This window comes from Salvelinus alpinus, chromosome 2, assembly GCF_045679555.1.
Source record: "Salvelinus alpinus chromosome 2, SLU_Salpinus.1, whole genome shotgun sequence".
NCBI lineage: Eukaryota > Metazoa > Chordata > Actinopteri > Salmoniformes > Salmonidae > Salvelinus > Salvelinus alpinus.
In genome coordinates, this window is record NC_092087.1 from 52,923,513 (window position 1) to 52,975,770 (window position 52,258).

The 52,258-nt window shown below is 41.5% G+C and overlaps 1 protein-coding gene across 1 annotated transcript; it reads right to left on the bottom strand.

Moving 5' to 3' along the window:
• Positions 1-2,634: 2,634 nt before the first annotated feature.
• LOC139564687 (phosphatidate phosphatase LPIN2-like) lies at positions 2,635-39,218 on the bottom strand. The gene is made up of 19 exons (XM_071384449.1): positions 39,118-39,218; positions 31,303-31,503; positions 29,109-29,204; positions 26,496-26,746; positions 26,155-26,265; positions 18,363-18,471; positions 17,218-18,241; positions 16,898-16,994; positions 14,229-14,416; positions 12,043-12,136; positions 11,854-11,923; positions 10,376-10,474; positions 9,955-10,046; positions 9,606-9,753; positions 9,305-9,453; positions 6,544-6,630; positions 5,947-6,214; positions 4,982-5,085; positions 2,635-4,679 (listed from the first exon to the last, which is right to left on the bottom strand). Exons 2-19 carry the CDS (start codon positions 31,492-31,494, stop codon positions 4,532-4,534), a joined length of 3,327 nt encoding a protein of 1,108 aa, XP_071240550.1. The 5' UTR covers positions 31,495-31,503; positions 39,118-39,218; the 3' UTR covers positions 2,635-4,531.
• Positions 39,219-52,258: the final 13,040 nt, after the last annotated feature.

Genomic DNA, 52,258 nt, shown 5'->3' on the forward strand with positions numbered 1-52,258 from the left:
AACATTTTGCAACAGAATCGGTATAATGAATACACCCCTGGTTTGTATCGCAATATTGTGTTCATTGTTTTACATTTACATTACATTTTAGTCATTTAGCAGACGCTCTTATCCAGAGCGACTTACAGTAGAGTGCATACATTTTATTACATTTTTACATACTGAGACAAGGATATCCCTACCGGCCAAACCCTCCCTACCGGCCAAACCCTCCCTGACCCGGACGACGCTATGCCAATTGTGCGTCACCCCACGGATCTCCCGGTTGCGGCCGGCTGCGACAGAGCCTGGGCGCGAACCCAGAGACTCTGGTGGCGCAGCTAGCACTGCGATGCAGTGCCCTAGACCACTGCGCCACCCGGGAGACAGCCCTTTAAGTAATGAGAGTTTAAGACCATACAATTAGGAGTAAAATTACTATGCATGTGTGGGCTACTATAAGGACAGACAGTTTTAAAAATATGGCTCAGTTGATACAAGAAAGACTTATATGACAACAAAAACAAAGAATGGGTTAAAACAGTATCAATAAGGACAACTTGCTTATTTTACCATTCATTTTGGCCCAGTCAACCCCTTGCCTTTCCACTGCATATTGTCAGTGTGCTGCTGTAACTCAAAATTAAGGTTTTAGCTTTTCTCCTCCTACTGTGATTTCACATTCAAACAAGTTGTTTGAGGGTAACCGCTAAGCGAAACGATCTTAATGCGTTCCAGTTGTAAACATTAGTGGTGTCCAGCCACAAAAGTGTTTCAGAAGTCTCCCATGTAACTATTCAGTAGTAGTTCCTCGTTGTTCTGGTTTTGATATCATAACAGTTATACCAATTAAGGTATAAACCATAACCAAGGGGTATATAGCGTTTGGGGAAAAAATTAACTTTTTGCAGACAGTGGCTTGAACTAGTTGCGTAATAACACAATTTTGACTGAGGCCCAGATATCACTGATGTTACATGACCTGATGGGCAACAAAATTGCATCCCTCCTCTTCTGGGTTCTTCCAAAAGTAAGTCTGTATTGCCCTTTCTGTGACTCCATGTATAGGGTTCCGTCTTTTGATTAATCATGTCACACAACCTGGATTTTAAACATTCATTTTAAGCCTTTTCCAGAAATGAGAATTAGACCAAAAATGAAAGCAATTGTCTGGTGCTGGACTATCTGACGTAAAAAGAAACGGGATAGCTTGATGAAGAAGGTAGACTCAGCGATATGACGTAGATGTAGAAAGGAAACAGCTGAGTGGGTCAATTTCCGCAACTACTAAGAGCTTTTACACGAGGCTCAACTGCTCAGCTGTTTTGGTCTTTTATCTACCACCTAACTCATGCACATATACTGTGTGTGAATGTGTGAGAGTGTAGTCTTGCATCTCGCTTGTCCAAACTTCTGTGGTGCTGTTCGTGCAACATCACTTCGCTGAGTATACACTACCATTCAAAAGTTTGGATTCACTTAGAAATGTCCTTGTTTTTGAAAGAAAAGCACATTTTTTGTCCATTAAAAATATCAAATTGATCAGAAATTCAGTGTAGACATTGTTAATGTTGTAAATTACTTTTGTAGCTGGAAAGGCTGATTTCTAATGAAATATCTACATAGGCGTACAGAGGCCCATTATCAGCAACCATCACTGCTGTGTTCCAATGGCACGTTGTGTTAGCTAATTACAGGCAAACATATTGATAAAAGTTACCTTGTCAGAGAGAGATTTGCATGGTTATCAAAACGTCACACCAGGGTAATCCTACACAAAACACAGACCTTATGTGAAGTAGTTAAAAAAATCCCAGACTGAATGGTGTAAAAAACGATTGGAACCACTTTCGGGTTTTACGGCTAGATTTTATGGAATTATGACTTATACGGTTGTACGAAGGTATTCCTAATGTTGTGTACACTCATTGTATGACATTTTATTTAGAATTTAATGTAATATCTTATGGAGTTCTTGTCTATTTACTGCTCTGTACTTTGTCATGTACTTGTACGCTTTATCTGGATCCCAGGAAGAGTAGCTGCTGCATATGCAGTAGCTAATGGGGATCCTAATAAACTAAAAACAACTCGTCATTTACACGTTCGAGAATGTGCTTCGAACTGCAGATTCATCTTTCATGTTTACAACTAATCAGTTATCATTTGCAAGTGTGTAACTACAAAACTATTCTGTACACTCAAATCATTGTCAATGATTTAACTTCATAAACTACACTCAAATATACATTTCTTAGATTCTTTCCAGACCTCAAAAGAATAAAAAAAATCTGAAACCTGTGAATTTCCAACTCTGTTGACAGCCTCATTTATGTTTCAATATTAGGTCTACTATTAGCCTACTTGCATAGTAGAATTTGGATTAGCCTGACTGTGAAAGACCAAGAATGTGAAAGACCAAGATTTATTATTTTAGGTCGTTGAGAGTACATGGCACTGTTTGTCATAGAATTTTTCACACAGGGCGTGTTTCCTTCGCTTGGCGGGACGCTTAGGATAATTCTTTTTTAGAAAGTTTTGAGTGTACCCACTCCAGGCACCACTACGCCTCTCTTGCAGTAGGCTACTTTTTAAAAACGGCAAAGCACATGTTCTAACTCAACTCAGACAAAATAAGACAAAAAAGAAACATGGTGTGTTTAACAGTATTTACTTTATATTAAGATCATTTGATAAAAACATACAGCAACGACAGGGCTTTTCAGGTCCAATGCAATTTCTCTAGTCTCCACACAGAGCCCATGGCATTACTTTGGATTACATTAATCAATATATTTAGAAATATCAATACATATAAACGCTTATGAATCATATAAGCTAGAAGGCACCGTGTCAAACCAGACCATGGCCATTTCAATTCCCCAACCGGTTCCATTTACTCGACCCTGGAACGTGTCCGATTCTGAACCACCCGATTCACGTATGGCCTAGTATAAATCCATATCGAAACCATATATAGATATCTATATGGCTCATCTCGAAAACATGTAGTGTAGTACCTTAAAGGGAGTGGTGTGATTCGAGCCTACTGTTAACTAGTAGCAACACACATTCTGCTAAGATCTCGCCCATAGCACACCTCTGCGTAACAAAAGCTAATGAGGGGCTATAGCTTTAACCCAAACTTTAGAATGAACCCCTAACCTACTATGCTATTGCACCTGTCCTGAAACAACCCATAGCCCCTACTCCCTCATCTCTTGTGTAGAGCTGAAACACTTTTTCCAGGGTGCAAGAAACCTGATCTCACCACCCTGACCACTGCGGGAACAGGGGCTAGGCATTGATTCTTTTTGGGCCCTTTTTCTGGTTGGGTCCTGTGTGTATCCAACTGCTACCAAATCCTTGATGCAAGAGCTTCAAAATACATAGCGAAGTCAACTATAAACTAGATCAAAAAGCTAGCTTCCAGTCAAAAGCAGCAGTTCAAGTCATTTTGGTCTCAGACGGGCTTACTCATCACATTTTCTCCATTACGCTGACTGTATTTTCGAGCTACAATATACTCTTTAGGGTCAACATGCACACACACTTCTATTGGACTACAGCGAGTACAGGCAGAGAGAAAGTTGGACAATTCCAGATCAGTCCCACTAGAACACAAAGCATAAATACTCACGTTGTTGTTTGGCATTGTTTTTTTTGGGGGGCTTCGTTTTCAATCAAGCTAAAGGCTTACTTACCTTTTCTTCGCTAAAAAGCTGTTTTGCGCTCAATGGTACAATGAGCTAATAAATATGTTTTTCAAAACAATATATAGGATGGAATTGTATGCATACACCAAATGAAGTAGAAAGTTCAGGCATAGTGATAACAAACCTAAAACCTAAATATAGTGATAACAAACCTAAAACCTAAATATAGTGATAACAAACCTAAAACTGAAAAGGGTGTTTTTGTCCAGTTGCGCCTGTACGTGGATGTTATAATTTGTATAGTATACTAGTATGCCGGTTTGCTAACTGTGTTTTAAAATGGCAAAGCTCTTTTTGGAACTCGAGACGCACAAATGTACCTTGCTCCAGTATCGTTTGGAAAATGGCAATATGGCACGGCCAGTGCAGTGACTTTTTGCAATCAATATTCCACAATATGAAGTATACAGTGTTGTGTAAATGAACAGTCATCGATGCATATTTGGTCTCAATTTGGCTCTGTGCATGTCTGTGTGTGTGTGTCACCCAGTAATTTCTTGAAATCCATACACTTTAGTTTTGTTCTCTATTGCATGAGATGAATGACACAGGATGATATAGAGTATATTAAATGAGAACCTTTCACATCTAGAATATTCCAGGCAATGAACACTTAGTAAAGCTATTTATGAATTCAGAAAGGGATCGACAGAGAGAGAGAAGGAAAGGGAGCAAAGGTGAGGAAAGAAAGACAGTGTGTGTGCATGCGCGCGAGTGTCTAGTCCAGAGAGGACTGGTCCAGTGATGTGTGTGTGTGTGTGTGTGTCTAGTCCAGAGAGGACTGGTCCAGTGATGTGTGTGTGTGTGTGTGTGTGTGTGTGTGTGTGTGTGTGTGTCTAGTCCAGAGAGGACATGTCCAGCGGTGGTAGGGGCTCTCTCCAATAGGAGAAGTGGCTGTACTCAGGGCAGTGGAAGGAGGATGACGTCCCATCCTTGGAGATCTCAGGGAAGAAGTGCTCCACCAGCTCGCCGAGGTGTGTGTACCTGTGACACACACACACACAGAGCATAATGTGCTGGAGCTATCGCAGCTTTGCAGCTCTATGAATTCAGTTTTACTTATCAGGAGTCAGCTGATAGTTCCAATTCGCTGAATATTAAGTGACATGACACAGAATGCTCTAAACCAGAGCATGCAGTTAACATGAGCAATCTTTTTTAAAGAACGTAATTGAATTGGGACTGGGAAAACTGTACTGCACGTGTTGAGTGTGCACTTATCCAAAGTGCACTTATGAGGAGTCGACTGACCACTGTCACTCTTCTCGGTTGGGTAGTACACTTACGATGACTTGTTCCCTTTGGTCTTCTCTTGAATGAGCTCTCCTTTGGGGTTCACAGTGAAGATCCTGGTGTCAGGGACACCAACCTTCTTATAGGCATAGGCATCCTGAAATAACAACACTCAAATCAAACTTTATTTCAAATATATTAGATACACCTCAATCCATCACCCAGGGAATGGATTTAGAAACACAGTGTCCCCGAACTACCACACAGTAAGCAGAAAATATCAACCAGGGCTTGACATTTATAAAATAAGATAAAAATGTATTTAAAAAAGTTACGAGTTTTTACTTGTCCGAAAGCTCAAGTCACTTTTCCAAAAATAGAAAATGGTCTGTAACACCATGGGCCAAAAAGGTGGCTGACAATTGTGTTGTATGTTGAAAGGAACCACTTAAAAAAAAAAAAATCATCATTATTATTGCCATACAGAGAATCAGACAAAAATTGCATTCAAGCCCGTCTCAAAATACAACACTGACACTTTAAGACAAACCTTTCACAAATGTCTCTCAATTCAGGTTTCAGGGGAGATCTATTGATAGCATGGGAGCCATTTGTCAAGTAGGCTATTCTAAGAACATTCTATAATGTTGTCAAAATTACATGGCCAATATTGAATTGAGGGGAATCCATGTTTCCCAACGGTGTCAGATGTTTTTCTCAACTCCCGATACTGAGCACTTGAGAGACTGTTTTACAACCGAAGTAGGCTATGTTGCATTGGTTTTATGAACGCACCCGTTCAACTGCGTGCGTGTCTGCCATTTGCGGTTATTCACAAGTGCTTTTTTTAGGGCATAGGACATAACAATGACATTAATACATGCAAATAGCTAAACAGCCAACTACCCAAATAAATTTGCCAGACTACACGATATGTTTTGAATTGGCCATCTAGTTAGTCTGTTGTCTATCATTAATGTGACGAGGCCTGTGTTAGTACTGTACGTGTGTGGCTTACGTTGGTCCTGTTACCGAAGGCTGCGTAGAAGGGCTGCCTCTGGGGATTGAACAGATCTCGGATGTCGGTAAGGCAGGCGACCTTAAACACCTCGGGCTTTTTCTCCACCACCTCTCTGTGCAGGGCAGAGAAGAAACTGCTGGGGGCCAGCAGCACGGGGCCCTTGGGGAGGACGGTGCCTTTGTCGTTCACCCACTGCAGGTAGCCCTTGGTGATGTCGGCCATGCCGATGGCCCGCGCCGAACAGTACAGGAACTTGTAGCCGTTCCTAGGAGGGAGAGAGAAAGAGAGTGAGAGAAAGAGCAAGGGGAGAGAGAGTGCGGGAGAGAAATATAGAATAATCTTGTCGGTTATCAACAGCTTCTAATGTGGCATGGCATATTCAGACCAGGAAGTGTCACAATGTCACCATTTTTGGGCACATACAAGTTTTTCGGCACCAATGCATGCACAGTAAAAGTAAAAAATGGAGGGTATTATGTTCATTATGTATCAAACAGAAGACATTTCTTATTGGACATGCTAATTTTCATCTCCAAACGGTTTGCTGCGGTGTGCCCTACTGAACATGACCCTGGTGTGAGCGTAGGCACTTACTGGTGGATTTTGTGGTACAGTCGGGCGATGCCCTGGTGCGTCCAGTCTTTCCCCAGCTGAGGTAGGATATGCCCAAGAGCATCAGACCTATGACGAGTAAGGAGAGAGTTAGTAAATCACTGAACACACACATATACACTGGGGTTCGAAATGATTGACACCTTGATAAAGATGAGCAAAAATGACTGTATAAAATAAATATATTGTATACAAAAAAAAAAGAAAATTCTAGTATTTTATACTAATCCAATTGCTCATGATTACAGATCATCCTGAATGAATCGTGAATAATTTACATTTGATATTTGTCATTTAGCAGACGCTCTTATCCAAAAGCAATAAGGGTTAAGTGCCTTGCCCAAGGGAACACAGATATTTCACCTAGTCGGTTGGGGATTCGAACCAACAACCTTTCGATTTCTGGCCCAACGCTCTTAACCACTAGGCCGATGCTAGTACGACCTTTAAACAGGTTAACATTCACAAGGCCGCAGGGCCAGACAGATTACCAGGACTAGTACTCCGAGCACGACCAGCTGGCAAGTGTCTTCACTTATATTTTCAACCTCTCTGACCCAGTCTGTAATACATACAAGTTTCAAGCAGACCACCATAGTCGCTGTGCCCAAGAACGCCAAGGTAAACTGTCTAAATGACTACCGACCAATAGCACTCACATCTGTAGCCATGAAATGCTTTGAAAGGTTGGTCATGGCTCACATCAACACCATCATCCCAGAAACCCTAGACCCACTCCAATTTGCAAACCGCCCAAACAGATCAATAGATGATGCAAACTCTATTGCACTCCACACTGCCCTTCCCCACCTGGCCAAAAGGAACACCTATGTGAGAATGCTGTTCATAGACTACAGCTCAGCTTTCATCACCATAGTGCCATCAAAGCTCATCACCAAGCTAAGGACCCTGGGACTAAACACCTCCCTCTGCAACTGGATCCTGGACTTCCTGACGGGCCGCCCCCAGGTGGTGAGGGAAGGGAAAACTTCCGCTACACTGACCCTCAATGCGGGGGCACCACAGGGGTGTGTGCTTAGTCCCCTCCTGTACTCCCTGTTCACCCACAACTGCGTGGCTGTGCGCGACTCCAACACCATCATCAAGTTTACCAATGACACGACGGTGGTGGGCCTGATCACCAACGACAATGAGACAGCCTATAAGGAGGAGTTGGTCAGAGACCTGGCAGTGTGGTGCCAGGACAACAACCACTCTCTCAATGTGGGCAAGACAAAGAGGCTTAATGTGGACTACAGGAAATGGAGGGCCAAACACGCCCCTATTCACACTGACGTGGCTGTAGTGGAGAAGGTCGAGAGCTTCAAGTTCCTTGGTGTCCACAACGCTAAAGGACCCATCATGGTCCAAACACACCAGCACAGTCGTGAATAGGGCACGACAACGCCTCTTCCCCCTGAGGAGGCTGAAAAGATTTGGCATGGGCCCTCAGATCCTCAAAAAGGTCTATAGCTACACCATTGAGAGCATCTTGAGTGGCTGCATCACCGCTTGGTATGGCAACTGCTCAGCATCTGAGGTCCTTTAGCATCCTATACACATATATAAATACATACATGCAAACATAAAAGTAAGTGGACACCCCTTCAAATTAGTGGATTTGGCTATTTCAGCCACACCTGTTGCTGACAGGTGTATCAAATTGAGCACACAACCATGCAATCTCCATAGACAAAATTGGCAGTAGAATGGCCTAACTTAAGAGCTCAGTGACTTTCAACATGCCACCGTCATAGGATGCCACCTCTCCAACAAGTCAGTTTGTCAAATTTCTGCCTTGCTAGAGCTGCCTATAAGTCAACTGTAAGTGCTGTTATTGTGAAGTGGAAACGACGGCTCAGCCACGAAGTGGTACGCCACACAAGCTCACAGAACGGGACCGCCGAGTGCTGAAGCGCGTAGCATGTAAAACTTGCCTGTCCTCAGTTGTAACACTCACTAAAGTTTCAAACTGCCTCTGGAAGCAACATCAGCACAATAATTGTTATTTGGGAACTTCATGAAATGGGTTTCCGTGGCCGAGTAGCGGCACACAAGCTTAAGATCACCATATGCAATGCTAAGTGTCGTCTGGAGTGGTGTAAAGCTCGCCGCCATTGGACTCTGGAGCAGTGGAAACGTGTTCTTTGGAGTGATAAATCAAGGTTCCCATCTAGCAGTGAAATGGAACGAATCTGGAGAACGCTACCTGTCCCAAAGCATATTGCCAACTGTAAAGTTTGGTGAAGGGAGGAATAATGGTCTGGGGCTGTTTTTCATGGTCCGGGCTAGGCTTCAGGCTACCACTGTACTGAAGTGCATTTAAAACCAGATACTTTAAAACTTTTACTCAAGTAGTATTTTATTGGCCGATTTTTTTTTATTTTTTATATTATATAGTATATTATATAGTATAACTACTTTATTTATCAGAATCTTTAGGAGTGTCAATATTTTTGACCGTTACCTTTCTGAGAACAGTTTGTTTTACTTGTTAAACAAAATCTCTTTCTCTGAGCAATTGATTAGAATAAAATAAAATTCCCAATTTTTTTGGAACATACAATATAGCTCAGTAGTAATTATTTATTTTATACAGTCATTACTGTTCATCTTTATCAAGGGTGTTAATAATTTCAGACCCCAATGTATTTGGGTACACACGCACATCATACTGTGCTCCGATCGTGATAAACCACCCCTAAAGGCAATCGGGGGTACTTGGTGAAAGCTTTCTGCTCACTTGGTGATGGTGCCGTCGATGTCGGAGATGACGACGCGGTCGTCCCAGTTCCACAGGTAGATGGCGGCCTCGCAGCGACACGTGCCCTGGTACTGAGTGGTCACGCTGAACACAACCTTGTTGGCCCCCTCCCGCAGGTTCAACCGCTCCTGGCCACAACACAATCACAAGGTTAAGATGGCTTACTGAGGGGGCAGGGAAATTACCACATGGTCGGGATCATGAGGTAGTGGCCGTGTGTGTGTGTGTGTGTGTGTGTGTGTGTGTGTGTGTGTGTGTGTGTGTGGCAGTGATGACGTACTATCTGATCGGAGGTGAGGCGTAGGGACTTGCGGTACATCTGGCTGAAACACTGGGCGGTGGTCATGGTCTCGGAGGTCTCTGATGATAGGCTGCCGTCTCGGCCCAGGCCCGCCTCCTCGTCGCTTGTCAGGTCATCAAGAGTCGCCCTGGACAGTCACACGCGCACACACTATTTTAGCACGCGGTCTTATTTCTCACTATATGGTAGGTAGCTAATGGAATAGACAAGCAATTCTGCTAAAAGAAACCACAAAAGGTCAAATTCAAACTTTTCATGGAACTCTTTTAGGCAAAACGTGCATTTGAGTTACGCCTATGCGGAACAATGTGCGTCTGTGATCACTCACAGTATCGTTGTTGAGTGACCGGAAACAGAGGTTGAGGCTTCTTCAGTCTCTGCTTGTGCCTTCTCTTGATCCTGCTTGGAATTCTCTCCAGTCTGTAGTAAAAGAAAGACGGAGAAAAATATTGTTATAAATTAAAAGCTAAGCAGCTGTTTACCCATTATCCTTCAATAAGATGACGATTTATGACATTCCAATCCAACTAAAATGTCAAATGAAGGTGCGCTGATGCTAGACTGGGACAAATACTATATGTGCGACGGCTAGGGGTCCCCAGAAGTCCTGGGTCGTGTTCATTAGGCCACACCGTAGCATAACATTTTGCAACAGAAAACAATTTCAGATAGTACCTCTCAGTTTTCTTCAGTTTCGTGTCTACTGAACACGACCCTAGCCTGGATTGAAAAACACTGTGATAGGCTACCTGGTTTGGGTTAGTGTCCATGTCCTTCCTCCTCCAGGAGAACCACCAGCGGCCAGACTTTTTGGGCATCTTATCCTTCACCAGCTGGTCAATGGCACTCTACAGACAAACAGACAGCACAAGGTTAAAGGTCATATATTACACCTGCCACCACTTTCCCTGCTTTCCAATTATCGTTCCTTTATCCTTGGGTGCGTTCAGTACGACAGAACGGTGTGCAAAATTTAGTTCAATGGAAACGGTACTGTATTGAAGGACCAGTTGAAGAACGTTGTAATTATGGTGGCCCAGAGGACATTTGTGTATAGTGTTCCGCAGGAGTTTACTACATTTTACATTTGAATCATTTAGCAGACGCTCTTATCCAGAGTGACTTACAGTAGTGAGTGCATACATTTTCGTACTGGTCCCCTGTGGGAATCGAACACACAACCATGGCGTTGCAAGAGCCATGCACTACCAACTGAGTCACATGGGACTATTTCAAATGGTCACACCCATATTGATCTTGCCACAACATGGGGCCACCCCTCGCCACACCCACCAAACGGGAGCAAACGTACCTCAAAAGCTGTTGAAGAACGCTGCACACCGTTGTGAGGAAACGCGTCATTCAGTACAAACCGTCACGCAAAAGATGAATCAAACTGAACGCACCCCTAAAGTGTGCCCTGGTATACTACTTTCCTGGTGTTTCCTTTTAACATGAGTCTTCAATATTCCCAGTTAAGAAGTTTTAGGTTGTAGTTATTATAGGACTATTTCTCTCTATACCATTTGTATTTCATAGACCTTTGACTATTGGATGTTCTTATAGGCACTATAGTATTGCCTGCCTAATCTCGGGAGTTGATAGGCTTGAAGTCACAAACAGCGCTGTGCTTCAAGCATTGCGAAAAGCTGCTGGCAAACTGAGGAAAGTGCGGTTTGAATGAAGGCTTACGAGCCTGCTGCTGCCTACCGCTGCCTACCACCGCTCAGTCAGACTACTCTATCAAATCATAGACTTAATTACAATATAATAAACACAGAACTACGAGCCTCAGGTCATTAATATGGTCAAATGCGTAAACTATCATTTCAAAAACAAAACGTTAATACTTTCAGGGAAATACGGAACAATTACGGTCTTCGTTAGGAAGAAATGGTCTTAACACAGTTCGCAACGAGCCAGGTGGCCCAAACTGCTGCATATACCCTGACTCTGCTTACACTGAACGCAATAAAAAAGTGACACAATTTCAGGCACTGCATTGATTATATGCAACGCAGGACAAGCTAGTTAAACTAGTAATATCTTCAACCATGTGTAGTTAACTAGTGATTGTGTTAAGATCGATTGTTTTTTATAAGATAAGCTACCGATTGTTATGAAAACTTGAAATCGGCCCTTCCGATTAATCGGTCGACCTCTACCTCATACATTCAAAAGTATTATAATGGAGTAGGTATAGACTGGTGAGAGATCGGTGATATACCTTTGGTAGATTCTTTTGAAAGACTTGCATTGACAGGACCATAGGGGCAGCTACTGCCCAGTTATAATACCTAAAAGAGCACCAAAAAAACCTAATTAGTCAACTGACAGACCTATACAAATCATACAGTATAACGGCAGAACCACAAGATCAGATGTATTGTATATCATTACCATATATGGAACTTACTTTGAGTTGATGCAGATAACCAGATTTGGATCTTCGATGAGTCCAGGGTTGCTCACCAAATCTTGGTAGTTCACAACTTGCTCCATAAACTTATCTGGAACAAAGGGAAATGGCAATAGAGATTGTCTCATCAATACAAATGGGTAAAAATGTAAAAATAATAGGTTACCACGTTATTCATGGGCTGTACATTTCGTCACAATATTGTTTTTGAACATTTGTTTTAGGACTGACGGCCAACTGAACATTCTATTCAATACATCTTTCAATAGGTGCTGACAAAGATCTGGTCTAAAGTGCATTACTGTCGCTTGAAAACCTGACGCCATCTCTAAAAGGTAAATTATTACTAGCAAAACCTTGTGGCATCACTTTGATGTCGCCAGATAGAATTTAGTTGCAGTATAACGTTTGGTTAGATGGAGACCGGACTTTAGCTAGCTAAAGTTAACATTTGTAGCTTTTTTTTGACAAGCTTTGATAGCTAATGACAACATTGCCAACTGTCTAAAGTAACCTTGACGACATGATGGCAAAGCTGTTTCTTACAAAATATTTGCCTACTTTAGCAATGTCATTGTATTTCCAAACCATTACAGTGTAATTTAGGCAAACCAGTCATACAATCAAAGTCATTAGCCCTCATTCTACTTTTGGATATCAAATATGGCTGGAGGGTCTGTAGAACCTTGATAACAATGGCAACGACGCAACTGAGTGACAGAGGTGCAACCCATGAGTACAATGGCATTGTTGAATACTTGTTTTTTTGTCTTGAAGGGCATTCTAGAGTGTGCATTATTTCCCATTACAAAACAGATTGTTTAAATCCTGGATGCTGATTGGTTGATATGCAGGGGTCGTGGGACAACAACTTCCACAAAATACCATGACGTGTTAATGTCATAATCCCGCAGCCCAGGCAGGAAAATTCAGAAACTTTATCGCCCTTGGGGAAAAAGCATCTACACATACATTTCCCCATGCTACTATTTGGTTTGAAACAGACCTACCTGCCTGGCTCTAAGCTAACTAGCTACAAGCATTTCGCTACACTCGCATTAACATCTGCTAACCATGTGTATGTGACAAATAAAATTTGATTTGACATAGCAATAATTTGTTTAAAAATAGCACCGTCGAACCATGGACAGCTCTTCCACTCGTTTGCCATCAACGGAAACGTCACTATTAACAAGCTTGGTTAGCTCGGACTCGCCAACTGTAATAGTTGATGCCTATGTACGCCTATTCGATATTTATTAAATCATTTATTGAAGTACTTGTAGCTCATCATCATTGAACCTCTGCTAGCTAGCTGCATGCCAATGATTTGTTTAGCATAGCAACGTCGAATGAATAGAATGAACAACTGGGTCAAAACACCAGAAAATAATAAACGTTCAGGACGCTTGGGTAGCAACTTCAGAATGTAAAAATGAATTTACTCGTTAAAATAATGTTTTTAATGAAAATATTTTATAATTATGTTGGCAACCATTTTATAAAAGCAATAAGGCCCTCAAACCCGGGGATTATCGTGTGATACCTCTCGACTAAGAGCTGTTCTTAGGCCCCGGGTTCTCAGGCCTTATTGCTTAAATAACGCACGGCAATATTCAATCGCTATGAAGTTCATTCTTTTGAAAGCAAAAGTCAAAATGAATATATTATTGGCATTGCTGAATTAAATGTTCATAGTAGCAAGCTAGCAGGACTGACGTTTTGGTTAGATAAGCTAACAAGTCTGTTTGTTTGGTTACAAAGGCAACTATTGTAGCTATCTAATAAACTTGCTAGCTACTTCAGTGGATGTTGAACACATTTCTAGCAGCAAATGTGCTAAATTATAGCTGTGCTATAAGTGGGATAATCAATTCAGGGCCCTATGCCTTCTGTGGAAAATGCAATTCTGCTAGTGCGTCGTGGCACACACTTTCACGTCATGCATTATTTTCCACAGGACACATAGCCCCTCACTGATTATCCCATACTTAGTCCTTTTTAGATGAAATAAATACTGTCTTCATTGTTTACTCACTAGCTTGAGAAAGACCATCATTAGGAGCAGCAAAGAGTGAAGGAAATGTGTCCTTCCATGAGACATGCACAGCTGTACAGAAATATACAGACAGTACTTCCAATATCTCCCTCTCTCTCACACTCTTTGTCACACACACACACACCTTTGTTGATTTGGCTGGTGTGGCCAGTGCGGCCGCAGAGGGACATGCTGACATCCATGTGGTCGGAGGTGGAGTCCGACAGGTACTCTGTGCCGCTGTCCATGGCCCCGCTGCCCACCGACTGGGGAGACTGGTTACCAGACCCAGACCCTTGCTCAGCACCCGGCCGCGAGCTCCCTTCTGTCTCACTAAATGGAGAGTAGAGGGAAAATCATCTACCTCTATGCCTTTGAGTTTACTTTGTGAATTGCCTGAGTTAAAAATGGAAGTGAGCCCAAAACCTGCTTCCAAATAATAATTAATAATCTAACGCTACCATTTCATAATTATAAATGGGTGAAAATACTAGTTCCAAGCTGTTGCATTTATCATGGGCCGATTTCTTAAAGCGTCTCAGAGTAGGAGCGCTGATCAAGGATCGGGGTCCCCCTTGTTCATTTATTTATTATGGATCCCCATTCTATCTGGGGTCCAGCAAAATTAAGGCAGTTTATACAATTTTAAAAACATTACAATACATTCACAGGTTTCACAACACACTGTGTGCCCTCAGGCCCCTACCACATATCTACAGTACTAAATAAATGTGTATGTATAGTGCGTATGTTATCGTGTGTGTGTGTGCCAATGTTTCTTGCTTCACAGTCCCTGCAGTTCCATAAGGTGTTTTTTTTATCTGTTTAAAAAAAAATCTAATTTGACTGATTGCGTCAGTTACTTGATGTGGAATAGAGTTCCATGTAGTCATGGTACTATGTAGTACTGTGTGCCTCCCATAGTCTGTTCTGGACTTGGTAACTGTGAAGAGACCTCTTGTGGCATGTCTTGTGGGGTATGCATGGGTGTCCGAGCTGTGTGCCAGTAGTATAGACAGACAGTTCGGTGCATTCAACATGTCAATACCTCTCATAAATACAAGCAGTGATGAAGTCAATCTCTCCTCCACTTTCAGCCAGGAGAGATGGACATGCATATTATTAATAGTAGCTCTCTGTGTACATCCAAGGGTCAGCCGTGCTGCCCTGCTCTGAGCCAATTGCAATTTATCTAAGTCCTTTTTTGTGGCACCTGACCACACGACTGAACAGTAGTCAAGGTGCGACAAAACTAGGGCCTGTAGGACCTGCCTTGTTGATAGTGTTGTTAAGGCAGAGCTTCGCTTTATTATAGACAGACTTCTCCCCATCTTAGCTACTATGCATCAATATGTTTTGACCATGACAGTTTACAATCTAAGGTTATTCCAAGCAGTTTAGTCATCTCAACTTGCTCAATTTCCACAATTCATTACAAGATTTAGTTGAGGTTTAGGGTTTAGTGAGTGTTTTGTTCCAAATACAATGCTTTTAGTTTTAGAAATATTTAGGACTAACTTATTGCTTGCCACCCACTCTGAAACTAACTGCAGCTCTTTGTTGAGTGTTGCAGTCATTTCAGTCGCTGTAGTAGCTGACGTGTATAGTGTTGAGTCATCCGCATACATAGATACTCTGGCTTTACTCAAAGTCAGTGGCATGTCGTTAGTAAAAATTGAAAAAAAGCAAGGGGCCTAAACAGCTACCCTGGGGAATTCCTGATTATCCACATTATAGCAGGGGATGTAAAGCCATAACACATACTTTTTTCCATGTGATCTTGTTCATTATGATTAAAAAGTTCAAATGGACCATAGATCAGCACTCCTACTCTGAGACACTTTATGAAAACAGTCCCAGGAATTGACTGTAAATAGAATGAGTGACTGAAATCCAATTGGTATTTAACAGTGGGATCAATAAGACTTTGATGGGTTCTGATTTCTTGACTTAAGAAATCATGAAATATACTTATTAATTTCACTAAGGGAGAAAGGGTAATGTATAACGTTTACATTATGTCAGGATATGTTATTGTTAGCCAACAGGTATCCTATGGAAGGAGAAGAGAAACAGTCTGGTACCAATCACAATGACCGCCTGAGTTGGGGAGGAGTGAGGAATTTGGGTAGAGGTCAGGTTAGATGAAGTGAGGAAGAATATATATCACTAATCTTCTGGATAGCAACAGAGGTGTATTGGCTGTTCAGGTGTGTAAGGAGGGGCTCAGCGTAGGAGAAAGGGTTAAATATCAGTGCTTGTATGAATATGTTCTTTGTCTGTTCAACTCTTTGGGGTGAATAAACTTGGTTGGAGCTTTTATAGAGTCCGTCAATTTCTTACTCTGATATTTAGAACTTTGAAAAGCACTCTGATATCTTATGTCGAGTCCCTAGCAGTGTGACCTGCCTTGTGAGGACAAAGTCAAGCCTAAGATAAGATAACATTTCTCATGATCAGTTTAGGGAATGCATCCTCCTACATTATCCACACAGAGTTCATCGATGTGTGCTTGACACTGAGTAAGTGTGGATTGCAGAAGGCATGCCAACTAGGAACTTGGGTCATATCGAGACAAAGTGGGGGAAAGGTGACATATTTTGGGCTGCATATTATGAAATCTATTGCCTGTTGACCTCCATTAATATTTAACCACGGGAGACACCAAAACATAATGTAAAAAAAATTAAAAAAGTGGTATGAAAAACTCTGTGGATTAAGAGCAATTAATCTGTGCTCTCACCTATCATGTATGAACACTGATTACATTGAGGGAGGGTGGAAAGAAAGAAATCAGAGCAGGGAGCCCTTTACCCTTTAGGCGGGAAGTAGAGCGCTGCCACCACTGGGTCAAGGTTAGACAGGTCGTCCAGGTAGATGTCGGAGGGTCCTAGGTGCTGACTGCGTTTACCTGTGTTCAGAGCACAGCAGCACAGAGACTGAGCACAGAGAACCACCACACAATTCAAAGTCAGGTCAAAAACAACACAAATCCTCTTCAATCTATTAACATAATGCTTATACCCATAAAATCCCTGCAGATCTAAGGGATAAGTGCCTAGGGTTTAGGGAGTGAGACTAGGTGTTCATTTGGAATTGAGTATGGGTAGATCTGTTTCTCCCAGAGTTCTCACCTTTCTTCTTGTCTCTGTGCTCTGCTTTGCCCGTTGTTACTGCTGAGCCAGAATGCTCCTCCCCCAGAGCCTCAGTGGCTCCCATGTCTGCCACTCCAATACTCTCCGCAGCCTGATTGGTCAGGGAGTCCTCTGTGGCTCTGTCCGTCATAACAGATGTGATCTCCATCTCCTCCCCTCCCTCGGTGCAGGGCTTGATCCCACTGTTGCCCTCACTCACGATAACTCCTTCTGCAAACCCCTGTCCATTGGTTTCTGGTAAGGCACTGTGCTGGTCTGGGTGTTCTACCCTATCGAGAGACTCTGTGATAATGTTGGGACCTGCTACACTGGCTAAACTAGCTGCATTGGCTAAGCTAGCAGCGTCAGGTAAGCTAGCAGTGTTTGCTAAAGTAGCTATGCTGTTGCTAGCTAGCCTGTCTGTGCTGGTTGTGCCGGCTTTGCTACCTTTTTTGGATGGGATGTGTGTGTCTATGCAGTCGTTTTCAATTAGGCTAAATGTGTTAGCTACACATTCAACATCGCCTATGCTTCCTTCACTAGCTAGGCTATCAGCATTTCCTACATTAGCAATGCTAACTATGTTAGCCAGGGAGGTTCTTGCCTCTTTCAGCTCAAGGTTAGATGCAGACTCCTTGGCTCTCTCCTCCCCTGCCTGCAGGGTCTCTACTTGGGGCTGCTTTTCTGTATGCCCTGGAGCCTGGGAAGAGTCTATGCTAGCCATCGCTAATGATGCTAAAGTCAGTGGCTCTGCGGTGGGGTGATATGGGCTGGAGGTTCTCTTAGAGGTTCTCTCCAGGTCTATGGGGGAACTCTCTGTGGGTGGGACCGCTGGTCCGGTCCTGGGCTTGGGCCTGACCACCACCGTCACGCTACTGTTCGCTCGGCCACAGCTGAAACCGGGCTCCTGGCCCATGTCGAAGGAGTCCTGCCACTGGATGGTGCGGAAGTGGGAGCTGTCCGAGCAGTGGATGCCAGGGGAGACGCGCTGCACCTCCACCATCCCCCTCTCCGCCAAACACATCTAGAGGGAGCAGGGAAAACAAAGCAGTGTGGTTATGAATTTCTTCAGTACAAACTTTCTACATCAACTTATGACACCTGTACGCCCTGTTATGACACCTGTACGCCCTGTTATATCATACCTTTGGAAAGCCACCCCAGTTCCACTGCATCTGAGGCCCTGAGGACTCCTGAGGCTTCACCAGCAGCTCGGAGTCACTCTTGGGGGAGGAAGGACGACTATAGAACACACTAGAGACACAGAGAGGCTTCATTAATAGAAGGAGGGATTGAAACAGAAGAGACTGTTCAGAAGAAACTGTTCTTCAGAGAGAGAGAGAGAAGATAAAAAGAGCGAGAGAAAGAGAGCGAAGCTCTAAAAAGGCCATGCATACTAGAGGTCGACCGATTATGATTTTTCAGCGCCGATACCGATTATTGGAGTACCCAAAAAGTCGATACCGATTAAAATCGGCCGATTATTTACATTTATTTGTAATAATGACAATTACAACAATACTGAAGAACACTTATTTTAACTTAATATAATACATCAATAACATCAATTTAGCTTCAAATAAATAATGAAACATGTTCAATTTGGTTTAAATAATGCAAAAACAAAGTTTTGGAGAAGAAAGTAAAAGTGCAATATGTGCCATGTAAAAAAGCTAACGTTTAATTAAGTTCCTTGCTCAGAACATGAGAACATATGAAAGCTGGTGGTTCCTTTTAACATGAGTCTTCAATATTCCCAGGTAAGAAGTTTTAGGTTGTAGTTATTATAGGACTATTTCTCTCTATACCGTATTTTATCTAACGGGTGGCATCCATAAGTCTAAATATTTCTGTTACATTGCACAACCTTCAATGTCATGTCATAATTACACAAAATTCTGGCAAATTAGTTCACAACGAGCCAGGCGGCCCAAACTGTTGCATATACAGTGACTCTGCGTGCAATGAACACAAGAGAAGTGACACAATTTCCCTTGTTTAATATTGCCTGCTAACCTGGATTTCTTTTAACTAAATATGCAGGTGTAAAAAAATATACTTCTGTGTATTGATTTTAAGAAAGGCATTGATGTTTATGGTTAGGTACACGTTGGAGCAACGACAGTCCTTTTCCGCGAATGCGCACCGCATCGATTATATGCAACGCAGGACACGCTAGATAAACTAGTAATATCATCAACCATGTGTAGTTAACTAGTGATTATGATTGATTGTTTTTTTATAAGTTTAATGCTAGCTAGCAACTTACCTTGGCTTCTTACTGCATTCACATAACAGGCAGGCTCCTCGTGGAGTGCAATGTAAGGCAGGTGGTTAGAGTGTTGGACTAGTTAACCATAAGGTTGCAAGATTGAAAATTAAAAATCTGTCGTTCTGCCCCTGAACAAGGCAGTTAACCCACCGTTCCTAGGCCTTCATTAAAAATAAGAATGTGTTCTTAACTGACTTGCCTAGTTAAATAAAGTTGTTAAAAAAATTAATATATATATATATATTATTTTTTTTAATCGGCCAAATCGATGTCCAAAAATACCGATTTCCGATTGTCATGAAAACTTGAAAATCGTCCGATTCCGATTAAATCGGTCGACCTCTAATGCATACATAAGCTAAATAAACATAATTGACACCGGCAAGCGCAGTTTGCAGGTAATTTTTTTTCTATTGAATTATCATATAATTCCCACGCACCTGCAACAAGTAACCTCAGATGTGTGCTTTTCCTATTTTAAGAGAGCGGGAGAAAGACAGTAGGGAAAAAAGTGACAAGAACAGAGAGAGTTCAACAACTTGAGAGAGAATGAGGGGGACAGACGCAGAGAGAGGGAGAAAGAGAGAAAATGTGCTTTCTTGGACACAGATTAGCCTAAATTAGAAATGTCAGATTCCTGTATTTCTGTCTCAAACGCTACCTCCGGAGGTCGCACACAGCACTTGCCCGACAGTTACTCCCCTCTAAGCAGTGCAGTGTAAAAATAATTGTCTCGTTAAGCCGAACATTCATATAGTAAAAATAGTAATAGCAGAGCAATGTTTTTGAAACAGATGAAATGTATTGACATTTTTCATTATATTTGAGACTTGTTTATTGAGTTACATTCTGAAATTGTTGCCGCATCTTTAACAATAGAACCGCTGGGCCTCGAGGGACCCCCCTTCAAGCTAACGAGCAGTCATTCTGACTGCAACATTCTCAGTGTAATTAGTACATTTCATATATGCTATCGCTAAAATAATAATTTGGTTGTACTCATGGTGTTAGGCAACATTAGAATACAATTTTTTCCCCGTTTAAAATAAAATAGCATTTTCATTAGTTTATGTCGCTGTTGGCTATATTTAAAAACATTCAACTGTTCAATCAATTCTTTGTTCAACTGTTCTTTGTCATCAAAACTGAGGCAACGCGTGATCTCTTGACGCCATCCCGTGACATGGTTTCTCCAAAGAAAGGTATCCCATACATGTCTGACCAGAAGCCCTCCATATTTTAGGTACACTCTTTCCACCGAATGCTCCACGGACATACAGGAATGAAATGAAAGCTTCCAGCTCATCAACAGACAGATCCCAGGCAGTGTCTCCTTGATCCCTGTGTACCTCAGCCACAGTCCCTGTGCTGTAGCATGTCCATGTCAAATAAACAACGAAAGCTGGTGAGTGCGTTGCCGATGTAGGGCCTGCTCTCTCAGTGATTTCATTTTGTGCTGATAATGGACCGGTAGCATTGTCACCGGCTTGTTCTATCCAACCGGTGTCGTCCCTTCCCCTCTCCCGTCTAAACTTTTCATTTGGTGGTGGCGCGGGCACCTGCTAAGTGCGTACCGTCCTGGCTTTTTTGCGCATAGGCCTTGGAGGTGTAGGTATTGGTTGAGGCTCAGAATCAGAATAATAAATCAGATGTCATGACTCATTTCTTCCCCACCATCACAGTCATTTTCATTCAGATTTTGTAGCAACACTAACACAGCATGTGCATCCATTCATCTGGGTCTTCTTGCCATTGTAAGTTATGCATGTTCTCATTCTCTACTCCAAGTAGGCAAGCGTAGTCGGATAAGACTGCTTGGATTTGGTGAACTGATATAGGGTACATACCATTTTGAGATGATAATTAGAATATTACAATACGATGGCCCGCACTGTTCATCAGTCACAAATCGGTGATTACATAATTATGCATTGCTTGTTCCCTCATCAACTCACCCATTCTCCCCATCACTTTACTTCATCTGTTGTTGTATGTGTGAAATTAGTTTCGGTATAGTTTAGAGTCAGTTTCGAGGGAACTATCAACTGGGCACGGCACCTTTCAATGTCAGGAGAATGAGCAGAGCAGGCTATACTGTCGGAGAAGGAGGGGCAACGGGGCGGGGGGGGGAAACCATTCAAATAATGACATTCCCTCCTAAAACTGGTTATAACTCCAGGTCTTAAAAATGTCAGAGTAATAAAATTAATTCATGAGCAGTCAAAAAGTTTTTTTACTTTAGTTTATTTGGTAGATATTTTCTTAACTCTTCTTGAACCGCACTGTTGGTTAAGTAAGTAAGCATTTCACGGTAAGGTCTACAGTCGTGGCCAAAAGTTTTGAGAATGACAAATATTAATTTACACAAAGTTTGCTGCTTCAGTGTCTTTAGATATTTTTGTCAGATGTTACTATGGAATACTGAAGTATAATTACAAGCATTTCATAAGTGTCAAAGGCTTTTATTGACAATTACATGAAGTTGATGCAAAGAGTCAATATTTGCAGTGTTGACCCTTCTTTTTCAAGACCTCTGCAATCCGCCCTGGCATGCTGTCAATTAACTTCGGGGCCACATCCTGACTGATGGCAGCCCATTCTTGCATAATCCATACTTGGAGTTTGTGGGTTTGTGTTTGTACACCCGCCACTTGAGGATTGACAACAAGTTCTCAATGGGATTAAGGTCTGGGGAGTTTCCTGGTCATGGACCCAAAATATCGATGTTTTGTTCCCCGAGCCACTTAGTTATCACTTTTGCCTTATGGCAAGGTGCTCCATCATGCTGGAAATAGCATTGTTCGTCACCAAACTGTTCCTGGATGGTTGGGAGAAGTTGCTCTCGGAGGATGTGTTGGTACCATTCTATATTCATGGCTGTGTTCTTAGGCATAATTGTGAGTGAGCCCACTCCCTTGGCTGAGAAGCAACCCCACACATGAATGGTCTCAGGATGCTTTACTGTTGGCATGACAGGACTGATGGTAGCGCTCACCTTGTCTTCGCCGGACAAGCTTTTTTCCGGATGCCCCAAACAACAAAGGAAACAGGATTCATCAGAGAAAATGACTTTACCCCAGTCCTCAGCAGTCCAATCCCTGTACCATTTGCAGAATATCAGTCTGTCCCTGATGTTTTTCCCTGGAGAGAAGTGGCTTCTTTGCTGCACTTCTTGACACCAGGCCATCCTCCAAAAGTCTTCACCTCACTGTGCGTGCAGATGCACTCACACCTGCCTGCTGCCATTCCTGAGCAAGCTCTGTACTGGTGGTGCCCCGATCCCACAGCTGGATCAACTTTAGGAGACGGTCCTGGCGCTTGCTGGACTTTCTTGGGCACCCTGAAGCCTTCTTCACAACATTTGAACCACTCTCCTTGAAGTTCTTGATGATCCAATAAATGGTTGATTTAGGTGCAATCTTACTGGCAGCAATATCCTTGCCTGTGAAGCCCTTTTTGTGCAAAGCAATGATGACGGCACGTGTTTCCTTGCAGGTAACCATGGTTGACAGAGGAAGAACAATGATTCCAAGCACCACCCTCCTTTTGAAGCTTCCAGTCTGTTATTTGAACTCAATCAGCATGACAGTGATCTCCAGCCTTGTCCTCGTCAACACTCACACCTGTGTTAATGAGAGAATCACTGACATTATGTCAGCTGGTCCTTTTGTGGCAGTGCTGAAATGCAGTGGAAATGTTTTTGGGGGATTCAGTTCATTTGCATGGCAAAGAGGGACTTTGCAATTAATTGCAATTCATCTGATCACTCTTCATAACATTCTGGAGTAAATGCAAATTGCCATCATACAAACTGAGGCAGCAGACTGAAAATGTATATTTGTGTCATTCTCAAAACTTTTGGCCATGACTGTACACTTGTTGTATTTGGCGCATGTGACAAATAAAGTTTGGTATGACTGCTTTAACAGTTCTAGTGTTAAAAAGGGTGTTTTCCCCCCTTGGCTGCTTTGAGCCACCGTCCAAGCAAGAAGCCTGCAGCAAGAAGCTGATCAACTCACCAGGGGATTATCAACATTTCAGTCGTAATTTTGCATTTACCTCCTACAGTACAACGAAGCCTGGTTTGATCTCAAGTAACTTTAAAAATGCTGAAACTACTTTTAATACTTGCATGAGTGGTAAAGGTTCATGTTTGATATGCTAACGTTACTAGCTAGCCTTGTGTTGTAAGTTATTGTCCTTCTGAATGGTGAATTAATCTCCCAGTGTCTGGTGTAAAGCAGACTGAAGCAGGTTTTCCTCTAGGATTTTGCCTGTGCTTAGCTCCGTCTCGTTTCTTTTTATCCTAAAAGTGTCCGTCTTTGCCGATGCCAAGCATACCCATACCATGCAGCCTCCACCATGCTTAAAAATAAGGAGGCAGTTACTCAGTGATGTGTTGGATATGCCCCAAACATCAGGCTTTGAAATTAGGACAAACTTGTATTCCTTTGCTGTGTTTTTTTGCAGTATTACTTTAGTGCCCTGTTGTATAAAGGATACATGTTTTGGAATATTTATATTCTTCTTTTCACCTCTTTCATTTCGGTCATTATTGTGGAGTAACTACAAGGTGGTTGATCCATCCCCAGGTCTCCTTTCAAAGCAATTGAACTATGAAGCGGTTTTAAAAACACCATCGGCCTCATGGTGACATCCTTGAGCAGTTACCTCCCTGTCCAACAGCTCAGTTCAAAAGCATGACTATCTTTGTTGTTTCTGGGTTGAATAATACACTTTCGAAAAACTGCCTGATCTTTGTAGTTGAATCTGTGCTTGAAATTCAATACTCGACTGAGGGACCTTACAGATGTACAGTACCAGTCAAAAGTTTGGAAACCTACTCATTCCAAGGGTTTTTCCTTTATTGTTACTACATTGTAGAATAATAGCGAAGACATCAATACTATGAAATAACACATATGGAATCATGTAGTAACCAAAAACAAGTGTTAAACAAATCTTTGAGATTCTTCAAATAGCCACCCCTTTTGAAGGCTTTGTATACTCTTGGCTTTGTACACTCTTGGCATTGTCTCAACCAGCTTCATGAGGAATGCTTTTCCAACAGTTTTGAAGGAGTTCTCACATATGCTGAGCACTTGTTGGCTTCTTTTCCTTCACTCTGCGGTCCAACTCATTCCAAACCATCTTAATTTGGTTTAGGTCGGGTGATTGTAGAGACCAGATCATCTGATGCTGCACTCCATCACTCTCAGTCTTGGTCAAATAGCCCTTACACAGCCTGGAGGTGTGTTTTGAGTCATTGTCCTGTTGATAAACAAATGATAGTCCCACTAAGCACAAACCAGATGTGATTGCGTATGGCTGCAGAACGGTGTGGTAGCCATGCTGCTTAAGTGTGCCTTGAATTCTAAATAAATCACTAACTGTAGTTTCTCTTTGCTTATTTGAGCTGTTCTTGCCATAATATGGACTTGGTCTTTTAGCAAATAGGGCTATTTTCTGTATACCAACCCTACCTTGTCACAACACACCTGATTGGCTCAAACGCATTAAGGAAAGAAATTCCACAAATTAACTTTCAACAAGGCACACCTGTTAATTGAAATGCATTCCAAGTGACTACCTCAAGAAGCTGGTTAAGAGAATGCCAAGAGTGTGCAAAGATGTCATCAAGGCAAAGGGTGGCTACTTAGTAGAATTTCAAATATATTTGTATTTGTTTAACACTTTATTTGGTTACTACATGAGTCCATATGTGTTATTTCATAGTTTTGATGTCTTCACTATTATTCTACAACGTAGGAAATAGTACAAATTAAGAAAAACCCTGGAATGAGTAGGTGTCCAAAGTTGACTGTACTGTAATGTATGGGGGACATAGGAAGGGGTAGTGATAAAGAAATCATGTCAACCCCTATTATTAGTGTAAATATTGTATAACGACAAAGTGAAGCATTTCTTCACAAAAAATATTGTTCTCACATAGTGTTATTTAACACTGTACAGGAATTGTGGTTTTGGGTGGATTATTATTTTAATATGTGTCCAGTAAACAGCCCCTTAGAGCAGTGGTTCCCAAGCAGTGGCTTCCAACCTTTCTAAAACCGTAGCACACCTCGATGGAATAAAAAAAAAAATGATGCGTCACACCTAAAATGTCCCTATTCATTTATTTAGTGGTAATGACCTCCCATCTCATCCATTCTGCAAATATATTTTCTTTGAAAAACTTATTTTTTTACCAATTATATCGGGTTTATTTGAACTGTTATCATAGTTCCTTACTTATGATGATTCATTTGTGTGGACTCTTAAAAGCATCCTGCGAAACTGCTCTAGAAAGAATACAATGCAGACCCCGCTCTCAGAAGCCCTGCCTTCCTAAAGCTGTAACACCGGGGCTTGCATTTTTTCCCTCAATTTAGTACCACTCGTCAAACGAGCGAAAATGTGTTATACCTCGGTAATAAAGTTCAGTTTTGAACGGTTTGGCAGCCTGAGTGCACCGGACTGGAAACAACGATATAGATGTAACCATGTGTGCCATTCAATGGATTATCTGAGAGGCACTGGTGCTCCCAAGTCAAAATGTGTCAAAATGTGCAAACCACAGGTCACGTTTCTAAGTGAGAGGTCAAAATAATAAATTACATGGGTGGAAAACCAATACATAAGGCTTAGATGGTCATTTGTCTGACCTGCTCTCTGAGGGGGACCACTCTCCCTCGGAGTGAGGGTGTACGTCCCTGGTCTGCACGGGCCCCAACTGTTCATATGGTTGCTCAGACAGCGAGAAGTACACCGACTTACTGTTAGGGAGACAAAAGAGCCAGCCACAGGATATATCAGAACATAAAATCTGATCATTCAAAGCCATATACCGAATGCTATATCTAACAATAGGACCCGGGTTAAATGTATTTGTCTTTTTCACCTAACACTTGGTGTTTTTGATTTAGATTGGCCAGCACAATGAATCCAATAGAATAGTCATTCTTAACCAATAGAATTAAGGTTTTCAACAGGAGTTGACATTGACCTGGCGAGCATGGGTGTGGTGAGCTCTTCTTTGGAAGGGGTCTCCTGTTCTGTCTGCTCCCGCTCTCTCTCCCTCTCATCGGACGAGGAGCTGCCATCATCCCTTAGGTGGGAGTCGGAGCGTATGCGTTTGCGCCGCCGCTTTTTCCGGCGCGCGCTACCGGAAGTGGGGGGGCCTTCGAAGGTCTCCTCGGCCCCCTCTGGGAGCTCGATGAGGATGGGCGACGTGCAGAGGTGGGCTGGCACTCTGGACTGAGGATGAAGGGGAGAAAATTAAGGCACAACTAAAATACAAATGAGTTGTGTTAATGTACTAGGCTACAGATACAGTGGGTATCATAAGTATTCACCCCCCCTTGGATTCTTTCACATTTTGTTGCATGACAAAGTGGAACTGAAATACACTACATGACCAAATGTATGTGGACACCTGCTCGTCGAACGTCTCATTACAAATGCATGGGCATTATTTTGTAGTTGGTTCCCCTTTGCTGCTATAACAGTTTTCACTCTTCTGGGAAGGCTTTGCTGCAGGGACTTGCTTCCATTCAGCCACAAGAGCATTAGTTCGGACACTGATGTTGGGCGATTAGGCCTGGCTCGGAGTCGGGGTTCCAATTCATCCCAAAGGTGTTCGATTGGGTTGAGGTCAGGGCTCTGTGCAGGAGGTTATTGAAAATCCTAGCATCGGTATTACGAAATATACCATTTATACCGTATACCGGGGTATCGCCCAAGCCTAGTTGGGATGCCCATCTGGGAATTGAACACCAGTCCCCTGCATGACAGGCGGGGAACAACTCCGACAAACAGACCTTCTCCCCCCCATCTCAGGCAACCCTGATGTCGTCGTACACTGTTTTTTCTTTTAAAAGAGAGGGCCTTCTCCAGTAACGCCAATTTTCCTAAGAAGTCACCGACAGAGTTCAGACTCTTGTACGCTAACACCAGTCACATGAACTGGTTCCACCCCAGGCAAACAAGACAGCACTTGTGAGTATCTTGAATTTCCATTTTGAAACCACATGCCTTAGGGCATGGTCAGAGGTTCAAATCTGTCTGGTTAGCCTTTTTGAGCTCTTACAACTGGCCATCTTACTCAAGCAAGGAAGCACTGGCAACACAAGCAGAGCAGAAGTGGTAGGCTTTTGGCAAAAACCAATCCTACCCAAACAAGGAAGCGTTAGCTACACAAGCAAAGCAGAAAGTAGTTAGCTTTTAGCAAACACAAAAACTAATACCAAGACACAAAACATCTAGGGGACGAGTACTCGCTCCCCACTAATAGACACCTAAGTCGGAGCCAAATCTAGTAGTTCGTGTGTTTGAAATGTTAGTAAATTGAGTGACATGTTCTCCTTCAGGCGAGCTGAAGAATTGAGGAAATTAATGCAAGCCCCGGCGTTACAGACAGGCAGGCGGGGCTTCCCAGGGCTGGCTCTGAATTCTTTGGCCCATTGGGCATGTTTTTTTTATTTTCTTCAGGTGAATTTGATTGGTCGTTGACTCCCCATAGTATGTTATGCCGAGTGACTGACTGAAAGGGAATAAATCAGACATTGAATATCTCTAAGCATGGTCAAGTTAATAATTTGGCTGTGGATGATGTATTAAACCACCCAGACACAAAGATACAGTCATCCTTCTGAACTGAAGGAAACTGCTCAGGGATATCACCATGAGCCCATTGGTGACTTTAGTTCAATGGCTGTGATGGGACATTACTGTGACTCCACAAGAAAATGATATAATAATAATAAAACAGAATACAAATATTCCAAAACATGCATCCTGTATTTAACAAGGCACTAATGTAATAATACAAAAAATATAATTTTGAGCCTAAATACAAAGCCTTATGTTAAGGCAAATCCAACTCAACACTTCACTGAGTAACTGCCTCCTTTTCAAGCATGGTGGTATCTGCATCATGGTATGGGTATGCTTGACATTGGCAAAGACCGGGGAGTTTTTCAGGATAAAATAAATGGACCTAAGCACAAGCAAAATTCTAGAGGAAAACCTTCAGGACAATAACGTACAACACAAGGCCAAATCTACACTGGAGTTATTTACCAAGAAGACATTGAATGTTCTTGAGTGGCCTACTTCCAGCTTTGACTTAAAAATCGTCTTGAAAATCTATGGCAAGACTTGAAAACTGCTCTAACGATGATCGTAACAATTAACCTAATAAGACACACAGCTGTGTATTGCTGTCAAAGGTGATTCTAACATGTATTGACTATGGGGGGTGAACACTTATCTAATCAAGGTATATTAGTGCTTTATTCTTCATTCATCTTTAACAAATGTTAGATAATTATTCCTCCACCTTGACATTACAGTATTTGGTATAGACCATTGACCAAAAATGACAAGTAAATACATTATAATACCACTTTGTGACAATAAGATGTGAAGAGTTCCAAGGGGGGAGGGTGAATGCTTATGATAGGCATTGTACATTGTCAATAAGCCAAAGAATAAACATAACAGGCTACATCACCTATCCTATTAGCTTAACACGTCTACAAAAAGAGGTTCACCTCCACTAATGAACAGACCTATAGGATCATATATATATATATATTTTTTTTTTTATTGGACAAACCTCAAAATCCTCATTTTCCTCCACAAAAAAAGCTTCTCCGTTGTCACCAAGCTTCATTTGCAGGTAAACTGGCTCCCCATTGATCTCAATGTCCACCTGCAACACAGTCACAGTCAATGTGTGTGTGTGTGTGTGTGTGTGTGTGTGTGTGTGTGTGTGTGTGTGTGTGTGTGTGTGTGTGTGTGTGTTTAAGAGAGAGCGTGAAAAAGGGTATGTTTGTGAGAGGGTGTTGATCATCTGTATGTGTATTTATCCGCTTACATACAGTGCCTTCAGAAAGTATTCATACCCCTTGACGAACTTCACATTTAGTTGTGTTACAGCCTGAATTCAACATTTATTAAAATGTATTTGTTTTCTCACTCATCTACACATAACATCCCATAATGACAAAGTGAAAACATGTTTTTAGAAATTGTAGATTTTTTTGGAAAATGAAATACAGAAATATCTCATTTACATAAGTATTCACACACCCGAGTCAACACGTATAAAAAATAAAAAAATAAAAAATTCACTTTTGGCAGCGATTACAGCTGTGAGTCTTTCTGGTTTAGTCTCTAAGAGCTTGGCACACCTGGATTGTACAATATTTGCACATTATTATTTTTAAAACATTCTTCAAGCTCTGTGAAGTTGATTGTTGATCATTGCTAGACAGCCATTTTCAAGTCTTGCCATAGATTTTCAAGCCGATTTAAGTCAAAACTGTAACTAGGCCTCTCAGGAACATTCAATGTCGTCTTGGTAAGCAACTCAACTGTTTTAGGTTCTTGTCCTGTTGAAGGGTGAATTTGCCTCCCAGTGTCTGTTGGAAAGCAGACAACCAGATTTTCCTCTAGGATTTAGCCTGTGCTTAGCTCGATTTTATTTATTTTATCCCCCCAAAAAACTCCCTAGTCCTTGCCGATGACAAGCATACCCATAACATGATGTAGTCATGGATTTGCCCCAAACATAATGCTTTGTATTTAGGCCAAAGTCCTTCTTTGCCACAGTTTTTGCAGTTTTACTTTAGTGCCTTATTACTAACAGGATGCATGTTTTGGAATATTTTTATTCTTTTGTACAGGCGTCCATCTTTCAACTCTGTCATTTAGGTTAATATTGTGGAGTAACTACAATGTTGTTGATCCATCCTCAGTTCTCTCCTATCACAGCCATTAAACTCTAACTAAGTCACCATTGGCTTCATGGTGAAACTCCTGAGGGGTTTCCTTCCTCTCCGGCAACTGAGTTAGGAAGGGCGCCTGTATCTTTGTACTGACTGGGTGTATTGACACATCATCCAAAGTGTAATTAATAACTTCACCTTGCTCAAAGGGATATTCAATGTCCAACAGGCCCCACTGTTCCATAAGGTGTATTTTTATAGGCTTTTAAAATCTGATTCTACCGTTTGCATCAGTTACCTGATGTGGAATAGAGTTCCATGTAGTCATGGCTCTATGTAGTACTGTGTGCCTCCCATTGTCTGTTCTGGACTTGGGGACTGTGAAGAGACCTCTGGTGGCATGTCTTGTGGGGTATGCATGGGTGTCCGAGCTGTGTGCTAGTATTTAAAAAAAACAGACAGCTCGGTACCTGTCAACACCTCTTACAAAAACAAGTAATGAGGAAGTCAATCCCTCTTCCACTTTGAGCCATGAGAGACTGACATACATGTCATTAATGTTAGCTCTCCGTAAACTTTTAAGGGCCAGCCGTGCTGCCCTGTTCTGAGCCAACTGCAATTTTCCCAAATCCCTCTTTGTGGCACCTGCTCGACCTTACAGATAGTGTGTGTGTATGTCAATCAAAAAAAATTATGTTAAACACTATTATTACACACAGAGTCCATGTAACTTATGTGACTTGTTAAGCATATTTTTTACTCGTGAACTGATTTAGGCTTGCCATAACAAAGGGATTGAATACTTATTGACTCAAGACATTTCAGCTCTTCATTTATTAATTTGTAAAAATGTCTAAAAACATGATTCCACTTTGACATTATGGGGTATTGTGTGTAGGCCACTGACAAAAAAACATCTAAATTTAATCCATTTTAAATTCAGGCTGTAACACAACAAAATGTGGAAAAAGGTCAAGGTGTGTGAACACTTTCTGAAGGCCCTGTACATGCACCCATCAGGTGTAGGCTACACCACACACACACTCCAGTCTTCTCCTTTTCCGTACTCTCCACACTCACCACTTTTTCTTTGGAGCGCAGCACCCCCAGCTTGCCGAAGCGCACGTGGAACGGGGAGCACTGGAGGCTGCCGTCGGGCTGGCGCACCACGATGACATCGATGCCCCCCGTGAGCGTGGCCGGGTTCAGGCCCCGGTACAGCTCCTTCACCGTCACAAACACCGACTCTGCCAGCTGCCCCACGTAGTTCATGGTCTGGGACTGGAGGTGGAGGGAGAGAGAGAGCAGGAGAGAGAGAGAGGAGGGTGGGGGGGGGGAGAGCGGGAGAGAAAGTGGGTCAAGGGGAAATTCTTGTCCAACGTTTACGCAATTCTCTACCAATCAATGTTCTTGAATTGAGAATACATAAGGCCTAGTCCAGGCTCCGACTGCAAATTGTGTAACATGTTTTGAGACCTCATGAAAGGCAAACAATATCAATGCAATTTGTCGTCGTTCAATAACAAGGTAGGCTATACTCTTCTCTCTTCCTCCCTATAAGCTACACTCCCCTGTGGGCTACTGCCATATTGCTTTCACCTGATGTTTCTTCCCAAGTGCTTTTACCCGGTTAAATCAAAACACAATAATCGAGCTGGACTACCATACAAACAACTTTTTACAATACCTAGGATAATACAGCCTAGTAGGCTATGCAAGTTTGTTGGCAGAATACAACATACATTTACCTTACCAGGATCATGTCCACTCTAAAATCTTGTCACGCTAAACCGAGACGACAAGCAGCTAGCCTAAGTGTTTTAAACAAGCTTTCTTGACCCTTGGAATATGTGAGAGTGTTGATTCATTATTATAGGTTAAAGATCCACTGCTCTGAGGAAGATCAAGGTCCATCATTACACACCCAACAAAACAATATGGTGATGTAATTTCCTTTAACTACTCATGATGATGCATTGACCCACCTTATATGGAGTTCCTATTTATGGTGTTTCATAAATTTTCTATGCTGTTTTGTCACTAAGACGGGTCTGGGGTTGTAACAGTGTACTAGACTCTAGGCCTACAGAAAACAAATCAATATTGAGAGATGTTTTGGTACTCCTGGTAGCCTACTTTCATGAAATTCCCTGTAAAACAGCTTACCTCTGCCTAATTAGAAAAGATGGGATTACATCAATTATTTCTGACAACATGTAATCAGACTTAGTGACTTCATACCCCTTGACTAATTCCACATATTGTTGGGTTACAGCCTGAATTCAGTATTAAATGTATATATTTTTGTCTCACCCATCTACACACAATACCCCATAATGAGAAAGTGAAAACATGTTTTTAGAAATGTTTGCAAATTTATAAGAAAATGAATACAGAGATTTAATTTACATAAGTATTCACACCCCTGAGTCAATACATTGTAGAAGCTCCTTTGGGAGCGATTACAGCTGTGAGTCTTTCTGGGTCAGTCTCTAAGAGCTTTCCACACCTGGATAGTGCAACATTTGCCCATTATTCTTCAAGCTCTGTCAAATTGGTTGTTGATCATTGCTAGACAACCATTTTCAGGTCTTGCCATAGACTTTCAAGTAGATTTAAGTCAAAACTGTAAGTAGGCCACTCAGGAACATTCAACGTCTTCTTGGTAAGCAACTTCAGTGTAGATTTGGCTTTGTGTTTTAGGTTATTGTCCTGCTGAAAGGTGAATTAAATCTTCCAGTGTCTGGTGGAAAGCAGACTAAACCAGATTTTCCTCTAGGCTTTTGCCTGTGCTTAGCACCATTTCGTTTCTTTTTTATCCTGAAAAACTCCCCAGACCTTAACGATTAACAAGCATACCAATAACATGATGCAGCCACCGCTATGCTTGAAAATATGGAGAGTGGTACTCTAATGTGTTATATTGGATTGCTCCAAACATATCACTTTGTATTCAGGACAAAAAGTATATAGTTTTGTCACATTTCTTGCAGTATTCCTTTAGTCCCTTGTTGTAAACAGGATGCATGTTTCGGAATAGATTTACTCTGTACAGGCTTCCTTCTTTTCACTGTCATTAGGTTAGTTTTGTGGAGTAACTAAAATGTTGATCCTTCCTCAGTTCTCCTATTACAGCCAAAATACTCTAAAATGTTATAAAGTCACCATTGGCATCATGGTGAAATCCCTGAGCGGTTTCCTTCCTCTCCGGCAACCATTTAAGAAGGTCGCCTGCATCTTTGTACTGACTGGGTGTTTTTATACACTGTCCAAAGTATAATAACTTCATGCTAAAAGGGATATTCAATGTCTGTGGTGTATTTTTTTTTACCCATCTACCAATAGGTGCCCTTTGTGAGGCATTGGAAAACCTCCCTTGTGTTTGAAATTCACTGCTCGACTGAGGGACCTTACAGATAATTGTATGTCATTCAAAAAAAATGATAAACACTATTATTGCACACAGAGTGAGTCCATGCAACTCATTATCTGACTTGTTAAGCACATTGTTACTCCTGAACTTATTTATGCTTGCCATAACAAAAGGGGTTGAATGCTTATTGACAAGCAAGTTCAGCTTTTCATTTTTTATGAATTTGTAAAAATTTCAAACATATTTCCACTTTTATATTACAGGTGTAACTTTTAAATTCAGGCTGTAACACAACAAAAATGTGGAAAAAGTCAAGGGCTGTGAATACATTCTGAAGGCACTGTAGCTTAGGCTCCATTTTGAGTTGTGTCCAAGAGTGTCCTTTAGTCAAATCCATACTGGCAAAATGATTAGTAACATTGTAGAGAAAGGCATGAGGTCCAAAAAGCATTTTCAGCATACACGCTTTGACAAACCACAACATGAGAATTAAATGAGGATTCTATGACTCAGTTAAACAAATCCCATAGCCTAGGCCTAGCCCCAAGGCTAATAAAATATTTGTTTCTGCATTTTGTAGTAACCTCTATTGGAAGTGATCACATATTTAACAAGACTGAATTATGATCAAGCTCCTACTTTTGAATGAAAACCACTCCGTGATTTGCATATAAGCTTTGAAGACTCTCCAAAAAAAACTAGTCACTATAACAAAACTAGGCCCAAATAACAAACAAAACAGGAGAAACGAGCATTAATTGAGGCAATTGGGCTGTTCTACTTTTATTCTGACGGGCCAGTGTTGACAATAGGACTTCGACAGGTGAAGGACTAGCCTATCAGAATCTAGAAGACCGATAAAACAGGCTTCAGGCTAATCATGGAGTCACAACAAAATGTTGAATGTGGATTAAAGCGACTTAAGAGGAAAGACAACAAGACCAAAGGTTAAGTCTTGAGAAACAAAGCCTCCCCCAAAGGATATGGCTAGCATTTTCAGGCCTTACCAACAGAGAGAAGTGAAGTTGTACTTTCTCCACAAGGCCTTGTTCCCTGGACCCCCCTTCCGCCATCAGTCACCCAAACTTCCTTCATCCCCCAGAATTCTTTATGCTCCCCAGAATCGCTCCACTGGCCTTCCAGTTAGCCCTACGCTAGGCTACATTTTGGACACTTAGGCTAGAAGACTACAAAGCCACCTTAGTAGAACCGCGGATACTTTGAAAAGAAAAAGTCATTTTCAGCCCTTTTTCCTAATCGGCATATACGCCTAGCCTAGCGTTAATAGTCTCTAGGCCCATGTGTTCTGAGCTGGAATGCAATATAGAAGTCTATGTGAGAGACCCAGTATATTCACTCACATCACCGCTCCCTCGATCACTAAAACACACACACACATTAAGGCACGTATACACAATTCACACTTCCCCTCTCACTGCACATGACAGCCAGGCCAGCAGTTTCTGAAAAGCTTGGCTGATCTATTCACGAACACTCCGCTCTGCCCAACACACAGTGACCAGTCACTCGGCGCACTCTGGGATTGACTGCTACTCTCTGGCCATTCTAAAATAGACTCTAGCAACATCAACACTAGTATAAACGCTACCATTTATCAACAACAATTTCTTTCGGGTACTTGAAAGCGGTACTTTTGGGAACTTGATGGGATATTCTTACATGAACAGAAAACAAAAGGGTGAGTTGGTGCACAACGCACAAGAGGGTGAGGGAGGAAGTATGGTGTGGTTAGAGGTACACACAGTGCAATTGACCAAATAGCCTAACCATGCTGGTTCTAGAAGAGACAAGTAGAGCAGGGCCGCTGGAAAGCTCCTGGGCTACAGCGATGATGGTGTGATTGTTTTCTTCTCTTTGCTCTGTCAGGCAATTCAAGTTGCGGTTGATATGATTTATTTTTACCGATACATTACTTTGTAATAGAATCTGCGAGGTCAGCAGTAATGGAGGCTGGACATAAAGCCCACAACGGACAATTGCGGACAGTTTGTGTGGAGACAAAATGGAGGGAGTGCAAACTGAGTATAGTGGTGAGGGAAAACTCCTGGCATTCGATATATTTCTGGAAAGCCAAGAGTAGGCCTATTATTTCATTGAGATGTCTAAACATGAATAAGCTAGATGAACTGTAGTAACACTGCAATGAAGTTACTCAGATGTCTACGAAAAATGGCCCGTATGCGAATGACTTTGGTGCTGATCCTTTTAAGCAATGGACAAAGCTTGCTATTACTACTTTTCCTGACGTGTCAGACTACAACAAAATCATTTTGATAGGCATGCATTGTAGCCAAGGAGAACCACTCCCTCGAAGTGGTAGAGATCATTTAAAGGCAAACATGGCCAAAGGCAAAGAGACTCATCCCATCTGTTAGAAGCAAATGATACATTGTTGGTTTGAAGCCACCTAATTCATCACTACTTGTTTTTGTAAGAAGTGTTGACAAGCTGAATGTACCGCGCTGTCCGTTTAAACTACTAGCACACAGCTCAGACACCCATTCATACCCCACAAGACATGCCACCAGAGGTCTCTTCAGTCCCCAAGTCCAGAACAGACTATGGGAAGCGCACAGTACTACATAGAGCCATGACTACATGGAACTCTATTCCACATCAAGTAACTGATGCAAGCAGTAGATCAAATAAATAAATAAAAAAAAACTGGTAAAAATACACCTTATGGAACAGCTGGGCCTGTGAAGAGATACACACAAAAAGGTACAGACACACAATTACAAGCTCTAGTACACCTACTCCACACACACCTACATTGTAATATTGTTGTATGGTGGTATTATACATCTTGTATTGTAAATATGTAGTGGTGTAATAATGTTATACGATGTAATGTTGTATCTTTTGTTTTATATGCAAGTGCCTTAATATGTTTGGACCCCAGAAAGAGTAGCTGATGCCTCAGCAGCAGCTAATGGGTGTCCCTAATAAATACATTGTGTACCTCTGATGTATTTTTTTTATTTTATTTTTTATTTGACCTTAGTTCTCATTTACAACAGCGAGCTGGCCAAGATAAAGCAAAGCAGTGTGACAAAAACAACACAGAGTTACACATGGGATAAGCAGACGTACAGTCAATAACACAATAGAAAAATCTGTATACAGTGTGTGCAAATGAAGTAAGGAGGCAAGGCAATAAATAGGCCATAGTGGCAAAGTAATAACAATTTAGCAATTAACACTGGAGTGATAGATGTGCAAGTAGAGATACTGGTTTGCAAAAGAGCAGAAAAACAAAAACAAATATGGGATGAGGTAGGTAGTTGGTTGGATGGGCTATTTACAGATGGGCTGTGTACAGCTGCAGCGATCGGTAAGCTAGTGAGGGAGGTATACGTCTCCAGCTTCAGTGATTTTTGCAATTCGTTCCAGTCATTGGCAGCAGAGAACTGGAAGGAAAGGCAGCCAAAGGAGGTGTTGGCTTTGGGGATGATCAGTGAAATATACCTGCTGGAGCGCGTGCTACGGGTGGTGTCAGAATGGTGAATGGTGTCGTCTGCGTAGAGGTGGATCAAAGAAACACCCGCAGCAAGAGCGACATCATTGATATATACAGAGAAAATAGTCAGCCCGACAATTGAACCCTGTGGCACCCCAATAGAGGCTGCCAGAGGTACAGACAACAGGCCCTCCAATTTGACACACTGAACTCTATCTGAGAAGTAGTTAGTGAACCAGGCGAGGCAGTCATTAGAGAAACCAAGGCTGTTGAGTCTGCCGATAAGAATACAGTGATTGACAGAGTCAAAAGCCTTGGCCAGGTCGATGAAGACGGCTGCACAGTACCTTCTTTTATCGATGGTGGTTATGATATCGTTTAGGACCTTGAGCATGGCTAAGGTGCACCCGTGACCAGCTCGGAAACAGGATTGCATAGCAGAGAAGGTACGGTGGGATTTGAAATGGTCGGTGATCTGTTTGTTCACTTGGCTTTCCAAGACTTTAGAAAGGCAGGATGGATATAGGTCTGTAACAGTTTGGGTCTAGAGTGTATCCCCCTTTGAAGAGGGGGATGACCACGGTCGCTTTCCAATCTTTAGGAATCTCAGACGATACGAAAGAGGTTGAACAGACTAGTAATAGGGGTTGCAACAATGGCAGCGGATAATTTTAGGAAAAGAGGATCCAGATTGTCTAGCCCAGTTGATTTGTAGGGATCCAGATTTTGCAGCTCTATTAGAACAATCAGCTGTCTGGATTTTGGTGAAGGAGAAAGGGGGGGGGGGCTTGGGACAGTTGCAGCGGGGGGGGGCAGAGCTGTTGGCCGGGGTTGGGGTAGCCAGGTGGAAAGCATGGCCAACCGTAGAGAAATGCTTATTGAAATTCTCGATTATAGTGGATTTATCATTGGTGACATTGTTTCCTAGCCTCAGGGCAGTGGGCAGCTGGGAGTAGGTGCTCTTATTCTCCATGGACTTCACAGTGTCCCAAAACTTTTTGGAATTAGTGCTGCAGGATTCAAATTTCTGCTTGTACTGTATTGTTTTTGAAAGGGGCATGCTTATTTAAAATGGTGAGGAAAGCACTTAAAGAACAACCAGGCATCCTCTACTGACGGGATGAGGTCAATATCCTTCCAGGATACCCGGGCCAGGTCGATTAGAGGCCTGCTCGCCTTTGTGCTACATCATTGGTTAGAAGCCACCTACTCACAGTGTGTACCTCTGACGTACGTGCTACTAACATGCATCTGACGTGGACCAAGAAAATAAAGACCATCATGCATGACATGACCTGTAAAAAAAGGTGGAGGTGGCATTTGCCAGGATAAAAGTACGAAAACGTATACACTCACTACGGTAAGTCGCTCTGGATAAGATAGTCTGCTAAATGACTAATATGTACATTTGATGCCAAAGTCCTCGCAACAATGACTTTGCGATAGTTTATTACATTTAAGGATGGGCCAAAATTCAAACAAACCGTTGTTTGGATCAAACAAACGACTAAAATGGGCATATTCAGTATTTTGATTAGATTCATTCGTGTTTAGTGGTTTTTAATAGAAGTTACCTTGAAAGCAATTTACTTTGGACACTTCTCCAATAAGACACTACTTCGATTGTTGAACCATTTCAAGCCAGACTTGAACACTGACGCAAGTCAATTTTTTCAGCGAGACAAAACACGCAGTTCCAAGTTATGATGACCAAAACCCTGTATGTTCAAAACAGCTTACGTTCCGTACTTATCTATAGTTTTCAAACCAAGTGCGTAGCTAAAACCAGTTGGTGGTGGGTTAGCAGCTAGCCAGCCATCATAGTTGTCAGGGAATTAATATTCTGGACATCAACAACACGATCAACCAAACTCTCCCGTACCTTGCGACGTGGCTGGCTGACATAGCTACTATTAGGTTCGCTTCACAAAAATAGACGTATTAACAATATAAAAATAAGATTATTTCGCACATCTTTCTATCCATTTACATGTAATGTTTAATTAACGATACAGTAACGATTATGTTTATTTGATCTTACCTACAAACGGAGTTTCCACAAAATGATGCTTCTACTTCGGGCGCGTGCGCACACTACTCTCTATGGAAGAACATGCAAGTCAGCGTTTGAGTGGAACACTGAAAGTAGCCGGAAGTCAACAAATAAAATCGAGGGAGAGGATGTACGTATGCACCAGGAGTCGGAAGTTGGCCAAATTGCCAACAGCCTGCCAAATTTGATGGTGGCGGGAAATATGGCGGAAGCGGAAGCTCAAGCGGATTGTGAATCTAATGGCGGTAGAATCAAGGACAATTAGTGTATTGTCCAAAAATCTTCTTGAAGAATCAATTTGAGCTATCTCAACTGGTGGAGAAAGTGATGGGTAACGTGAAGGCTGTGAGGATCACGAGAGGTGGGCTTGATTTTATTTGTTGTACTTCTGCGGATCAGAAGGAACTTTTGTTGCTTTTTAAAAATTAACAACAAATCAATACAGGAAGTTCATGTGGGAACACAAGTATATATGAATAATATACAATGGACAATTGGGCTACAATATCACATTACACAAGGACTTTAAGGGACATACATACACTTATAATTCTAACAGCTTTTTTGTTAGAGCATTTAATTGTCTTAAAATACAGTTACAAAAATAAATGTAAGGTAAGAAAAAAAAAAATGTTTGTAAATTTACATTTGTGAATATGAAATTTGGCCAAAAGAATAATGAAATTAATTACATAAAAATGTTTCAGCTTATTTCTATCGTAGGTAAAGAATCAAAGCAGTACATCTCTCCACAATAGGGTAAGATCTTCATAAATGTGTTCAATTATAAATCTACTGATGTCTTGCCACAGTTTTCTTACATGAATACAATGCCAAAAAAAATGCAACGCTGTTTCTGGGTGGTCATTACAAAAGGAGCAATTTGAGTTGATGTTTTCCTTAAACTTTTTCATATAGTGGTTGGCAGGATAATATTAATGAATAATTTTGTTAACAAGTAGGTATGTGTGGCAACATCCAAACTTTTTTCTAACAGACATTATCAATAAATCCATTCCAATAAGGCATGACATAAGGTATAGATAGATACAACATCCTGCTGAAACAATGTTCGTATCGCTCTGTTTTTGAATGGACCAAAAGAGAAACAAATCTTTCTTACTGATGAGTCAACAGGGTCAACGGAAGGTAGGCTCTGAGGGTCAGGTCTTGACACATTCCTGAATAATAAAGCAACACCTGAGGGAATGGCATCTAAAACAATTGCAAAATATTTAGGTGTTACAGGGACCTTGTAAAGTGGTAAGAATTCTTTATAACTGAGTAAAAGACCCTCTGCATTTACCAGTAGGCTCACCAATAGGATATTATTTCGTAACCAATATTCTAAAAACTAAATCAGTATTTTTTATACAATATATCCCGATTCTTCCATATATAATATCTGTGTGGAGAAAATGTATGCTTATAAATTAAGGACCATGACAAGAAAACCTGCCGATGAAAAGCAGTATCACTGGAACTTTGTCAATATTATAATTGCAAACCAACATGAAGTTAAGGCCACCAAAAGTAGAGAAGACATGATGAGGAATAAAATTCCACATAGAAGTGGGTCTTCTTAGGAATTGTTTTATCTAATTGATCTTAAAAGTATTATTTAAGGTAGTAAAGTCCAGAAAATTCAGCCCACCATTCTCATAAGTGTTCATTACAACAGTTTTCCTAATGTAACGGGTACGGTTTCTCCACAGAAAGTTGAAAAGCATCTGGTCTATCTCCTTGCTTATTTTACTGTCAAGATATCAAGATAGAGCACCATATGTTAGTCTAGAGATACCTTCAGCCTTGGTTATTAGGACTCTTCATTTTATAGATAAGGCCCTCTGTAGCCATTGATTTAGCTCCTTCTGGGGGTTTTTAATAAGAGGGTTCAAATTTAGTAAGCCTCTAGACTTCTGATCCTTTGTAATGGTTATGCCTAAATATGTAAGTTCTTCTTTTACTGGAATACCTAATATGAAGGTGTCACACAATCTTTGACAGCCATGAGTTCACATTTATTCATGTTAAGATATAGACCAGATGCTTTGGAAAAGGATTGTATCACATTGATCGATATGGGAATTTGGTTAGCGTCTTTCAGAAGAAGTGTAGTATCGTCAGCCAGCTGGCTTATAATTTCTTTACCAGCTATGGAATTACCTTGTACAGGACTATTATTTAAATAATTTGTAAGAAGTTGTGTGATTAATAAAAACACGTACGGAGAGATAGGACAACCTTGCCTAATAAGGAACTTGTGTTGCTTCTCACCCGATTTGGTAAGTTTGATGTGTCGTGTGTGTGTGTGTGTGTGTGTGTGTGTGTGTGTGTCTCTTCGGAACAGGCAGTGGTGGAAAAAGTACCCAATCGTCATACTTGAGTAAAAGTAAAGATACCTTAATAGAGAATGATAAAAGTAAAAGTCACCCTGTAAAATTCTACTTGAGTAAAAGTATTTTGTTTAAAATATACTTACGTATCAAAAGTAAATGTAATTACTAACATATACTTAAGTATCAAAAGTAAAAGTATAAATACTTTTTTTATTCCATATATTAAGCTAACCAGACGGCACCATTTTCTTGTTTTTTTTATTTACGAATAGCCAGAGGCACACCAACATAATTTACAAACGAAACATGTGTGTTTAGTGAGTAAGCCAGATCAGAAGCAGTATGGATGACCAGGGATGTTCTGTTGATAAGTGTGTGAATGGGACCATTTTCCTGTCCTGCTTAGCATTCAAAATGTAACGAGTACTTTTGGGTGTCAAGGAAAATGTATGGAGTAAAAAGTACATTATTGTCTTTAGGAATGTAGTAAATTAAAAGTTGTAAAAAATATAAATAGTAAAGTACAGATACCCCCCCCAAAACTTGAGTATTAATACTTTAAAGTACTACTTAAGTACTTTACATCACTGGGAACAGGGCACCCCTCAAGGGGGTAATATGGCGTCTAGTGGGAAGTCGATGTTGAAGAGATGAAAAATATTCCTGGAGTGATTGATGCACATCGGATGAATTGTGTGGTGAATTATGAAAAAGTGAAGAGTTCATCTGTTTTTTTGTTTTTTGATATGGAGTCTCTCCCTATTCAAGTGCAGTTGGGGTATATAAACTACAGAGTCAGAGCATGCAGCGTGATCACTGTAAAGCTTTTGGTCATGTTTCAAGTGTTGGCAGAAGGGAGAAACCAACATGTCCAAGTTGTGGAAAAGACTGTTCTAAAAGTTATGAAAATGTGACATCTTGCAATTGTGGTGGGAACCAGGAAGCCACGTCTTTTGAATGCCTGACAAGGGTGAAGGAAAATGAGGTGGCCAAAGTTAAGTAGCAGCTGTTAAAAGGGTTGAGGGTATGAATGGTGCTCTTGAAGATTTCATGGTGGTGGAAAGGCCTTCGCTGCAGGCTGCAGGGGTTGCCTTTCACCAGCAGGACCCAGCAGGATATTTTAAAGGTTAAGAAGGTGGACTTTGTGGCCTTTATAGCTATGGTGATTAATGGAACTACCAAAGTGGAGAGAAGGTCCAGGAAAATAGATGTTATTGGGATGCGGCGGAGTGGTTCCTGGGACTGAACGATTTCTCAGCAGAGGAGTTACATGGAATGTTTTGTTTTTGTCAATTTACAATTTTATTTGGCTGGATTAAGTTAGCTTCACAATCAAATCAAATTGTATTTGTCACATGCGCCGAATACAACAGGTGTAGACCTTACAGTGAAATGCTTACTTACGAGCCCTTAACCTGTTGTAAGAAAAAAGTGTTAAAGTATTTACTAAAATAAACTGAAGTAACAAATAAATAAAATAAGAGCAAAAATAACAAATAATCAAGGAGCAACAATAAAATAACAGTAGCGAGGCTATATACAGTCGGTACCGGTACAGAGTCAATGTGCGGAGGCACCGGTTAGTCGAGGTAATTTTTACATGAAAGTAGGGGTAAAGAGACTATGCATAGATAATAAACAGAGTAGCAGCAGCGTAAAAATGGGGGATGGTGTGGGGACAATGCAAATAGTCCGGGTAGCCATTTGAGTAACTGTTCAAGAGTCTTATGGCTTGGGGGTAGAAGCTGTTAAGAAGCATTTTTGATCTAGACTTGGCGCTCCGGTACCGCTTGCTGTGCGGTAGCAGAGAGAACAGTCTATGACTAGGGTGGCTGAAGTCCTTGGTAATTTTTAGGGCCTTCCACTGACAGTGCCTGGTATAGAGGTCCTGGATGGCAGGAAGCTTTGCCCCGGTGATGTACAGGGCCGAACGCACTACCCTCTATAGTGCCTTGCGGTCGGAGTTCGAGCAGTTGCCATACCAGGCGGTGATACAACCAGTCGGATGCTCTCGATGGTGCAGCTGTAGAACTTTTTGAGGATCTGAGGACCCATGCCAAAACTTTTCAGTCTCCTGAGGGAGAATAAGCATTGTCGTGCCCTCTTCACAACTGTCTTGGTGTGTTTGGACCATGATAGTTTGCTGGTGATGTGGACACAAGGGAACTTGAAGCTCTCAACCTGCTCCACCACAGCCCCGTCGACGAGAATGGAGGCATGCTCGGTCCTCCTTTTTCTGTAGTCCACAATCATCTCCTTTGTCTTTATCACGTTGAGGGAGAGGTTGTTGTCCAGCCACCACACGGCCTGGTCTCTGACCTCCTCCCTGTAGGCTGTCTCATCGTTGTCAGTGATCAGGCCTACCACTGTTGTGTCGTCGGAAAACTTAATGGTGTTGGAGTTGTGCTTGGCCACGCAGTCATGGGTGAACAGGGAGTACAGGAGGGGACAAAGCACGCACCCCTGAGGGTCCCCCGTGTTGAGGATCCAGCATGGCAGATGTGTTGTTACCTGCCCTTACCACCTGGGGGCGACCCGTCATGAATTCCAGGATCCAGTTGCAGAGGTAGGTGTTTAGTCCCAGGGTCCTTAGCTTGGTGATTTGCTTTGAGGGCACAATGGTGTTGAAAACTGAGCTGTAGTCAATGAATAGCGTTCTCACGTAGGTGTTCCTTTTGTCCAGGTGGGTAACGGCAGTGTGGAGTGCAATAGAGATTGTTGTGGCGGAATGCAAATTGGAGTGGGTCAAGCGTTTCTAGGATAATGGTGTTGATATGAGCCATGACCAGCCTTCAAAGCACTTCATGGCTACAGATGTGAGTGCTACGGGTCGGTAGTCATTTAGGCAGGTTACCTTGGTGTTCTTGGGCACAGGGACTATGGTGGTCTGCTTGAAACATGTTGGTATTACAGACTCTCAGGGACAGGTTGAAAATGTCAGTGAAGACAGTTGGTCAGCGCATGCTCGCAGTACACATCCTGGTAATCCGTCTGCCCCTGCGGCCTTGTGAATGTTGACCTGTTTAAGGTCTTACTCACATTGGCTACGGAGAGCGTGATCACACAGTCATCTGGAACAGCTGATGCTCTCATGCATGCTTCAGTGTTACTTGCCTTGAAGTGAGCATAGAAGTTATTTCGCTCGTCTGGTAGGGTCGTGTCACTGGGCAGCTGTGCTTCCCTTTGTAGTCTGTAATAGTTTGCAAGCCCTGCCACATCTGACGAGCGTCGGAGCCGGTGTAGTACAATTCAGTCTTAGTCTTGTATAGACGCTTTGCTTGTTTGATGGTTCGTCAGAGGGCATAGCGGGATTTCTTATAAGTGTCCTGGTTAGAGTCCCGCTCCTTGAAAGCGGCAGCTCTACCCTTTAGCTCAGTGCGGATGTTGCCTGTAATCCATGGCTTCTGGTTGGGGTTTGTACGTACGGTCACTGTGGGGACGACGTCATCGATGCACTTATTGATGAAGCCAGTGACTGATGTGGTGTACTCCTCAATGCCATTGGAAGAATCCCGGAACATATTCCACTCTGTGCTAGCAAAACAGTCCTGTAGCTTAGCATCTGCGTCATCTGACTACTTCCTTATTGAGCGAGTCACTGATACATTCTGCTTTAGTTTTTGCTTGTAAACAGGAATTAGGAGGATAGAATTATGGTCAGATTTGCCAAATTAAGGGCGAGCGAGAGCTTTGTACGTGTCTCTGTGTGTGGCGTAAAAGTGGTCTCGAGTTTATTTATTTATATATTTTTTCTCTCTCTCTTTCCCCCTCTCTGGGGGAACGGATTAACATGCCTGGTAGAACGGATTTAAGTTTCCCTGCATTAAAGTCCCGGCCACTAGGAGTGCCACCTGGATGAGCATTTTTTCTTGTTTGCTTATGGCCTTCTACAGTTCGTTGAGTACCGTCTTAGTGCCAGCATCAGTTTGTGGTGGTAAATAGACAGCGCCGAAAAATATAGATGAAAACTCTCTTGGTAAATAGTGTGGTCTACAGCTTATCATGAGATACTCTACCTCAGGCGTGCAAAACCTTGAGACTTCCTTAATATTAGATTTCGTGCACCTGCTGTTATTTACAAATAGACACAGACCGCCACCTCTTGTCTTACCGAAGGCAGCTGTTCTATCTTGCCGATGGACCGAAAACCCCGCCAGCTGTATGTTACCCATGTTTCAACGACTCTGTGAAACACAAGATATTACAGTTTTAATGTCCCGTTGGTAGGATAGCCTCGATCAGAGCTCATCCATTTTGTTATCCAATGATTGCACGTTGGCTAATAGGACTGATGATAGAGGGGGATTACTCACTCGCCGTCGGATCCTTACAAGGCACCCCGACCTACGTCCCCGATATCTGCGAATGACGGGAATGTGGGCCTTGTCAGGTGTCTGATGTAAATCCTTCGCGTCTGACTTGTTAAAGAAAACATCTTTGTCCAGTACGAGGTGAGTAATCGCTGTCCTGATATCCAGAAATTTGTTTTTGTCATATGAGACGGTGGCAGAAATATTATATACAAAATAAGTTACAAATAACTTGAAAAAAACACAGACAATAGCACAATTAGTTAGGAGCCCGTCAAATGGCAGCCATCTCTTCCGGCGCCACTCATTCATATCACTCATTCATATCACTCATTCATATCACTCATTCATATCACGTATGGATTCGATTTTTGACGTAAATCATTTTTTTCAACCCGTCCAGTTGGTGGTGCCAATACAGCTTTGTGGGATGTAGTCCGCCATAAAACCCACAGAAGAAGAAGTACGTATGCACCAGGGTTGCCATTTCTGCGTTTTTCCTCAATTGGGCTGCACAATTGGTCTACTTTGAAAATGATGTCACAGGTGAAAATGTATTGGTCGCGGGTAGCAGGTTTTTGCGCTACCTCTAAATTGCACTGCGGCCGCCATGGCATTTCTCTTGTAAAAACATATATACAGTGGGGAGAACAAGTATTTGATACACTGCCGATTTTGCAGGTTTTCCTACTTACAAAGCATGTAGAGGTCTGTCAATAGCATCTCAAGGTCCTGGAGTGGCCTAGCCAGTCTCCAGACCTGAACCCAATAGAAAACCTTTGGATGGAGCTGAAAGTCCGTATTGCTCAGCGACAGCCCCGAAACCTGAAGGATCTGGAGAAGGTCTGTATGGAGGAGTGGGCCAAAATCCCTGCTGCAGTGTGTGCAAACCTGGTCAAGAACTACAGGAAACGTATGATCTCTGTAATTGCAAACAAAGGTTTCTGTACCAAATATTAAGTTCAGCATTTCTGATGTATCAAATACTTATGTCATGCAATAAAATGCAAATGAATTACTTAAAAATCATACAATGTGATTTTCTGGATTTTTGTTTTAGATTCCGTCTCTCACAGTTGAAGTGTACCTATGATAAAAATTACAGACCTCTACATGCTTTGTAAGTAGGAAAACCTGCAAAATCGGCAGTGTATCAAATACTTGTTCTCCCCACTGTATATACACAGTACCAGTCATTTCAATTAACAGGTGTGCTTTGTTACAAGTTTATTTGTGGAATTTCTTTCCTTAATGCATTTGAGCCAATCAGTTGTGACAAGGTAGGGGTGGTATACGCTACTGTTATTTGGTAAAAGTCCCAAGTCCATATTATGGCAACAACTGCTCAATTAAGCAAAGAGAAACAACAGTCCATCATTACTTTAAGACATGAAGTTCAGTCAATCTGGGAAATTTACACGTTTCTTCAAGTGCAGTTACAAAAACCATGAAGCTCTATGATGAAACTGGCTCTCATGAGGACCACCACAGGAAAGGAAGACCCAGAGTTACCTCTGCTGCAGAGGATAAGTTCATTAGAGTTACCAGCCTCAGAAATTGCAGCCCAAATAAATGCTTCACAAAGTTCAAATAAGACACATCTCAAAATCAACTGTTCAAAGGAGACTGCGTGAATCTGGCCTTCATGGTCAAATTGCTGCAAAGACACCATTACTAAAGAACACCAATAAGAAGAAGACTTGCTTGGGCCAAGAAACACGAGCAATGGACATTAGACCGGTGGAAATCTGTCCTTTGGTCTGATGAGTCCAAATTTGCAGTTTTTGGCTCCAACCGCTGTGTCTTTGTGAGATGCAGAGTAAGTGAATGGATGATCTCCGCATGTGTCGTTCCCAGCATGGAGGAGGTGTGATGGTGTGTTTTGCTGGTGACATTGTCTGTGATTTATTTAGAATTCAAGGCACACTTACCAAGCATGTCTACCACTGCATTCTGCAGCGATAAGCCATCCCATCTGGTGTGTGCTTATTGGGACTATCATTTGTTTTTCAACATGACAATGACCCAACACACCTCCAGGCTGTATAAGTGCTATTTGACCACGAAGGAGAGCGATGGAGTGCTGCATCAGCTAACCTGGCCTCCTCAATCATCTGACCTCAACCCAATTGAGATGGTTTGGGATGAGTTGGACTGCAGAGTGAAGGAAAAGTAGCCAACAAGTGCTCAGCATATGTGGGAAGTCCTTCAAGACTGTTGGAAAAGCATTCCAGGTGAAGCTGGTTGTGAGAATGCCAAGAGTGTGCAAAGCTGTCATCAAGGCAAAGGATGGCTACTTCGAAGAATCTAAAATATATTTTGATTTGTTTAATACTTTTTTGGTTACTACACGATTCCATGTGTGTTATTTCATAATTTTGATGTCTTCACTATTATTCTACAATGTATAAAATAGTACAAATAAAGAAAAACCCTTGAATGAGTATGTGTGTCCAAACCTTTGACTGGTACTGTATACTGATCAAAAATATAAACGCAACATGTGAAGTGTTGGACCCATGTTTCATGAGCTGAAATAAAAGATCCCTGAAATGTTCCATATACACAAAAATATTATTTCTCTCAAATTTTGTGCACAAATTTGTTTACATCCCTGTTAGTGAGCATTTCTCCTTTACCAAGATTATCCACCCACCTGACAGGTGTGGCATATCAAGAAGCTGAATAAACAGCATGATCATTACGCAGGTGCACCTTTTGCTGGGGACAATAAAAGGCCACTCTAAAATGTGCAGTTTTGTCACACACCACAATGCCACAGATGTCTCAAGTTTTGAAGGAGTGTGCAATAGGCATGCTGACTGCAGTAATGTCCACCAGAGCTGTTGCCAGATAATGTAATGTTTCTTTTTCTACCATAGCCGCCTCCAATGTCGTTTTAGAGAATTTGGCAGTACGTCCAACCAGCCTCACAACTGCAGACCACGTGTAGCCATGCCAGCCCAGCAATTCAATGAAATAGCCTACAAGTTGCTGCAGTTCCTTCTCACCAACTACACCATGCAGCCATCACCTGTTTTTGGTTTACCCATGCACACGTGACCAAATACATGACTGAAACAGGAACCAACTTTGCCATTATTCTAAAAGCTACAGGGGAGACAAATGAAAGTGATCTTTAACAAATGAATTTTACACCTGTTATGTTTTAAGTTTGTGAGTGTGTGATTTATATATTTAATTTATTTTGACATTTAGAAAGAAAAACTTTTATGAACAATAGCAGGTATGTTGACACTGCCATGTTGATCTGAGCCAATGACTGTATATATGAAATAACAAAGCCATCGATCACGTGACACAGTTCGTGACACTGGAAAAAGTACCCAAATGTCATTCTTGACTAAAAGTAAAGATACTTTAATAGAAAATGACTCAAGTGAAAGTCACCCAGTAAAATACTACTTGAGAAAAAGTCTAAAAGTATTTGGTTTTAAATATACTTAAGTATCAAAAGTACATGTAATTGCTAAAATATACTTAAGTATCAAAAGTAAAAAATATAAATAATTTCTAATTCCTTATATAAAGCAAACCAGACGGCATCATTGATTTTGATTTATTTTACGGAAAGCCAGGATCATGCTCCAACACTCAGACATAATTTACAAACGAAGCATGGGTTTAGTGAGTCTTCCAGATCAAAGGCAGTAGGGATGACCATTGATGTTCTCTTGATAAGTGTGTGAATTAGGCAATTGTCCTGTTGTGCTAAGCATTCAAAATGTAACGAGTACTTTGGGGTGTCAGGGAAAATGTACGGAGTGAAAAGTACATCATTTCTTTAGGAATGTAGTGAAGTAAAAATTGTCAAAAACATAAACAGTAAAGTTAAGTCGAGATACCCCAAAAAACGACTTAAGTAGTACTTTCAAGTATTTTTACTTTCATACTTGAAACCACTGAAGAATCAAAAGTGCATTGAAGCCAAATTAAGTTAGTTAACCTCTACGGGATCAGCCCCCCTCCCCAGGACATAGACATATCTGATATCGTCAGAAAGCTTAAATTCTTGTTAATCTAACTGCACCTTCCAATTTACAGTAGCTATTACAGTGAAAGAGTACCATGCTATTGTTTGAGGAGAGTGCACAATTATGAACTTGAATATGTATTAATAAACCAATTAGGCAAATTTGGGCAGTATTGATACAACATTTTGAACAGGATATACAATGGTTCATTGGATCAGTCTAAAACTTTGCACATACACTGCTGCCATCTAGTGGCCAAAATCTAAATTGTGCCTGGGCTGGAAAAATACATCATGACCTTTCTCTTGCATTTCAAAGATGACAGTAAAAAATTAATTAAAAAAAGATACATGTTTTTTTCTTTGTATTATCTTTTAACAGATCTAATGTGTTATATTCTCTTACATTAATTTAACATTTCCACAAACTTCAAAGTGTTTCCTTTCAAATTTTATCAAGAATATGCATATCCTTGCTTCGGGGCCTAAGCTACAGGCAGTTAGATTTGGATATGTCATTTTAGGTGAAAATGGAGAATAAAAAAAATACTAATAAAAAAAGGGTCCAATAGTTCTTAAGATGGCGTCTCATGGAGACGTAACATGTGCATTTTGAGCTACTCCAGGAAGTGACATTTGCAGGCTAGCTCATTGCTGCCCCCTCTCATTGAGTAACTAAGTTGAAGGCCGACCGGGGTACTGCAGGCTGCCATTAGCAACTAAATTATCCTTCTAACTTCTTCTGTGTGCGATGTTTTTTTATAATAGGTTCAAGGACATACATCTGGTGTATTAGAATACATTATTGGTACCATGCTTGTCTTCTAATCATGTTTGTATTTACATGAAGATTGACCACGAAGATTGCTAACGGTGCTTGCAGTACCGCAGTCGGCCTTGAACTTCTGTTCAATAAGAGGGGGCAGTCGTTCTCCCCTGGTTTGTTGTCATTCAATGAGAGACGACTAGTTTTCATGCACATTTTTTCACTTGAGAAATACACAAACAATTGAGACCTCCTCTGCAAAAACGTCAAAATTAATTACAGATGTGTTTTCTTGGTGTTTCTTAGATGAATTCAGACTATTTTGAGGAGGTGTATACTAGCTATTTTGTTGCTACGTGCCGCAAGAGGGACAAACAGTAATGTTGCCTCTTTTTTTGTTGCCTAGTTCTGCTAGGAGACAATGGAACCTATTATGCGGGCGACTCTTAACACACCCAATGCGTGCTATGTGCACCCATCCATGAAAATCGAGATAAGAGTAATTATCTGGAGCACATGTAATTAGCATGCAGTAGTAGTTTAATCAGATTTATTGGAGACGGTCAAGGGTCATTATTTAAACTATCTAATTTCTTACATGGGATAGATTAATTTATCAAATGAAAAACAATATATTGCAGAAATCAGAATACTCAAAGTTGAAATCATAATTATAGCACTGTAACGTTATAAATCAGAAAACTATAATTATTACTGTAGTTTACGGAGTTTATCATACAAAAAGCCCTTTAACAACTTACTCTGGCCACCAGAGGGCATCCTTTGCTTGTATACAGCCCATGCAATGACTCAATGTGGCTCCAGTTTGCTCTTCACAGTAGTAATATAAAGCAAGGAATGAGGGTTTTCATTAGTGTCATTCCAGGCAGACATTTATACCCATTGCATGTAAACATACAAATGGGTATAAAATAAATAGGATAACTTTGGCTAAAAGTTACTGTTTTTTGACTTATAAGAAATTGAACTGGAACTAGAATGAAAATGTGATGTTGACAAAAGTGAAAAAAATGATTTAGCTCCTCCCTCTCAAATATTGTAGTGCCCTTAACCCAACACCTATAGTGACCTCATCAAGAGATTCAACGCTCTTGGCACAACGGCAAAGGGCTCAATTTAATCCGTAGAACCCACTATGTTTATGCATAAACTGTTGTTTTTCTATGTTTTTTAAATAAAACATTTACATTTCAAGTACAGGTTATTTTGCAAATGTAGAATGTGGTCAATGCAAAACTATGTTATTGCAATTCCCTATCTGGATTTATTAAAAAAACATAATTTGCATAGGTCTGCTTAAAGAACCTTACATCCTTTATTCACGATTTTATACAATTCTTAAGAGAATAACTATTTACATAAAGGTCTCGTTTTTCATCCATGCTCATTAAGACATGCTTGCGGCCAAGACTGAAGGCAAACGAGACTCGTCTTGGGAGTGTGGTTTGATGTGGGTGTTTTTTGGGTGTGTCTTTGTCATTCAATCAAGACAAACAATTGGAGCAATGAGTACAGCGAGGTAAACTAAGCTGGCTTTGCTATGGAGAGAACAAAGTTGAGGACTTCCTGACTGACTCGCCATCTTAAGATGGTCAGTTAATTAAATTCTATGTGTAGGCTAAAGCCTGCACTGACCTTGTGTTCAGTGGTGGAAAAGTTTTAAATTGTCAAACTTGAGGTAAAGTAAAGATACCTTAAT

Excerpts from the sequence above, each read along its gene's own strand:
- LOC139564687 (XM_071384449.1), bottom strand. The coding sequence starts at position 31,494 with ATGAACTACGTGGGGCAGCTGGCAGAGTCGGTGTTTGTGACGGTGAAG. Across the intron at positions 11,924-12,042 it reads GTTATCTGCATCAACTCAAA|GTATTATAACTGGGCAGTAG; the intron begins GTAAGTTCCATA and ends GTGCTCTTTTAG. Across the intron at positions 10,475-11,853 it reads TTCAAAAGAATCTACCAAAG|AGTGCCATTGACCAGCTGGT; the intron begins GTATATCACCGA and ends GTTTGTCTGTAG.